Source organism: Ananas comosus, linkage group 5 (assembly GCF_001540865.1).
Source record: "Ananas comosus cultivar F153 linkage group 5, ASM154086v1, whole genome shotgun sequence".
NCBI classification, from domain to species: domain Eukaryota; kingdom Viridiplantae; phylum Streptophyta; class Magnoliopsida; order Poales; family Bromeliaceae; genus Ananas; species Ananas comosus.
Window position 1 is genome coordinate 11344370 of NC_033625.1, and position 66575 is coordinate 11410944.

The 66575-nt window shown below is 39.1% G+C and overlaps 3 protein-coding genes across 10 annotated transcripts; 2 read left to right on the plus strand and 1 right to left on the minus strand.

Moving 5' to 3' along the window:
• Positions 9057-12928, minus strand: LOC109710698. The gene is made up of 3 exons (XM_020233433.1): positions 12430-12928; positions 12188-12286; positions 9057-9352 (listed from the first exon to the last, which is right to left on the minus strand). The coding sequence occupies exons 1-3, from the start codon at positions 12926-12928 to the stop codon at positions 9057-9059; spliced, it is 894 nt and encodes a 297-aa protein (XP_020089022.1).
• Positions 16824-56385, plus strand: LOC109710857 (delta(14)-sterol reductase). Of its 8 annotated transcripts, none has more exons than XM_020233640.1 (15): positions 16825-16910; positions 17092-17179; positions 21542-21758; positions 21861-21978; positions 24264-24334; positions 25426-25482; positions 28112-28203; positions 28940-28987; positions 30431-30551; positions 30638-30684; positions 54446-54527; positions 54709-54785; positions 54885-55004; positions 55457-55531; positions 55881-56385. In XM_020233640.1, the coding sequence occupies exons 3-15, from the start codon at positions 21705-21707 to the stop codon at positions 56032-56034; spliced, it is 1116 nt and encodes a 371-aa protein (XP_020089229.1). In that variant the 5' UTR covers positions 16825-16910; positions 17092-17179; positions 21542-21704; the 3' UTR covers positions 56035-56385. The 8 variants fall into 8 exon arrangements, with proteins under 8 accessions (XP_020089227.1, XP_020089229.1, XP_020089232.1 ...); XM_020233643.1 differs by lacking the exon at positions 17092-17179 and adding an exon at positions 21346-21425 and having other exon boundaries at positions 16837-16910; XM_020233638.1 differs by lacking the exon at positions 17092-17179 and having other exon boundaries at positions 16824-16910.
• On the plus strand, positions 58221-60468 carry LOC109710699. Its single transcript, XM_020233434.1, has 4 exons — positions 58221-58429; positions 58474-59392; positions 60079-60219; positions 60322-60468. Exons 1-4 carry the CDS (start codon positions 58221-58223, stop codon positions 60466-60468), a joined length of 1416 nt encoding a protein of 471 aa, XP_020089023.1.

A 66575-nucleotide genomic window follows, 5' to 3' on the forward strand; every position in this document is an offset into this window, starting at 1 on the left:
GGGTCTTATGGCATAGAATCCTATAGCGGCATAAAGAGCCGAACTTGGACATAGCCTAGTAGAGTGGCATTGAACTAGTGTAGTAGAGACACTAAACTTGAACGAGTGGCATGTCAATTAGTAGAAAACTTACTACAATGATCGAACGAGTGGCATTGAGTCTAGTGTAGTAAACTTGACATGAACCTAGGGATAGTAGAGGTCCCAACATTGATTATATATCATGACTGTGCAGCAGAGGCACATTGACCCTAGTAGACAGGGTATCCTCTTGAGAGGATTGGATCATACTCACTAGTCTGTTTTGCTTGTCGGTGGTCGCTCCATCGAAGCACGAGTCTCCGGAGTACTTCACTAGGGGCAGACGTAGTTGTCCCGCAGACGGTCTCGGTGTGCGAGTGCAGCTTCTCCTCACCTATGAGATTGAGAGTGAGTCGAGGGTTAACCTACGGGTCAACCAAGTAGATTGGGTAATAAACATGAAATGCATAGTAGACTTGCATTATTACCTTGAGTAGACATAGTGTATGTTGTAGATTACATTGCTATGCACCTTTATATACTCATGACATGATACTAGCATGATAGTAGTTGTTGCATGCATTATTATCATTGATGGCATGATAGAGTAGTTGCAGTTCATTTTCTATATATCTATCTATCTCTCTATCTGTGCCAGCTTAGACCTAGTGGGAAAACCGGCGGCGTCGGCGGCCGAACCCACTGGGAACTATATTTATATAGTTCTCACCCCGTGTGGTTTTGGGGTACAGGTACACACAGAGGCGAACCGAGCGAGGATCGCGGCAAGGGCATAGCGCCCTAAGTGAGCATAGTTAGTAGCTTTCCTTTATGCATTAGAGCACCCTCGTGTACTAGATGTTTTGGATAGATATTGGAAAGTCATGATGTATTTTGAGAACATGTATTTACATTTGGAAGATGGAAATGTAATATATTCAAATGATGTAAATGTTGAATGGTTGTATTAGCTAGATGTACTCTCTTTATAGACTTGTATTTCACTCGTGGTTCTTGCTCTTAGCTATTGTGCACTTGTGTGTATCGTATCGATCATGTATGTTAATTAAGCATTCCCTGGGCGCTTAACTGTACATGATCTGGTTGTTTGGCCTTGGGCGGACAGGAGAGGTGCTGTCCGTTCGGCGTCTGTTCGACGCACCCGAACCGGACCAAATTGGTAGCGGTCCCGGGGCGTGACAATTAGCCTATTTAGGTTTACACTTTTTGACGAGCTTGTACTTTAAACTTGTTTTAAACTAGGTTTAAACCTAGTTTAAACCTAGTCTAAACTAACAATACTAACAAAGCTAACAATGCTAATTGAGTAATAAATTAATTAAATACTTAAATTAACTAAATACTTCTAGTAGTGAAAAAAAGAAAATCCAGCAGGTAGCAATGGAGCTACCTGCAATGTGGGTTGCTTAGGGAAGGTTGGCACGGGTGGCGGATGCGAGGGTCGACGGTGACCAGCGGGGGCGACGTCGGCAGGGGTGGTGGCTACCGGCGAGGGCTCCTGGAGAGAGATGGGCAAAGAACGAGAGAAACAGAGAGATAGAGAGAGAAAGAGAGAGAAGGAGAGAGCGAAAGTGCAAGTGGGAGGGAGAGGTGTCGAGGTTGGGGTGGGCCTTAGGTATACCTAATGAAGGTGGTGAATCATTCACTATCTTCATAAAGCAGTGAATCGTTCACCGCCTTATGAAGACGGTGAACGATACATCGTCTCCTCTAGGGCACTGCACGCCAAGAAAGGCGGTGGTGCTTTTGCACTAAAGGCGGTGAATCGTTCACCGCCTTATTAAGACGATGAATGATTCACCGTCTTCTCTAGGGCACAGCTTGCCCACAAGGGCACAGCTAACCTACAAAGGCGGTGATGGTTTTGAACTAAGGGGCTGTTTGGTTGCATGCATTTTCAACTACATTGCAGTTGGAATTGTATGCATCTATTAATTTTTTGTTTGGTTTGGTGTAGTTAGACCCAACTGCTATAGTTGCATCTGCACGAGAAGGCCCAACTGCAACAGTTGGTACTGCAGCCAAATTGGCCGTAGTACCAACTGCAGCAGTTAAGCCGGAGTCGGCTCACCTATTAAAAAAAAAAACAAAGTATGATTTTTTTTTTTCATACACTTCTTTTTTTTTCCAAAAATACATATTCATAAAATCTGATAGGATTTAGTAATATCTGTTAGGGTTAATAAATTTTTTCATACGCTTCTTATTTTTCAGTTTGTTAGTTTAATAATATCTTAATTTTTATTTTGAACAAATTTATAATATATTTACATTTAAAATTGTTTACGTTTATGGTTTGAAGAGGTAATCTCACATTTCTATCTAAAAATTGATAGAATTTATAAAAACAAATATTAATTGCAGACTACCAAACAGAAGAAATGTAACTGTAGCAGTTGCAACTGCATAAAACCAAACAGACTAGGTGTAGATATAACTGCAGCATTTACAACTGCATATACTTTCAAGTATACTGTTTTTGTAACTACATTCAACCAAACGGCCCCTAAAGGCGGTGTATCGCTCACCATTTTATACTTATCAAGGACACCACTCTCAGGACTTGGAAAGATTTGTATTGCAATGTGGGATTTGCACTAAAGATGATGAATGATTCATCGCCTTCATAAGGCGTTGAACCATTCACCGTCTTCACAACAAAATTACAAAAACGGTGAATAATTCACCGTCTTTATAAAAAAAATTCCAACATTGTGCCAGGTAGGGGTGTAAACGAGCCGAACACGAGCAAGCCGGAGTCGGCTCGTGTTCGGCTCATTTATTAAACAAGCCGAATACGAGCTGACTCGTTAAAGTATCGAGCCGAAAAATTCAGCTCGTGTTCGGCTCGTTTATTAACGAGCCGACCATGAGCTGGCTAACGAACAATAAATTAAAAATGATTAGATTAAATATATATAAAAAATAAATTTATCAAATCTTATCCATTAGACTTTGATCTAATAGTTGAAATTTTACATATAAATGGGTCTTTTTATAATTAAGCTCGCATTTAAATATATGTAATTATCGAACCGAACATGAGCGAGCTGACCCAGCTCGTGTTCAACTCGTTTACTAAACGAACGATTCGATCTCGAGCACATTTCGAGCCGAACACGAGCTGACTCGTGAACAGCGAGCTGAATTGCCACCCCTACATCATCACGTCCACCATGGTCGTAGCGGGGCACGAGCGCGGCGTGCTGAAGCTCGTCCACCCAAAGAGTGTCGGCAAATACTAGGTGTAGTCGGCTTCCAGCTACCCATTGTAATTAATAAAACAGATCTCATGGATTGAGGGACTTTTCTTCGTTACTTGATGCATGAGGTTCTAGAATTAACTTTAAAAATCCTCGGAGAGATCGATTTTTCTTTTGTTCTAGAAATAACTTAAAAAAAAATAAAAACTTAGAAATCTCTCAAATTGAAACTTTTGATCTTCCAAGTAGAAGTAAATGAATAAGTTTGAAATTTGCAAAGACGAAGCCAGAATTGAAATTCAAAGGGATCCAAAAATATATAGTATATTCATTTTTTTTAAAAAAATTATTATAAGGCAAATTATAATATATGTCGGGTGTACAAATATTTGTTGGAAAAGTTACAAAGCAAACTAAAACAAGCTTTTATAAGAAGATTTTTATAAAGCAAATTTGCACAAGCTTTGTACCAAAACGCTTCACTTTGGCCCCTATAATTTATAATGCTTTTATATTTGCTACACCTTAATTAGAAATTTTTTATATAATTTTTTAAAAAAATTTGACGATGGTCGCAGCCTAGGAATGTAAAACTGACCCGGCCCGTATATTTCGGGCCGTGCTGCCCCAGAGACTTTATAGATCCGGCCCAGTATGGTCCGATCCGAATTTTAAGCCTGGCCAGGTCAGGTCCACCCATCGCCCATTTTGGCCCGGATAATGTGGACTGTACCCGTCCGATACAGCCTACATTACACCCCTTGTCGCATCCATTGTGGGCCCCTAAAAAACAAAAGTGCACTCGATAATTTTTATATAACTCCATCATGTGTGACTAGTATTTTCACTTCTCTTCCTTTGAAAAACTATTTTTTGGTCGAAATAATAGCACGTATCACGAGGACTAAATGAGTTGTACTAAGTAGAAAATTTTCGAGCCAAAGCGATAGGTCAAAAATGTTTAAACTTAGCTTTACAACTTAAGAAAAGATATACATTTTACAGCTTCAAATCTAAAATTTTATAATTATTTTAAAATTTTAAATTTTTTGAAAGAAAATCGGCAAGATGAGAATGCAATATTGACTTTTGGACGATAGAATATAAAATTTATACCTTTATTAAATATATAGATATTATTGCACTATCACCGTCAAGCTTACTTGTGCTTGTATTAGTGATTTCAAAAAAGAAATCCTCCTTCAAACAATTTTTATATTGGGTAAAACNCCAGGTGGCGGAAAGAGAGTTAGTTTCTTAAATAAATTTTTTACAGGATTATTTCACAAATTTAAAATTTTTGGCCAATTTGCATAAAAAATCCACTTATTTTGGGGTTTTGCAAAACCGGGCCACCTTTTTCTTTTTTGCAGATTCGGTCCGCTTTTTTCGCCGCCTGACCAAAATGCCCCTCCTATACAATAGCCTCCTACGTATTTCTTGACATACGTATACTACCCTACTACCCTGCCGTACGGTCTGGCGCGCATTAAATGCGCCGTATCCGTTTTACGCAACCTCCCTCGCTCATTACTCGGAACTCGGACCACATCTGCCCCCGGTATTCGCCGGCCCCGCTGTTTCCTGTTCAGCTTTAAGACTTTACGAAATTTTCTAAAGCTATTGAGAAATACTGCCCGCCCCGCAACAGGGATAATAGTGCAACGCGAAGAAGCTACGAAAGGAGAAATGGTGCAACCGCCCTCTATAACAGTGCATCCGTAGCCTCGTTCCAGTGCAACCAATCCATAACAGTCAAAATTTTACTTATTTTATTTCTTAATGTAATCTTAAGCTAATAGTGCAAATAAAAGGACATGGTGACGTTGAATATAGCGGTGTGGAGTAGGAGGAGGCTCCACCACCTCTTTATTCCCGACGCCGCCGTGGCGCTTCACCTCCGCGCGCCAGGGATAATAATGCAAGGCGAAGGCTCTACGGCAGGAGAAATGGTGGAACGAACCTTCTAACATGCAACCGTAGTCTCGTTCCAGTACAACCTCTCCATAACCAGCCAAAATTTTACTTATTTTGGCTCATAATCTAATCTTAAGCTAATAGTGTAAATGAAAGGACATGGGGCTGTCGATAATACCGGGGCGGAGTGGGAGGAAGCTCCACGACCTCTTTATCGCCGCCGCCGCCGTCGTGTCGGCTTTAAAACTTTACGAAATTTTCTGAAGCTATTGGGAATTACCGCGTGCCCCGCAACAGGGATAATAGTGCAACGCGATGGTAACCGCCATCTATAACAGTACAATAGTAGGAACTGCCATCTATAACAGTACAATAGTAGGAAAAAGAGTGTAACTAAGCTTCTAAGGGTACAATACTTTATTTTTACCAGTGCAATGATTTGAAAAAGAGTACTACTAAACTTGTGATGGTACGTTCGAGAGGTGCAACATAACGCCTAAAGTAATAAAGAAGATATAAGTCGAAATAATAATACAATGGTTAGAGGAAATGATGCAACGAGAACTTTGTATATATATGAAATTAAAAATTTCACTCTCTTTATTTCTTAATGTAATCTTAAGCTAATAGTGCAAAAGAAAGGCGTCCCATCCAAATGCAAGCCAAGAGTCGGCGGGGCAGGAACATCATCGTTGGGGATAGAGTTCGATATGTCGAGATATCTGCTAAAAGATTGAAGAAGTTACGCGTCGGCGGGGCAGGAGCTCGGCGGCGGCGCAGAATGGTCGCCGGCGGCCTCTGGAGTTTTTTGACGACTTAAAGTACTTAGGAAAATCTTACACTATTTTTGGACAACTTAAAGTACTTAGGATAACATGTTAAAAATATTTATTTACCAGTTCTTCCTCAAACGAGTTTTGCTTGCACTGGTTAGAGTTACGTTGCACATTTAATTAATTCATTACAATAATTGGAGAAGTTCCCACGATTAAGTTGTTCACGTCGAACGGGATTAATAGTACAACGCGGTGTAAACGAGGTCAACTAAGTTAGTATGGTGGAATTTTATCGTAAAAATCGTTCAATGGTTTCCCACAGAGTAAAAGTTCAACTTACTTTAGGAGCCCAAAGAGTAAGAAGAAGAATTGGAAAAGAAAATACAAACTCCATTAATCAGAGATGAATTTCTTATTAACGTTTCGCAGGCTAGGTGATAACATGAACATAATAGTGCAAAAAAGTCTGAAATTAATATTATAATATGAAGTAAACAGTGCAACAATGTTTGGTAAAAAAGAGTAACTTGTAAATAGTGCAACAAATTCGTAAGGAGTACATTAATCTGTGAACAAGAATTACATTATCTGTAAAGCCGATTACACGATTTTATAGTACTTAATAAAATACAAATAGGATTTTATCACAATGCAACCTTCTATTACATCAACTATAACAATCTCTTCATAAGATTGATTATGTAATCATCGAAATTTATCTGTAAATCCACGCTCACATAGCCGACGCAAACTTGTATTGGCCAAAGGAGACTGCCGAAGGAGACTGCGAGGAGGAGGAGGAGGCTCGATCGGAAGGGTACGATCTAGCAACGAGGCGTTAAGGTTGATTCGCACTATCTGGAATCTTTCATTTGCTTTGAGCACTTTGGAGCTCCACTCTACCATGAAACAGACAGTACAGACAGAAAAACATTAGAATCCAATGATAAGAATAAAAATCTGCAATAAATTAAGAAACTGTATGAGAGGAGGGCCAACGGACTCCTAGCAAATAAAATACTCTAGATAGTGCGAATCTTCTCTACGTAAAGGCGAGGAGGTTAAGCAAGGCCAATATTTGTGAACGAGTCGAAGGCGACAAACGGCGTTCCCCGTAGGAGGGGAAGCGCTGCTGCGGAGTAGGAGGAGCCTCCAACTCGTAGTCCGGCGCTGCGCTTCCTCTTACCGGGAATGCCATTGTCGTCTTCACTTCTTTCACGAACATCAATGTCTCCGTAATGGGGAATGCATCTGAAGAACCAATATTTAAACAAAACGAATCGTCACATCACCAACCCACCGGTGCCTCTTCGACTGACCTAATAAATTATAAACCTGATAGCAAACACTAATGTGTACGTTATAGTGTCTCTTAGGTGCTCGAAAAGACACCGGTGGGTATATCGAAACTGTCTCGAGAAGATAAACCGACTATTCAAAAGCTATACAGATAAGGCGTTGCACTGTTTTGAGTCTATTGCACTTATAAGAAAATAGTTGCACTCTTTTATTCAATGAGTCCATGTGGAAAGGAAAAATAGTGCAACGTATGGTAAAGGTCACCAATTACGAATGTAAAAGTGCAAATCAATTGACATAATAGTGCAATTGTTAGGAGAAATTGGTGCACTGTTTAAGACTGTTACACTATTTTATTTCCATTTCCAAACAATGGGTCTGACCATGTCGTACTGTCTGGAGCTTATTAAATGCGCCACTTCAGTTTTACGCAACCTCGCTCATTACTTGGAAAATGGACCACATCCGCCCCGCTATTCGCCGTACCCGCTGTTTGCTATTCAGCTTTAAGACTTTAAGATATTTTCTGAAGCTAATGATATTAAGTGCACGCACGCAATTGGGATAATAATGCAACAGAAAGGAGCTACGACAGGAGAAAGGGTGCAACCACCCTTCTAACAGTGCATCCGTAAACTCATTCCAGTGCAACATCTCCATAACCTACTTAGTTTATTTCTTAATGTAATCTTAAGTTATTGTGCAAATGAAAGGACATGGGAGTCGTCTAATAGCGGGGCAGAGTAGGAGGAGACTCCACCACCTTTTTATCCGCCGCCGCGCTACCTCTTGCCGCCGCCGCCGCCGTGTTGACTTAGCCTCTGTGCGCCAGGGATAATAGTGCAACGGGAAGGTTCTACTGTAGTAGAAATGGTGCAATGACCGCTATAACAGTGCATCTGTAGGCTCGTTTCATTGCAACTTCACTTAACCAGTCAAAATTTTGAAATCCTCGTTACACTATTTTTTAAATATGTTGAACTGTTATCCTCTATTTTATACTATTACAAAAATTTACTTAATCAAATTATCTATATGTTCACTATTAACATTAGCCTTGAACTATTACAATAAGATGTATGGATTTTCTGATGTTTCCTGCGGTGCACCCGCGGATGTCGTCGCGGGCGGCTGGTTTGCTCTAGCCACAGGAGGATTCTTTCATGACCTTTTGTTGTGCCCCCATCTCTGGCAATTCCGGCACCGCTTCTTTATTAAGCCGTTAGCAATAGACTCTCGCCGCGAAACCTTTCTTCTGCCCGGTTGTATGTGGACGTTTGGCGGCCGCGGCGGAACAATGTTACTTGGTATTGCAGGTCATTGCTCTTTGCCTCTGGTGGGGGGAGGACGCAATCGTTGTAGGTTGCGCGATAAGTCGAGGTCTTAAACCAGTCATCGACAAAATCATACGGATCGCGTAGCCTAAATGAAATTGCTGCTATGGCGCGATTACATGCAATGCCGTCAATGTCCCATCGCTTGCAGGAACATGTCTTTTTGGAAAGATCCACAACATCCGTACGATCGGCTGCAATTACCTGAAAAACAACAAGCCAGTCCAAAGGGTGGGAAAAATAGTGTAATGACTACATGTAACCCATTGATAAGTGTGTAAGATACTGATTAAATGGTGCAAAATAAACGATAATACCTGAAAGAGGACATCGGTCGAAGGATTCAGCGTGTAAAAGCGGGAAGTTTCCCTCGAGCTCCCTAATATCTTTTCTGCATAGGGTGTTACTACACTGGTAATATTCTCCCCATTATTTTTCCTCTGGTCAAACTAACAAGCTGTTTTCTTTCGTGTTTCCTCGACGAGTTAGGTAATTGGAAGGCCCTTTAAATGTCGAATTACACTATTTATCGTCTCGGCACAATTGGAAGTGAGCATTGAATAACGCCTTCCTAGGAAGCAATCGGTAGCCCACCTATGCCGAGGAAGCTTGACCACATACTTGTATTGTTCGGGGTTCAACTCCTTCATCTTTCCCATGTGTTCGTTAAACTCCGCGACAGTGTATGCACGCGCCGCCGCCCAAAATCTTCTCCACGCAGGTGTATTCTTTGGCGCGTGCAGGAGATTGGTAGACAGATGGTAAATACAATAACCATGAGCTACATCCGGAAAAATATCGGATATAGCATCAATTAATCCTTTTTGACGGTCGGAAACAATAGTAAGTACACTGTTTGCTCTGCTGGAGTCGCGATCACCGACGACGCCATCCTGTAACTGTTCCAGAAACCAGTTGTCACGCCCCGGGACCGATACCAATTTGGCCCGACCCGAGCACGTCAAACAGACGCCGAACGGACAGAGTTTTTCCTATACGCCCAAGGCTCATCACATGTACATTTTCATCAATAGAGAAAAGCACTAGCGGAAACATACACAAACGGCTTACACGAGGGTAAGCAATAGCCACGAGTGAAAGATAGGAAACTAGCATTCATTTTGTACTATGATTCAATTTAGATCATATACATTACATCCAACTTGTATATTTACAATTTCTTACATTTCATTTCATCATATCTTTCTTACATCACATTTACCTCAAAATACACATTACATTCTTTTCTTTACATCACTAACCATCAAGTACAAAAGAGGATAAAGGGTAACTACTACAAAATGTAAACCCGACTCTGGTGGCCTCTGACTAAGGCGCGATACCTTTACCTCGGTCGCTCGCCGGCTCACTCGGTCCCGGTTCTGTCGAAATAGTAGGGTGAGAACTATAACAAAGTTCCTAGTGGGTTCGGCCTCAATCTCACCAACTTTCCCACTATGACTAACTCAGGCATAATAGAAAGAATAGGCTGTAAACAGTAACCAACTATACATGATGATAATATGCCTGAACAATGAGCAGAAATATGCTCAACATTAAATAAATGCAGATTATGCAAATTCTTTGTTCTTTTCACTTTACTCTTTGTTCTTTGTTCTTTGTTCTTTGTTCTTTGCACTTTGTTCTTTGCTCTTTGTTCTTTAATCTCAAGGCTAACCCGAGGGTATCGCCATATTGACTTGCTTCACATTAAGTCCATCATAGCAGGAACTCACCCGCTAAGACCGTCCTTCGGGTTTACTCCAACCCGTGATGCATAACTCCGGAGCGCATCGCCCGAGGGGGAGCGACCGCCCTCGAGCAGAGAACTCATAGCAAGTATGATCATATCCTTAACTCAAAGGATTTATAAGTTCAATCTTGACTTTACACTAGCTCTAGTGTTTATTACATCACTTTATGTTGCAAACTCTTGTACACATTCTTTACAATTCTTTACCTTTGCTAACTCTAGCAATCGTATTCTTTACATTCTTTACTTTTAGCACTTCTTGTTCTTTACTCCCCACATTACTTTAACTTTAAACATTGTCATTTTCATCATTCTTTACAATACATTGGTTCTTTACCTCACACTATCTCTAGTGTTATTTCACTTTAACTTTATCGAATGCCACTCGATCTATGTCATTGTGTCACTCTGTTCTTTTACTCACTTTGGGTGCTCACTTTTCTCTCATGCATACACATAGGGTTTTCGACGTTCACATAGTTCTCATTCATCATATTATGCAAGTTGTACTCACAATCATGCATCATTACATTTTCATCATTACTTTACCCTAAAATGCATTCAACAATATATATATACATGCTCAAATGAATGACACATTAGGCATAGAGAGAAGTTCAATGAGTTTGAGAAGCACCACCCACCTCGTAGGCTTTCAAAGGTGCTCCGATGATTTTCTTGGGATTTTTAGACCTTTCGTTCCTTACCTGCGGCAAAACGAAGCCCTATTAGGCCATTTTGCTCATATCTTTACATTGGCTTTTCGTAACATTAATCCAAGCGCACCAACGCGTCGGAAATATCCCCAATTGGGTTTCTATAGGGTCAATTGCACTTAGAAATTCCTATGAGCAAAAGCCCCAATTTGGGTGCCCTAGCTCCATAGCATCATCAAACCTAGGGTTTGATCTCAAAGAGAAGCAAAAGTAGCTTCATTATACTCTAAAGAGTCCATTAGAACCATTCCTAACTCATTCCAAACCCTAGTTTGGATTTCACCATTAGAGGTGGCCAAAGCTCACCTCAAGCTAAACCATGGTTTTGATCTCTAAAGAAGCAAAAAGAAAGCTTCAATGACTCTAAATAATCCATTAAAACCATTTCTAGGTTCATTCAAAGCCCATTTTAGAGTTTTACTATACTAGGGATCAAAGCTTACCTCAAAGCTTTCCCTAAGATGCTCCAAGGAGGAAGAAGAAGAGGTAGGCTCACTACTTTATCTTCTTCTTCACCTTCTTTCTCTTCTTTTCCTTCCTTTCTTTCTTTCTTCTTCTTCTCCTTTGCCATCTAGAGAGAGAGAGGGAGAGAGGAGAGTGTGTGTGACAGAGAGAATGAGAGAAAAGGCTCTCTCAGCCCTCAACATAACCCATGGGTTGCAAAAAATGCAAATAAACCCCTCAACTTTTATCTCTGTACACTGCCTGGACTGAGCAGTTTTCGCAGGCAGGGACCGGTCTCTCCTTCAGGGACCGGTTCTCGAAGGCTCTCCCCGCGCAGCCAGAGCTGCTGCGCGCGATGCATCCGGTCTCTCTTTAGGAGACCGGTTTCTCGGGGACCGGTCTCTCAGGCAGGGACCGGTTCCCGAGAGCTAGTTTCTCAGGACTTAGCCGATTTTTCGGCTGTCTCAATTCATACGCGTTCGAGGACCGGTCTCTCCTACCAGGGACGGGTCCCCGAGAGCTCAAAACTGCAGGATGCAGATTTTGATCCTTTAGCTCTCGAAAACCTCCCGTAATTCACTTTTGATCATTTTAACACCTTCGGACTTTCCGAAGTGTACCATCCTCGCACTTTGGTAAAGTTCGATATTTATTTTTCGAATTTTCGGTATATTACACCAGTGCCAGGAATAGCGATTTTCACCTTCAACAACTGCCCACGCCAATGGCAATATGCAGTTATTCCTATCAATACATGATGCCGTCAGCAGACAACCTCTAAACTTACCTGTTAGGAAGGTTTCTGGAAGAATAAGAAACCGTGTATATTAATGTGTAATCGTGCAAAGAATTGTATTACATTCATGAATTTATTATATAATAGTGCAACATAGTAAAATAATGTTGTGACAGTTGCGTAATAGTGCAATAACGTATCATCCATACCAATCAACGGCCTGCAGTGCTTCCTGAATGCTCGAATCGCTGCACCGAATGCCCAGAAGAAATGGTGAAAATGACCCTTGTCCTGGTAAAGTAATTGGAAACATGTTTCCGCATCTCCACTCCTCGACTCTTGCATGTACGAGGGAAGTAGAGCGAACGAGCTCTCGAAATCGCCGCGCATCTCTTGAAGGACCAATTCTCTGGCCCGGTAGGCTTTCCAGTATGAAATTTTTACGCCGTGCTGCCGAAGAATCTCGGTCTGAACCATCTTCAGCGTGTATTTCTCGTTTGCCACCACCTGCTCCCTAACAAATGCTGCTATAAAAGCCGCATCGCAATTCCTGTGGCCCAATCCCCCTATTGCCCTGCTACAAGTGTGTTGCGAATCAAATTTCTTCACCCACCATTGAGCAATTCCTGGTACTTGACGCGCCTTTATTCTCCAAGGACAATCTGAGACATGGCATCGTGCGGTTATCTTATGGTCGTTGCATTTCATCGGTGCGTACTCAAAACCTCTTTTCATTACTTATGCTTTGAGAGCTCGTTTGAAGTCGCCTTGCGTCTTGTAGAGCTGGCCCTCGTGGACATCGTCCGCATCTGCGACGTCAACAACTGAGTCCATCGTAGAGCTATTTACAATAAGGTCTTCTTTAAGCTTGTCGTCGTGAAATTGCTCAGCAGTAAGTCCCACTGTATCGCCTTGCCTCAACGGGGGGACATCCATGGCGCTGTATGTCCGATGAGCTGCGTCGGGAGAAGTCGAGACGATACGGATGCTAACGTCGGAATCTGACTCGTCTTTCAGATCAGCGATAATAAAACCGTCGTCACTATCTGCCGCTTCTACATCGTCAATGAGAATAGGATGAGAAGATCTGCAGCACAAGTGAAAGTAAGGAGTGTATTGTAAATATTAAATAGTATAAGAACCCTTATGTGTAAAGTTCATACGGTGCAGGAGATCGAAGTAATGATGCAAAATATTACGAACTAGTGCAGCATAAAAATAATATATAATGAAAAAATTATGTAATAGTGCAACCGTATAATATATATTGCTTACAGTTGAAAGAGGTAAAATATAATGGTGCAAAAGTGCATTGAGAGTAGTGCAACCTCTTAAAATAAAGAGGTTAAAAGTGCAATAAGGCTCGGTAATGGTGCAAAAGAAATAATAGTGTAACTTACGAGCCAACTATTTCAAAATTTGTTTGCTGAGGAGTAGATGCATTCCCGAAACGCCTGTTAATCAATAGCTCTAGCTGTTCGTCTGTAAGCACTTCGTCTATATCATCGGGATCACAAGTAGCAAACTTTCTCTCGACTAAGTTACACACAGTATAAAGCTCCATCAGATACGCGTGGGTTTTATAGAGTTGCCGTATGTTTCCGACATCGTCGTCGTCAACAATGTCGATGAGTTTGCTGAGATTCCCACTATAGCAAAATTTAATTTCGATATTGCAGGATTTTTGTGAAGTATTCATGTACTTGCAGAACATTGCTTGCAGGGATTTAAAACTATCGCCTTGCCTGATGAAATTGAGCCTGCTCGATCCTCCTACATAATTGACAATGCCTCCTTCCTCCTTAAAACACCATTAAAATTACAGTGCACTGGAATTTCAGTGTTATCCATGACTTGTAAGAGTTGGATACAGGAAATTAGATAAAAGTTATCCAAAAACACTCTTTAATCAATATATAATATAATTTAGTTAACGTGCATGAGTTGTTAAGTTGTGCATGGGGCGGAAAATAGTACTTTTGTTCCCGTCAAAATTTATTTCTAATCCACCAGAATTTTTTCCAAACGACGCAAGCCTTGCACCATTTTGGACAATTCGACAATGCATATGCGGTTATATTGCACTAATTTTGAATTCTGTTACACTATTATGCTATCTATTGCAACGATATTTCAAATTCCTTTTCTATATGTTATTTCGGTAACAGTGCCATATTCAACTGTACCTCAACAAGATATATCGACCGTGTAATACACTGAACTTTTGCAAATTGCAAGGTTCGAGTGTGAGGAATGATATGAGGATCTATCCTACATGTTCTAAAAGGCTTGGACAAGTTTTTGGACAAGTTAGAGAGTGAGTGGATGGCTCAAAGCAAGAAAGTGCATTGCCGTGGCCTTCTCTTGAAATTTTGCATTGTGTACCGGTACAACCTTAATGTTGTACCGGTACAGCAAGCAGCAACAGCAGCTGCGTGGCAGCAGGGATTTTTTTGGTCTTTTGGGCACTTGGTCTTATCCCCTTAGGCTTCAGCTCGACCCAGAAACTGCCTAAGGGTGCTGGAAGCTCAGAGAGAAGTGAGGCATGTCTTTCTCTCTCTAGGAATTTTCTCCCTCGGCATGGAAGTCGCCGTTTTACGCCGTTTTCGCGCCGCGCTCGATTCTCACTGGTTGGAAGATTTAAAGGAAGCTTTTAAATCGTAGGGAGGGGGATTTCTACCGAGTTTTCTGTGATTTTTATCACAGGGGAAGCCGAATTTCTGCTATAGAAAGGTATTTAGCTCAAATTCTCCCTAGGTTGTGTACTAATGTCGGATTTTGAGCCGTTTCGATTTTGTTGCTTCAGTTGAGTTGGAGCAGGATTCCAGCAGCTAGATAGAAGATATTCAGCTATAATTTACCCACTTTAATCCAGGGAAAAGGTTATTTCAAGGCTGGTTAAAGGTAAATTATGATTTATTAAGCTATTTTGGAACTATACGCGGCTAAATCGCGTAATTGACGCAGTTTTGTATGATCTCTTCGCAGCAGGTTTTCGAGCCTCTTTGAGCTGAACTTGTACTCTTGGAAGCTGGTTTGGAGGATATTCTAACCAAGGGTAATTAGAAATTTCAATTGTAAAGCTGATTTTGCAAAATTTTGATGATATTAATTTATAGTTAAGCGTTTTGATGCCGTTTCGATGTTGTTCGCAGCAAGAGTGCGATTGAGCCTTGGATCATCTTTAGTTGACTTGTGAGAGCTCTCGAAAACTCATCTTGAGGTATTAAACTAGTCCAAAGCAGGGCTTTAAGCTACTACTTTGTAATAAGCGCGAATTGTGCCGAGATCGGATATTTCGATTGTAGTAATGATGCTACTTTCGTGCCTTGTTTTCAGCAGAGTTGAGATCTTGTGGAGCTGATTTTGGGATTTCCTTTGGACTGATTTGAGCCTAGTAATAGGTGGGTTTGACCTAACCAGAGCAAGTGAAGCTCCCCTATGTTCTATATGTCACTATAGAATAGGTTTTGTAGTGCGTTTTTGCGACTATGTGATTGATATGAATTTGGACATCTTTGTCATCATGTTTAATATGTTTGCCATTGTACCTCTATGAAGTAGAGATGAAGTAGAGAAACTGCATGCATAAAAGTATTTATGATCATGTCTAATACTGTAGAATGACTTATGAACAAGTGTAGAATGCACTTATAAAGTAGAGAACAATGACATTCTCTTGACTCTAAAGTAGAGAATTATGACATGCTTATGACTATGTTGACAATGCCATAATAGTGGAAAGATTATAATGCCATGTGATTTAGCATTACTCTTACATGTTTACATTCTAGTGGATACTAGTTCTTGTTACTGTTTATGTATTGAAATTCCGATCAGAGGATCGAGAGTAAGAACATTGCAAATGAAAACATGATAATTGAGACATGTGGACAGTGGAATATGCTTGCTTGCCATCGTGCTCATTCGCACACGCTTGTGAGGGTCGCTCCCTACAAGCCGGCACTCCGGAGTTGGCCTACGCGACAGTTGCTCGCCCGTGCGGGATTGGGTGCCGAAGTGGATTGCCGTGGGGAGTGCATACTACCACGGGGCCATTAGGCACGGCGCAAGCTGGACTATCTTGGGTAGGTCCTTATGAATGAAATGAAAGTACTAAATGACAAAGGACAATAATGAATGCTCATCAGTTATAGTGTACAGTATTTACTTACACATCCAGGTTCATGTGTGTGTTTATAGTAGTTGCTATGCTTCTATTACTCAGCTGATTCATTACTGCAGAAATCATGATTACATGTGAATACATGCCTATTGCCTATTAGCNATATATATATATATAAATTATATTAATATATATGTATTTTGATTTAGATTATAAAAGTGGAAGAATTTTTTTTTAGCTTTTAGATGGCTTGAATTTTTCGGGTTCGAGTTCGGGTTCGGGTTCGGGTTCGATTCGGGTTCGGATTCGGGTTCGGGTCAGGTATAGTTAATATTCATATTCAAATTCATATCTGTCGGATTTTTATTTTTGATATTCATATTCAAAACCATATCAATTTACATCGGATAAAATTCATATTCGGTTTTGGATTCGGATTAAATTCGGGTATCCATATCCATTTACATCCCTATTTCCATCTCTCTCACGCACGCCTCTCTCTCTCTCTCGCTCTCGCACGCCGCTCCCTCTCCCTCGCACGAACAGCTATCCTCGTCCTCCCAGGTAGTCTTCGCGATCTCTTTCCCTCCATTCGCCATTATCGCATACATATTTAATCACTTCTTTCTCGCTAAAACCCATTGTTTTCGAACTGAAGTTTGATCCGATTTGGAGTTTTTTTTTTTCCCCTTTTTTCGTCGATTTAAGGAGTGTTTATGCCTCTTTTTTCGCATATTGATTACAGATCTGTTGCAAACTTCGTCAGATCTGAAGCCATGTCTTGTTTCGTTTAGTTGCAATCTTTCTACAGGACATGCTTAACAGGCATTTTGGTATTTTTGATTCTTATTAATCTAGTTTTTGATCTCGTTTTTTATCTCCCTTTTCCTGGATCTGATTTGGAAATGTTAGGGAAAAATTTGTATATTTTTTATGCTCTAATTAATCATGTGTTGGCCTAAAAGTAAAAACCCTAGTTAAAAATAAAAACCCTAGAGTAAGAGTTAGTGACACACGCATCCACCCAAGATTCTGATGTCGAGATGTTTTTTATGGAATAAAGTAGTGCTCGAGTAAACACTTCGAATGGTGGCATATCGGCAAAATTAACGAAGCAAAAGTCACCACTTGGAGAGGATTCGATCAATGAACAATTAACCTTGCATTCACTTGAAACTTCATTTAACGATGCCAGTGAGCACTTAGGTAGGCTTGCTAATTGCTTTCAATTCATGGCAAATAATGAGACCAAAATGGAGAAGTTGTTCGAAGAGATACTAAAGATCGAGTGACTTGAGGACACGCAAATAATGGATGCCACCGAAATTCTAGCAGGTGATTCTGCAAAATTACATACATTTTACTGCATGCCCGATCATTACAAAAAGCAATACATTTTCCGTATCTTAGGTGGACGTGATTGAAGAAATTGTGTTATTAGAGTTGGACAAGTTGGGTTTAGACTTTTTGGCTTGTCTTTTTTTAGTGCAAGAACTTTTTAAGTTTTATATATAAGTGTTTAGACTTCCACTTTTGCATGGTATTATGATTTGTGTGGAAGTTTCGACTCTATGAAATATTTATTCTATATGGTGCTTTGTTAATTTCTTAACTTGGTAATAGTACTATTTGATATTAAACATGAAAAATATATATTTGATATTNTTGTACAGATATTTTGTGTACCCTGTGTTGTAAATGAGTTTTGGATCCAGATGTGGCAGTTTTAGTACTTTCTTTTGTACTTATATTTTGAGTTGGACTCTCTCGTTCTTTTGTTGATAGTCTTTGTGACTTTTACTATGCTCTGATATCAGGATAGGATTATGTTATGTTTTTACTCCTATCGACTTATTTTTTGTAGACGCCTTATATACTGCAGGTGTATGGCGGGTCTGTGCACGTACCGGATATGCTTCCGCTGGTACCCGGGCGTGACAGACAGTGGCATCATTAGATTTTATATTCCCTAAAACTGTGTTTGCCCCGCTTGCTGCATTAATGGCTCTTTAATGGCTTGCATTTAATGCTCTTTCATAAAACGGCGCTGTTGCGTATAGCGCATGGGCCTCAATAATAACCGGATTGTAAGAGAATTTCGCCTCGGGAAGGTAAGCAACTTTCGATGTTTGGGAATGAAAATGAAATAGTGTAACAGCTGTAAACAAATCACCAATTTCTACAATGAATTGCACTATTATGTCTATTACATTGCACCATTACAATCCAACATGGATTCTCTTACCGCACTTAAACATTCAATTGCACTATTATGCACATTACATTTGTAACGCACTGGACCTTTGCAAACTGCGAGGTTCGAGTGTATGGCTGGTGTTATGAGTTTTTCCAGATTTTCTGGTGGGTCGTAGACAGTGTTCAGACCTATGGCTCGTATCCCGAGNATGGTATTATGATTTGTGTGGAAGTTTCGACTCTATGAAATATTTATTCTATATGGTGCTTTGTTAATTTCTTAACTTGGTAATAGTACTATTTGATATTAAACATGAAAAATATATATTTGATATTATGCTGTTAATGTGCTTTTATGTGATGTTTGGTTAATGATTTTGTTTATAGACGAGTTTCTAAATTGAAATTTATTTGTTATTGTATGATTTTTGATTATGTATTATGGTCTTTTTTCTATTTATTCTTCTATGGGTTGAAATTAATTTTTTGCAATGTAATTTTTTTTCATGTTTGGTCCTTTTATTTCATTACTTATTAATATAATTAATTTACAAGTGCAAAAATTATATTTAATTATATATTAATGAAAAAATAATATTCAAATGACCACATGGGCTATTTTGGAAAAGACTATACTTTTCTGTTAGGATTATTACTAAATTTTATAGACTGAACAAAAAGTAGTAATGCTATAAACGCCGCAATCCAGCATTACATTACTGCATTAAACCAAACGCGCTAATGTAGTATCAGTAGTAATCTCATTTAGAAATCCAAGATAGGTGGATATGTCGAAATACCATGTAATATTACATAACTCGAACCAAACGTGCCCTAAAGGCGGTGAATCGTTTACCGCCTAAACGATTCACTGCCTTTCTAATTTTTCACAAAAGCGGTGAATCATTCACCGCCTTCTTGAAGATTGTTTGTTAGGATTTTTTAGATTGCTAAGATTGTATGTGATTCGTTGAAGTTTTATATAGTTGTTAGGATTATATATGGGAAATAAAAAAAAGTGAGGTTGTTAGAATTGTATGTGTATTGTTTGATCGTTATGATTGTATGGCTAGATTATTAGGATTTTTTTGGTTAAGATTGTATGTGATTTGTTGAAATTTTTATGTGTTTGTTAGGATTATATGGGAAAATAGAAAGAAACAATAAAAGAGAAAGACGGTGAATGATTCACCGCTTTTGTGGGAAATTATAAAGGCGGTGAATCGATTCACCGCCTTTAAGAAAAAAATTTCACTGTGGTTCCTACATGGCAAAAGGAGGGTTAGTTTGCCAATTATTTTTTTATAGTGTTATTTATCTAATTTGATAATTTTGTAGGGTATTTTGAAAAAAGTCAGTTTTTCTTTGTATTGGTTATTTTTGTTTATCTTTTGTAAGTTTACTTACCTTAGTGCACTTGAATCAAGGTTAAGAGTATCGTTTCATAGAAAAATTGTTGGGGTTTTTGGGCGACTTACCTAGAGTTTATTAATTGTAAAAATAGGCATTCAAAATTTTTTTTTGTAAAAATTAGGCTTAAACAATGAATCATTCACCGCTTTTATCAAATTTATATATATTTTCTACATCCGAACAACGAAGGATGTTCGGATGTACAACATTAAACGCTAAAGATAATTTTAACTCTTTGCGAGAGCGGTAAATAGTTTACCACATTTGAAAGCGGCGATTATTCATTGCATGAGACTAGTTTTGTAAATAAATTTATAAAGAACTATTTTTATAATTATAATATTTTTTAAGCCTATAAATAAAAAAAATTCAAAAATGTCATTTGTTATATATATATATACACACACACACACATAGTTTACCACATTTGAAAGCGGCGAATTATTCATCGCACGAGACTAGTTTTGTAAATAAATTTATGAAGAACTATTTTTATAATTATAATATTTTTTAAGCCTATAAATAAAAAAATTCAAAAATGTCATTTGTTTTATATATATAGAGAATTAGGCTACTATACTATCTAATATCTATAGTACCGGAGCTCCGGTACTATAGTCTTGTTTTTGATCTTAGGGTGTTCAAATTAATGATCCACATCGTTAAATATGATCTAGGATATATGAAGTTCTTAGGAATAAAATTTTAGTTTTTTTTGACATCGTTTACTTAGTAAATAAATTATGTCAAAATGGACGATGGAAATTGAATAATCTTTAAAATTTGAGCATAGGACTTTTAAATTCAAGATCAAGAATGTTAATCTTAATCTAGATAGTTTAAAGTATTTTCTATCAAAATTTGAAGAAATTTAGATTCTTCTACACCGTTAAACTCCAAACTCGCCTAGCCATTGAAAATTGACAATTTTGAAATGGTTTGATCATAAAGTAAACTATGTCGAAAAAATATAAAATTTTATTTCTAAAAACTTTAAATACCCTAGATCAGTTTTAACGGTGTGGATCATTGATTTGAGCACCCTAAGATTGAAAACAAGACTATAGTACCGGAGCCCCGGTACTATAGATAGTATAGGAGACTAGCTCTCTCTCTCTCTCTCTCTCTCTCTCTCTCTCTCTCTCTATATATATATATATATATATATATATATATATATATATATATTGAAAACGAGACTATAGTACCGGAGCCCCGGTACTATAGATAGTGTAGGAGACTAGCTCTCTCTCTCTCTCTATATATATGAAGATATGGGGTATTACACTTGCTCTCACTTTCCTTTTCTATCTATCGAATGCGTAGCGTTCGTGAGAACAACGTACTCTTCTTCTTTTTCTTCCTCCTCTTCTTTTTCCTTTTTTTTTAGTTGGCGGAGTGGATTTTAGGCAGCCGCCACCATAGTTGAGGCGGGAGGGAGGGTGGAACTCTCGTCGACAAATCCTCCCAGTTTGCATCCCTATTAATGCACCCTTTTTTTTTCTCACTTATACTTCTTTTTTAGAAGTATTTGTATTATAAAGTTTTTTATATAACAACGTGTTAACAAAGTGCACTAATTCCAGTGTGGACTCTGATGCTGTTTGGGACCTCTATGAGGGCTTTGATTTTTTGAGTTTGAGGTAGAGAGAGATAAATAAGAGGAATAGATAGAGAGAAGAAAATCTTTAAAGATTTAAGGCCCAGGGTATATTAACTAATAAAGAGAGAGAGTGGTAGAGAGAAGCAATGCAGCTAGACGCTGCCATGCTCGTCGCTGCCTTGATCCCTTCTTGGAGTTCTGTAAGTTTTTCACGCCCGCACATTTCTCTCACTTTTCTTTCTTTCTCACCCTATATCTTTGTAAAGAAACCAACCAAATGACCAATTATTTACCCTCTGTAGGTGCTACTGCTGGCATCATACCTGGTATACTTGGCCGTCGCCGGAACAATCCTCCCAAGCAAGATTGTCCCTGGAGCCCTCCTCTCCGATGGGTCTCGCCTCCACTACCGCTGCAATGGTCTCTTCCTTCTTCTTCTCCTCCTGCATCCATTATTACCTATTCATGTTATGTTAGCCTTTTTCACGTGCCGCTCTTATTTCCTTTTGTTTGGGCGAACCCGAATACCATTTCAATAATTCATTTCGAGATCTTGGCTGTGCATTAGGGATGTAGCATAATGAATAAGATGTTCGTTAAGTTGTTCTTAAGAAAAAGATGCATACCTCGGACGGTGGATGGATACGAAAATTTGTGCTCTTTTTGAGGAAGAAAGTAGCAATGAGATGGATCTTGCTTCTGAGGATGGCAATGTTAACAACATGTTTGGTATTAGTTTTCAGTTTTCCTAAAGTATTGAAATAAGCTGTTTCTTCTGCACAACTTGAAGGAAATTTTGAGGAATTTTCTGAAAATGTAAATTCTTATAATTGTTTACAATTAGGATTCATCTTAGACCATTTAAATTGCTGTATGATTCATTTTGGACCATTTGGATTGCTTTATTGATCCAAAATGCCATTGGACAAAATGATATCTGCAATCGTTAAGAGCTTGCGTGGTTGTTTGAAACGGCAAATGGTGAAAAACAAGCATCTAAATGGCATTGGTGGAGTTAAGTTGCCTGGTACGAGATCTAATGGTGGAATACAAAGTACAAAGTAATTCTTGATTTTGTGGATCATAGAAATCCCTATTCTAAGATTATCAATAAGTCCATGTGGTTGAATAGTTATCACTATTTTATGATGCATACATTATTTTAAAGGAGCAGGTGTCATAAACAGTACTACGAGGATCTTGAGAAAATGCTAAGGGTTGCAAAAATACCGACAGGTGAAATAGTCTTTGGAAGTAACTATCATTTAGATGTCTGACTAAATTGTTTTGATGCAATTATTGTTTTTTTTTTTTAGTATCTTGCTTTGAATGAGAAACGGTCATACCATAGAGAAACCATGACGCTGAACTGTAGTAAGAGGACGCATGTTTTTCATTTGTAAATCAGAAATCATCTTTATCTAGGCAGTGATTACAGCCAAGTTATCAATTTCTATTCCCTTAAAAGAAATTAAGGCTTTGTTTGAATGTCGGAATAAGTTATCCAAGAATAACTTATTCGGTATAACAATTTCTAGTATGATTGTAAGTAGGAAGTTTTAATTTTTAGTTCTAGAAAACTCTTGCTATTCATGACTTGGTAGGACAACATATTTCACGTATGAGGTGATTTATCTTATTCTTAATAAATGTCTTGAAAGCCGAATGTGATCTTACATTCGAAGTATTTGATCACACTTCTCATCATCGAAATGTATAAATTTCTTTAGTAAATCAAGAGGATATAGCGAACAAGATATTCATGCATCCAAATAGGCTTTAAGGTGGTTATTGTTGACATTTTGCTACTCTTAAATTAAGACAACATTCTGTGCCAGCAGAAAGAAAGAGGAAACTCTCAGAAAGTGGCTAAAAACTTATTTGACTCTTGTAAACTATCATCATTAGCAATTGATATTTGAGATGCTTTGTTTGGATTATTTGTTCTTAAAGAAAAACATTGAACTGATGAGAATTGGATAATGTTCTCAAATGAACATTGTTGGATACATTGACTTAGATGGTTCAAGTTAAACCTACATCCATGGTGTAGTATGGTTTCAAAGCTCCTATAAGATGAAAGAACTAGAAGCAGCAGTGACTTCCCCAATTCAAGCTCTCTCTCTACTCTTAACTGCACCATATTTTCACATACAAAAGGAAGGCATCAAACAAAATCTTTGAGGATCGTACTTATTGGCCTATATGCACATTACTGACACCAATTGTAACGTTTGCTGAGACCCAACAACAACTGATTTTATTCCTTTTCCTCTTAGCCGGGTGTGTAGTCCCTATGACCCAGAGGCCCTTCTAACAGTTTTCTAGTTCATCAGATTACAATATATTGACGACAAAAGGGTTTGGTGATTGCGTACATCTTACTGGTTGCTAAAGTTAATTATGTAGTTATTTGTATTTTCATTTGACAACATGAATATTGGATTTGAAACATGACTTCTCATCTCTGCAGTTCTCAAATGTTCAACTTAAACTTTGCTCTAAGTAACGCGTTGAACACATTCCATATTGTGATAATTTAATATGATGAAAGTGACTTGAAAAATGTTTTCTTGAATAAGTTCTAAAGTAACTAAGAAACTAAATACTTCTATAATTGCAAAATTCTCAGTGATCTTATGTCAAGTCAATAATTGATGTAATATCATTTTCTCATTTATTCAACAGTGTTTTTTCATTCTCAGGTTTAGTATCACTCTTTTTGTTGCTGGTGCTTACAGCAACTGGAGTTTATATGGGATGGATATCTCCTACGGTAATTGTCTTCAGATTCTTACGAATGATTATCTATCTATAAAGAATTATCTAAGCATCAATAATCAGTTCACAAGATCTGCAACATCTGCTTCTTTGGAACTCTTCCATAACAGTTTCTGGAAGTTCCTCTATTCTGTTGCTTTTGTATGTTATTTTTGTGAAGATTTTATTATTCTCAGGTTGTTTGCCAGAATCTATTATATCTTTCAATTAAAAAGTGTGGTCCTGTTCTGAGTCTACTTTTATGAAAGTTCAGGTACTTCTCAAACATTTTTCAAATGTTGTTGTCTCCTTATAAAGTTTCACTTAAAATTGAAGACGGATAGCCATACTAACTGCTTGCACGAACATCCTCTCTTTGGTTCGTTGGTCTTTGCTCTTGTACCTACTACTGAGAAACAGAGAGATGTCTGTACAGCACTTAGATGTCTGTGCAGGAGTCAAGTTATTTTTTTCTCCTTTTGCTTCCATGAAGGTGCATATTCTTGCTGACTGATCTTCTAAAATTTCTGCTTACTAATGTCATACTCTCTTTAGCCATAGATAGCAGACGGAAGTGCAGATCTGACCGAGGTTTTTTTTTTTCCCAATGATATTTGAAGCATGGTGGCACCTATTCATCACTGGCTGCACTATGATAGCTATTGCCGTACTATTCTTTGTGTCTGACTTCTGACGAGACAACCTATAAACATTTTTGATTAAATCCAACATTAGTAATCCTGCTTCAATTGAGAAAGATTGTCTAAAGCTTCTTCATCATGAAAGCCACAAATAGCACTCAGTTTAGCCCATTGTAAAAGCATAGGACTTTCCTAGTACGTTCACAGATTTCATTATCTGACGTTGCTTGACCTACTTTGTGGATTACAGAGGTAGAATGTCATTTACAATTGACTCTTCAGTGAAAAATGCTAAGTGTTATTGTTCATTTGCCTTTATGCGTATCAGAGCTGTTAATATTCATTCAGCTGCATACTTAGATTATTAAGTTCTTGTTGTGCCAATGAACACTTATTTTACAGTTGACTATGATTTCTATGTTAGAACATATTTATTATGGAGTAAAAATTTGTTTCTGAATTGCAGGCTATCGCTGATAAGGGAGTTGAGCTATTATCGGCAACTTTTATCTTCAGCCTCTTTGTAAGTTCATTTAGTGTAAACTATATATTCTCATCTTTTAGCACTGGCGGCGTTTCTCATGCGTAAATTGTAACTGCATGACATTTTCACCATTAGGAAGAAGGGACATGTTGTAATTGGATTGTATTCATGAAAAGGGAAGTTGTTACTTACAACAGATCCTGGTGTGGAGAGCCAAATGTGCTCTAGAATGTGGTCTCTTTGATTTTTTCACTCTAAATTGCATATGAGGATCTTTCATTGAGGCTGACTAAATTTATCTAAACAATTCATATATATATGCCTCTGAATTTCATGGTCTCGTACTATAGTATTACTCACATGTATGATAGAAGAACTAAATTGGAGTTACAAACATGATAGACATGTATTTCCATTTGATTGGTCTTTTTTAACCTTCATATGTTCACTACCACATGGTGCATTTGCTAACACGTACAATATTAATTACTCTTCATAATAGAGTTATTTTTTCTGAGACATCATGGTAATTTGGCAATTGCTTGCCTGCTATCTACCTTTCAATATTTCCAATATTTTATACAGATTATAGAGTTTAAGATAATAAAAGGGTTAAATGTACCAGAACCACCTCAACTTTCGACTGTTTGCGCATAGCCACCCAAACTTTGAAAAATTAACCATCTAGATCTATAGCTTATAAATTTCAGGTGACTAATGTTAGCCAAATGGTCAAAAAATAAAAAGGAACAAATGCTATTGATGGATGACAGGATGAGTCTTCACGATGTCCAAAATCACTATTTTAGGGTACTATTGACTATAATTATCCTACTTAACTTTTAACAATCAAATAATAAAAAAATAATTTCTTTTATCACGACACTGAATTTTAACATCACAAAGAACTTTTCTATATTTTTGGCATGTATCTTTATTATTTCTTAGCCATTTAGCTAGTGGTAGTCACTTCAAATTTATAAAATGTATACTTGGTTAATTACAAAAGTTTGAAAGTTTGAATGGATATATATATATTTTTAAAATTTTAGATGACTATCTATAAATAGGCGAAAGTTCAAGTGGTTCCAGTGCATTTAATCTGTATCAAAATATTAAAGATGGTCGTCCATCAGCCCTCAAAGGCCTGTTATAGGCATTATGATATAAAATCATATTGCCATCATAACTCCCAAATTTCATTACAAGTTTTATAAGTATTTTCTATCCATGCTTTCCCAATAAGCTGTCATAACTATTCGACAACAAGGGCACAGTTAGTAAAAAGTACCTTAGGTCCATGAAGTTGCCGGGGCCCAGGGTGCATAAAATCCAAATATGCACTTGTATATCATTTTAACATGATAAAATTATCCTACATTCCTCTTGACTGGGGCAATCATCTCAAGGTTTCATAACTTTCTGGGCTTGTTTGTAAGTGATTATGTTGCTCAAAGAAAGGCTGTAGCCCTGAGCATAGCTTGTTTGTCCGGTTTGAGGTCTCAACTGATTTGTTCAGAACCAACGCAAGTTCTGTCTAGCGTGGTAAGCCTCAGCCTCGTTTGGATAAGCCGGCTCAGGCCTGATTAGTGGACCTTAGGCCAAAATTGTGCTTGTTATGAGCCTGGCACAGTTGGGTCCTATGTCGTCTTGCTCACAGAAAATTTTTTAACTACTCGTATATTTTGTCCCTGGAAAGTTCACTGCAACTTAGTTATGAGCTAAGAGGAATAGCTTTTAAGCTATTTCAATCTATAACACATTATCATTTTCATAGGCAATTTTGGTGTCCACCTGTTGTTTGCATGGTAAATTGCACTATTAGTTCCTAAATGTTAGTTCAAATTTCACTTTGATCCTCAAACTTGAGGGCAACATTGGAAACCCTTGAACTTTTAGATGTCTTTCACTTCATTCCTTGCTTTGGAAGAAGAATTATTGTGTGCACTCATTTCACCTGTACATCTGTGCGGCAAGAATCCTTCAGCCCTTTATCCTTCTAGTACTTTCGAAACAACAATCTAATTTTTAAGTAGAGAAAATGCTGCTACTGGGTGGTATGATTTAAATATGAGATAAGATCATTGGTCGATAGATAATAGTGCATGGATGTACAGATGCACGGGGAGTAATTATTTTTGCTATAACAGTAAATAAAAGCAAGGATTAAAGTAAAACACTTTCAAAAAGTTTAGGTCATCGATTGTTGAGCTTAAAAACCAAAGCGAAACATAGATAAAATTTGGTGAGTACTTGTGCAATTTAACTATTCTTGGCGTACAGCTATATCATACCATCATGAATAGAGACTTAATATAGAAGCCCTTGGTGCTACTGTAATGCATACACTGATAAGCTAATGTCCAAGTAATAACATTTCTTACTGGTGAAATGCTTAATCTAAAGAAGCTAGTAATTTTTACTGGCCTGAGTAGCAATCTTTTGTGTGATCTGTAACTATAAAATTAGGCCGCATTATTTTTTTTTGAAAATAAAAAAGTAGTTGCTTTCAAGTTTTTGTTTTTTATTGCCAACCGACTACCTTAGATTAGAGGATTGCAAGCAATTCACCATCCCCTTCTATACTATTTTGTATAGAAATTCTATTTGAGAAAAAAAAAACCAGCAACAATGCCAAACGAGGCCTTAGTTTCTTTTGTTATTTCAGGTTTCTTTCGTTCTTCATGCTGGTGGCTCCAGATCCCATAACCAGAGTTCCTCTCTGAAGCCTTATGTTACTGGAAACTTCATACATGATTGGTACTTCTAAAGAACTTATGTGTTAGTTTGTATTCTTCCTTGTTGAAGAACTGGGAATAATTTTCACACTCTTCAAGAAAATCTATGCACTAAAAGTTCCTCTCTGAAGCCTCATGTTACTGGAAACTTCATACACGATTGGTACTTCTAAAGATCTTCGTGTGTCTTAGTTTCTAACCTTCCTTGTTAAAGAATTGAGAACCATTTTCACACTCCTCAAGAAGATGATAGTATTTAATCTTTTTTTATTCAACATTTTATCCAAGCTTTAAACACTGCCTCTTGTTTTTGATATTGGGAAGGCCAAGAAGTTATTTTTCGAATTTACCTTAATGTTTGTTTACCTGGATTCCTGATTTCTTGTAAATTGAAAATCTCATGATAGAGGCCTTTTACTTGGACAGTTTGTTTGAACCATTCTATGGTGCCTGCCCATCTTTTATATCCGATTTATGTAGTCAAAGTTTCTACCACTCTTGTATTTATGGGACAAATTCATTGTGACTGGCCATAAACAACAACTTTTTTAATAAGCAAGTACCCTTCTCGTTAATTCACTGTGATACTTTGCGTCAGAACCTATTGTCAGTTTCCAATTTTTACGCTGAAATCAAAAGTTCTTTATCTTGCATTACAAGTATAGAAAATTATGTTGTAAGCTGTTTCATTTGTATTAATTTCTGGATGCATTGAAATTTAAAGCATAGAAACTAATGTTGGTTTTTGTGACTCATAGGTGGTTTGGAGTACAGCTTAATCCTCATTTTATGGGTGTTGACCTCAAGTATGTGAACCATTCCTTACTTCATAGAGTGTCATTTCCTGACTACTTCTTAGGATGTGAAAAATGCATGTCTAAGTTATATCTTTTTTTTTTAATCATTATATGCATGCTGTTTACTACTATTGAACTCTAGAAGAACAGTAGTGATGTGTGTTGGTGTGCGATTTTCATTCTTAACTCTTTTGCTTCTTTGACCATTCTGATAACAAAATCTTTGCCGCAAATAGTAAACTTAACCTAACACAGTCCAACTAATTCATTAAGGGCATGACAAATTGTCTACAATACCTATCAATACTTCCTGGTCTTTGACCTGCCGTGAACTCGACAATAGTTGGAACTTATGATATAAACCATGAGTGAGATAGGTCAATGATATGAAAGTAAATTAGCCTGCTGTATCTTCTAGGTTGTAGGGTATGCAGTCTGTAAATAAGAGTGCTGTAAATGCTTTCTATTAACGTGTTTCAGTCAAAACAACATCTGAAACCCGAAACAAAACTTCGTTTCTGGAGATTCAGCCAAAACTGATCCATTTCTCCTTTGTTTTGTGTTTGATCAGCTTATATACATATAATGCAGTCCCAATGGAACTTTATTTATATGAAAAATATAAAAATTTCTTTTTGTTGTATTTTATTGGTTTTTTGTAGAATCAAGTCTAAATAGCTCTGCGCAAGATCAGTTTCAAAAGGTGGATTTTACACAATCTACCTTGCCTGGCAATAAAAGTCTTTAATAACATTTAGGTTACCCCAAGCTAATACTTGGACCTGATATCAACTGTGTGGAGCCTACTAACTTGAGCTTTGAGTTCAAGTGCCCAGTACGAGTTAGGCTGATTTCTGATGAAGATGTTATGAAATGTGATCGAAAGGAGCTTCATTGATTGATTTATTTATTTTTTTGAGAGAGAAGTAGTGACTAGATGCCTCAACCCACTTCATTCATTTGGATGATGAATTGAGCTAGAAATAGGCTCTTAGGAAAGAGCAAGGAAAACAGAGTAAAACAAAAGAAATGGAAATTGGAAAAAGCAAAACAAATTAAAACAAATTCAAAGCTAAAGCAAAACAAATTAGGGAAAACAGAGAGCTAGATCACAAAAGCACTGTAGTTCTTCGTTTTGTTGAATTATGCTCTAATCTTTCCAAGTGTTATTTACTAGTTATGGGAGTTCAGCAATGGTGTGTTGGCTTTGTCAGAATATACCGTTGGAATATTTAGAAGTGTCTTCTTTTCTCTTCCTAAAGCATGCTTCTCATATCTACTGGTTCTTTTTTTTTTTTCGAACCAATTTGCAGTTAGTAATAAGAGCTACTCAGGTCTCTCCACAGTGTAATTTTTAAGTAACTTATATGCAACTAACGTATGGAGGCTTCCTAGAGATAAGAGTTGATAAAGCATATTGTAATTTCTCTAGGGTATCTAACTTCTTTGTAGGTTCTTTTTTGTAAGAGCTGGAATGACGGCGTGGTTATTTATCAATCTCTCTCTGTTGGCAAAGAGCTATTTAGCTGGCACTGCGAACCTTTCAGTCTTTCTCTACCAGCTTTTCTGTGCGGTATTGCATGATCAACTTTTCATTCTTATAGAATTTGATGTCATCTCAAGTTACTGACATACATATTTGTCTCTTCTCCTATGTAGCTGTACATTATAGACTACTTTGTTCATGAGGAGTTCATGACCTCCACGTAAGCATCATTCATTTGACCTCTTTCAATTAGCGCAGTAATATATATTGCTATTTTTTGTTGGTTTTTATTCTATTTTCTTTAAAATAGATGTACAAATTGCAGTAGATTTCTCTCTACAAAAGTAAACAATATAGTGAAGGATTTTCTTACAAAATAGATGCTTAAAAACTTTGTGGATAAACTGTATGTCATGCCTCGTGGCTCATATGTGAAACCTTTTGTATAGTAAGCAACGAAAAACGTATTTTTTTTAAAAAACCAAATGACTAAACCAAATGACTGTCGCGAATGTGGCACATGGACAGTCTCCCTTGTCGAACAGATAGTCTCTCTTATATATGCATGGCATGGGGACATAGAGTATGACATCCAACCATCACATCAACCACAACGTTAACAACAACGATGACAACAAATAGATAATCGACTAACAAAATGAATAGAAAAGCAGATACTGTAAAGAGATACTAATACTGAAAATCGAAAGCAACTACATAAAATACCAAAAACACCAATACACAACTATTAACATGAGAGAGAGCTAAATAACAGGAGTCAAATAAAAGAGTATAATTAAATCTCAAAAGTTACTGCCAGGGGGACACTTTAATCCAACAGCGCCCTCACGAAGTGTCTCAAACCTCATCGCTAGTGTCATCTGTGGAAAATAGGGGGTGAGAAACATGTATCATGTTTTCCAGTGGGTACCGCAATCCGCCGACGGCAAGCTGTACTCACTAGTCAACAAAAGAGCGCGATAATATAAGTCTTCAGCCCTTAGGTACCCTTAGGGCTGGACTTGATAAAAGTTCAATTTTCAGGGGGGAAATGTTCCCCCCCACTCCCCCTGTGACCCCTCCCCCTTTGTTTCCTTAAGACATGGAACTACCCTTTAGGCAAGGGCAGTCTTGGGTATTAGTCTAAAGAGGGCCGCCCCCTTTAGCAATCCCTATATTTTAGATCAAAATGCTATATTTCATTGAACCTTAGGATAATGACCCAATTTAAAACAACCACTTGGAATCTCTCCTCAACTGACAGGTATGAACAAATATAACTAATACAATAGCAAAAGTAAAATAGGAAAAGAAGCATGCGACTAAATATCAGAAATAATACTGCTATTGTAACAAGATAAGCAAATGTTTATATGGCATCAATTGGGTGAACAATCCGATATCCAAACTCAATCCATACACCGCCGTGTTGGTCCAAAGGCCTTATGTAATACCACACCTGTGCTCAATCACTGGGCATATAACTGCATTGCAAAAAGACCGCGTAGGGCTCACACGTTGTGTCACGCCTTGGGTCATGATGGAAGCCTCTTGTGTATGCCAACTGACCTGCCGTATGTAAAAGGAAGCACCCCGCACATACGAAGCATATACAAGCAACTTGTCCAAAGCATGTACCAAGAGTGTATATACAAAAGAACATGTATTAGAGTTTGGTATAACTACACAAGTATACCTATGGTATAACTACACAAGTGTACCTACCACTGTACATTAGTCAAGTATAACCAAAAATAAATACGACTCTGTCGGCCTCCTCCAGGTCCAATATATACAACCAGCTATATACATCCATCAGGTGGTCCTCCTCCAGCACTGTCTTGATAAGAGATGCTATCTAGCTTGCGATCCTCTTACCTTGATTTATCACTGGCTTTAGAGCTCTGAAATAAAAACAATAATAGGAGGGTGTGAGAACTATTGAAAGTCTTTAGTGGGCACAGTCGACCATAACGACAATCTACACCACTAGGTCTATTACAGTCATTAATGCAGAACAGACCTAAACCAATGTTGATATGATTAAAACCGATTTAGTTCATCATTTTTTAATTTAAGATTAGATTAGTTGAGCATATCTTTCAGTTAGTTAAATGAGGATTTTTAGTTATCCTCTTATTTGGTTTTATCTGTATCTATTTTTAGATTTTTATTGTTTAGTTAATCTTTAGATAAAGTTGTTTTAGTTGGTCATATAGGATAAGATCAAATCCGAAGTTGGTTATGGGTATCTAAGGTTAGGATATTATAAATAAGGTATATAGATCTTCATTGTATGAAGAAGACGACGATGATATTAATAAATTAATAAAGGTGATTTGGATCTTTGGTGCATGAGCAATATTTTTTTCTTCGCGAATGCGTTGCCCTGGAGTTAGGGATGTAAAACGGGCCGGGCGGCCGACGCCCTGCCCGTGGGCCGCCCGGCCTGGCACGGCCTTGGGCCGGGCTACAGCACGGCACGGGTACTGTAGCACCCGTGCCGGGCCGGCCCGGCTCGAAGCTCTGGGCCGTGCTGGGTCGTCCTCTGTGGCCGACGGCCGGCACGGCACGGCACGGCACGGCCCGAAGCGGGCTTGGGCCGTGCCGGGCTAGGAGAGGCGGGCGGCCGGCACGGCACGGCCGCTTGGGCCGTGCCAGCCGGCCAGCACGGCTTGGACCCCAAGGCCCAAGGCAGTGGGCCTTGGGGCTAATCTCCTGGGGAGGAGGCCCTCCTCCCCAGGAGCTCCATGGAGGAGAGGTGCCTCCCAGGAGCTCTTGGAAGAGAGGCGCCTCCACAGCGCCCGGCGACGGCCCCGAAGCCTCTCGCCGCCTCTTTGGCGCCCGCTCCGGCATCCAGGCCCTGGCCCTGGCCTGGCGCCTGGCGCCGGTCCCGGTCCGGTCCCGGTCCCCACCTGTCCCCTCACCCCCGATCTTCCCCCTTCCCCGGTGCCCCCTACTCCTCCTCGGCCTCCTCAAGCGGGACGAGCCCACTCCTCCCTGGAAACCCTATCGGCCCGAGCCCCGCTATTTCCTTTTTATTTTCTTTTTCTTTTTAAAATACAAATTTATTTAGTTTTTAAAAATTAAATATTTTACTATTTAGAATTATTTTATTTAAATTTTTAATGATTTAATCAAAATATTATTAAATAAATATTTTATTTGATAATATTTTTAATTTTTATACTATTTTTTTTTAAAATTTTAAAAATAAATAATTTAAAAGGCCGGCCGAAGCATGGCCCGGCCGGTCACGGCTGGGCCTTCCGGGCCAATGAGCTGGGGCCGGGCCGAAGGCTAGGCAGCTCTTGCCCGGCCCGGCACGGCTCGAAATTAAAGCCGGGCCTGGTCGGGCCGGACATTAGCCCGTTTCGGCTCGGAAAATGTGGGCCGTGTCGGGCACGACCCACATTACACCCCTACCTGGAGTGAGTCCAGTCTCCTAGTAAGTTGGTTTAGGAGTAGTCCTGATTATCTTTTTTATTTTTTTTTTCTATTTTTTAAAATTTTCTATTTTCTTTAATTTTCATTTTTTTAATTTTGAAAATTTTTTAAAAATATTTAAGTATTTTAAGAATTTTTTTAAAAAACTTTCAAAATTATAAATCATATTTTGGAGCCCTCTAAAACGTAGGACCCTATATCATGTCTTACATCATATTTGGTATTTGAGCTTAGACTATTTGACGATTCTATTTTGTCAAAAGTTTTGGGCTTGTGGAAGAAAACGGGCCGAGAATTGAAAAAAAAGTAAGAAGTATTGTAAAAAAAGAGTGGAGTGAAAAAAAGATAAAAAAAAGTGCGGAGAAAAAAAAAATGGAGAGTAAAAAAAACATTATGGATGCAAAAGAATGTCTTAAAAAGGTTTTTCAAAAGCATGGTAGAAGAAAATGAATTCATATTGAGTCATTGGAAGAAATATGTGAGATGACAAGAGTCGAGTTTGATGACTGGTTGTATGATCAGGGGTCATATTTTGAGAGAAAAAGAAATGATATTCAGATGGAAATACTAGATGACTTGAGATGGTGGCATAGATAAAGACAAATATCTCATCTTGATTTTAACAGAATATTTTTGGAGGAAGAAGAAAGGATTGAAAGATATTGAGGATGGTGCTAAAATTGTTGAAAATGATTTTTAATGGATGGATAAGGTCAGAGATGAATATCAATGGATCCAACTAAAAGTTCAATTGGAGACCCTAATTACTCTATAGAATACACCACCTGTAGCATAGTTGGGAGTCGACAATTCTGATCTGGTTCCATTCACACCATTTGATTGCAAAGTTCTAGATTTGACCGAGTTAGAATTTGAGCATCCACAATTAAATCATGAAGCCAAGGTAGATGAGCGTGTTGAAACGAAAAGATTATAGACTGAGTTACCCTTATTGCCCCAGCAATATGAGTCCTCCATACCAAAACTTCAGATTGCAACGAAACCACCTTTTTCATTGATATCGAACCTTATGAAGTCACATGAACTTATCAGTCGTTCTTCTTACATCAAGACCAAGCCGGAAACACGGATGATGCCGGTTGTTCGACATGCAAGCATTGGGCTGCATCACTTTATTCTGCACACTTGGTTGTTTTCTATCACCTTGCAAATCCAACTGATTTCGAGGACGAGATTCTACATAGCGAGAGCGACAATGCAGAACAGCCCTGAACTAATGTTGATCGGATTAAACCGATTTAGTTCATTATTTTTTAACATAAGATATGGTTAGTTGAGCATATCTTTCAGTTAGTTAAATGAGGATTTTTAGTTATCTTCTTATTTGGTTTTATCTGTATTTGTTTATAGATTTTTATTGTCTAGTTAATCTTTAGATAAAGCTGGTTTAGTTGGTCATATAGGATAAGATCAAATTCGAAGTTGGTTATGCGTATCTACGGTTAAGGATATTATAAATAAGGTATAGATTTTCATTGTATGAAGAAGATGACGATGATATTAATAAATTAATAAAGGTGATTCGAAGCTTTGGTGCACGAGCAATATTTTTTCCTTCGCAAATGTGTCGCCCTGGAGTGAGTCCAGTCCCGGAGTGAGTTCGGTTCAGGAGTGAGTCCTGATTATCTTTTCTATTTTTTACTTTAATTTTCTTTTTTTTAAACTTTGAAAATTTCTAAAAAAAATTGAAATATCTCAAATATTTTTAAAATTTTTTTACAAAAACTTTCAAAATTCTAAATCATATTTTGGAGCACTCTAAAACGTAGGACCCTATATCCTGTCCTACATCAGTCGTCAATGGTGAAAACTGAACTGAATACATAATAATACTGAACTGGAAATAAATAACTGCTATCATACCTCTAGAAGCATATATTGGAACTATAAATCATGTCTTATATGCATAAACGAAAATAACTGGTAATAACCGGTGCCACATAACCCAATCACATTGAGTGACTTATAAGTTTGGTCAAGTTTGTGTCGCCTCATGTTCAACCCCCACCTATAGTGGTCCGCTTCCATGCAGGCAACTGCCAGGACTTTTCACAAGGCTAATCTTTGTAGGGCCCACTTGCGGGCGCGACTGCCGACTGCAATCGAGTATCAAAATTCCACATATACTGTTAAGTTTAATTTGGCTTTTGCGGGTTGTAGTCATGTGCGTATGATCAACAAGACCATAATCATACTGTCTACTCGCCCCTTGGCACTTACATATAATCTTTCACTGTCTTTTCACAATTCATCTGTCCTTGGCATTTTCACAAATTTCTTACAATTTTCTTGCCCTGCGGTATATTTATTGTTCAACAAAATATGATCCCTACCAGACATTGTATAACTAGTGCTATTTGGGAATAATATGTACGTGTAAGATTCTATTGGAAAATTTAGACAGTTTTTTACGACGACCATTTTTATACTCACTTTCTTGCTATCTCTTTTCACATGATTTCTATAGCAAAGCATCAACAATAACATGTTTTCCAATAGGATTATATATCATGTCATCTGATCATCTACTCAAGATATGCTTATAGACATAATAGTTAGTTTGTCGATTTCGGCAACATAATACCCACCTCGACAAGCTCCAAGGAAGGTATGTTCAACTCTACTTGGCAACACACTCCACTAGGAGACCCAAGACACTTAGCTCCTAGATCACAGAACCATGATCCTCAATTCCTCAACTACTTTATTGTAATCAGTTAAAATCTTATTTTTCAATCTTTAAACTCATTTATTCCTTACCTCAAATCTAGTACAGAATAGAAGACTTAAGCTAGGATTTTCCCAAGTTCTCCTCCTCACTTCAATCCCCAACTACGCAAGCACTACGGATCATCGGATCACCAACAAGAAGAAATATCAACTTCTAGGCCTTCTCAACATGGACCCTAAGTTTTGTTAGGAGGAGAATGAGAAGAAAATAAGAGAGGAAAGGGCATTGTTCATCTAGTAAATGAAGGAGGTGTCGAGGAAGGTTTGCAACTTCTAGTAAATGAAGGAGGTGTTCATCTATTTATAGGCCTGCAACAATAGCATTTGAGCCCTCAAACATTCCACAAATCACCCTTAATCCGGAACCAGTTTTGGTGCTCGAAACCATATTCGGGCATCCGATTCCTCATTAGTCCAATGGTTTCGGGCTCCCAGTGTTGCACTTGAATGCTCGAAACTTGCGAAGCATTGCTAGCTTAGCCTTTCAGGCGTCTGGAACCACTTTTCGGGTGTCTGAAACTAACGTAGTGACTTGGTCACTCCAGCTCGGTTGTGCTTATTCACAACTTTTGGGCATTCATACTACTTTCGGGCGCTCGCGATATTGCTGAGCAGTGACTTCACCCTTTCAGACCAACTCTTGCCAACCTTTGGGCGTTCAAGAATTCCACCAGAACATTTCGAACATCTGGTCCAACACCCGGATCCTCCGAATCATCTCGTCACCTCAGCTCAGGACTTCCGAGCACCCATACCTAATTTCGGGTGTCCGGAATTGTCACACCCCAATAATCCCACATCGGATAGGAATGGGGATGTGATTGGGTATATAAGAGACTTCGACACTAGTAATAATAACTGGGCTTAAGTATTTTGGGCCGGTGGTTGGGCCCAACGAGTTATTGTTGCTAGTGGGCTGGGTTGTTACATTTAGTATCAGAGCTAATCACCAGCCAGAAATGTGTGGCGAGTCTCTACTGAGCCAGGGTCTGAAAGATAAGGTGATAGGCTATGCCGGAGTCTGTATGACAAGGTGACCAGCTATGCCAGGGTCTGGATGATAAGGCTAGCGAGACGAGTCTCACATCGCCTGGTGATCTTGGGCTGTGTGTGTGATTGGACTGACGAGGACGTCAGGGTCTTAACGGGGGGAGTCTGTCACACTCCAATAATCCCACATCGGATAGGAATGGGAATGTGATTGGGTATATAAGAGACTTAGATACTAGTAATAATAACTGGGCTTAAGCATTTTGGGCTGGTGGTTGGACCCAACGAGTTATTGTTACTAGTGGGCTGGGTCGTTATAGGAATTACTTTGAAACAAGGATTTAAGTGCCGTAGCACGGGGTCGTGCCGGAAACTTGCCGGCACGGTAGGGCACGGTGCGTGCCGAGCCGTGCCGATGCGTGCCGGTCAAAAAAATTCTTGTGTGCCAACACATAATAGTATGAAATATATATTTTCTTTAGCAACAAAATATTCTAACTATTTATTATGTCTTTTTATCACATCTTTTGAACTTTATTGAGAAAATTATTTACTAATTTAAAGAATAGAGAGTTTTGAGCTGTGCCATTGGCACGGGGTTTGCATCGTGCCGGTATCTTGTTGGCACAATACAGCATGGTGGATATGGCCCGTGCCGATGGAAACTTAAAACCTTGCTTTGAAACTTAAGTTTCAATAGAGTTCGCTTCTAATTTTCGTTTTCGCATCCATTTCGCACCAAAATAGGTCCAACTCATTCCAGAACTCTCCAGAAGCACTTACCATCATCTCTTACTGTGATCTTGTAAATTCGCGAAGATCCAGTATATTACACGTCGAAACATGACCACTTTTTCGAAAAAGAATATCGTTGTGGTGCCCAAACCATTGGTGTTTGTGAAATGCTCCATGAACGGTGACGATCGATGTTGATGCTCAATAGCCAAACCGTCGACAAAGAGACGAGAGAAATAATTAGATAGTCCACTGACTTATAAAGTCAAACAATATCACAATAGTAACAGTATAACACCGACCGACCAGGTCAACTACTATCATATGGTTAAAAGTAATGAAAGATCTACCGCTCTACAACTCAAAGATAATCTACATGATATATCAATTGGAGTAGAGGAACTACGATAATAAGTCAAGTGGTGAAAAAGATATACTCAACCATATAGGAGAATAAAATGATAAGAGAATCTAATCGAGTAGGCACCACTTTACGGAATTCGAATAGAAGCATCTACCTCAAAACAAAAATCGATTCCGCAACTTGATTGATGCTCCTAAACGTCGCCTAGACCTAAGAAAGATCTCACGGAGTCACAATCAGTCCTCAATCCAAAAATAACACCAAAGTTATCCTCAATCACCATAATCACTAAACAAAGCAATCAGGCAAACGGTTCTATTTATCGATTTTCGAAACTCGCTGGAATTCACAGAAATTCATCGAAAACACTTCCACAACTCATGAAGTGCCTCGAAAGATGCCATTCGTCTCCGAAACCCATCCGCTGGCCCGAAACACACAAATTTGGGTGTTTGGCAGCTGCACGTGAAGTATACACTAAGAAAAAGGTTGTAGTCAAAATAGGCACAACGGGTCTCCGGAAGTGTCGATTTGGGCAACGGAAACCACCACGACCTTGAACACTCAAGACATTGAGAGTCGACCAGCCAAGGATGCTCGGTAACAACAAAAGGCAGCCATAGCGGTTTTTTCGCAAATTTCAAACCGAACTCACGTGTTAACTGCCAATTTCAATGACAATGCATCTAAAGCCCAATCAAGCTTCAAAATGATTTTCGGACCTAGGACAATTTAGTCTAAGGGTCATATGCAAGTAACTAACGTTGCCTAAAGCAGCCATTATCATGCAATTGCACAAAAAACTCTACGATTTCATATAACTGCACATTGCTATAGAAATTGAATTTTAGGCTCGTTGCTGATGTTTTCGTGACTTGGAATGCCGATCAACAACACCAGTAAGTGGGCAGCGAGGTTTCGGACGTTGTGCTTGCGATCTAGAGCGCCAACGGCTGCCGATGACGAAGATAGAGCAGCTTTTTCTTTAGACCATGATCCCCTGGGACCGTCGTAGTTCAACCAGTGATTGGGGGTTGATCAAACCGTAATGAAGGGAGCACGAGAATGAAGGATCACCAGGAGGGCCGCGCTCCACAGAGGGGTCGCCGACAATAGGGATGGCCGGAATCAGGAGTAGGTGGGTGGCGCTGGCGACGGTAGGGAGGGAGGTGAGTGGCGGCTGGGGTGAAGAGGGGGGAGAGGAAAGGGTTTAAAACCCTAGTTTCTCATATATATATATATATATATATATAGTCCGGCTGGGATACTATTGATTGCACCAAGGGCTTGGTGCTATCGAGTTTTCCACCGTTAGATTTAACCCTTCGATTATTTTTACCCATTAGATTCAGTGTTTGTAAAGGCGCGCCTGAGGCGCGCGCCTCAGCGCCTAGGCACGACACATAAAAGGCGTCTACAACAATAGAAATATAAAAGCAAGGAAGGTAGAACATCTATAAATATCAGAGCAACTAGCAGCTAAAGGCTAACAACAAGTAGGAAAAAAAAAGAAACTGAACACTAAAGCATAATGTAAACTAATACATCATAGATCTCAAGATACACAAGTAGGGTGGTCTCTATAACAAGGTACAAAACTCTCACAACCTCTCCAAATGAAAAACAAAAGAGAGCTGGACCACCTATCGTCAAATCCCTCGATAGCTAGCTCGAGACGAAACCTTTCCCGCGATCCCGAGCCTTTCCCGAAGTGGAAGGCTCTGAAATAAAACATAAAACAGGGGGCGTGAGAACTATAATTTATAATTCCCAGTGGGCAATTACTGACCTTAGCCAAATGCACCACTAGGCCCAAATCATGAGCAGATATAGACAATGAAATAATAACTGCGGAAATGAAAGCATATGATAAATGCTATACTACTATGCCACAAGTAAACATGATATGAACATGGAGTACATCTACTCTATCATGATTCAATATGCCAAAACATGTCTAGTATACTAAAAATGCAATACTATCAAGTATACTACATATCCAAGCGTCCAATACATATCTAGTATGCACTATTATGGCGACCAAGTATACTCTATGTCCCAATGTCCACTGAATCCAATTACGATATACTATCAAGTAGTGATTATAACATATACGACTCCGTGTCGATTTCCATGTACCAATTAAGGACCTACACAATGTAGTCCAGCTTGTGCCGCCTAGCTGCCTGTGGTAGCCCATCATTCCATGCTAGAAATGAGTCTATCCCACATGACCCTACAGGCGTCTCGCCGCCTAGCTGCCCGTGGTAGCTCATCATCCCGCGCTGGAATGAGGCTGTCCCATGCGACCCTACAGGCGTCTCAAACACGCACGCGCGAACCGTGTCGCAAAAGGCCAACTTCGGAGTGCCGGCTTGTAGGGAACGACCCTCACAAGCATGTGCGAATGAGTACAAATGGCAAGCAAGCAAAGTCATCGTCTCAACGATCCGGTCATCATGGCTCTACCATGGAAATGATCGCTAGCAACTCGTAGGTCTAATCCAATGTCCCAAGTAAAGGTTTAACCGTTCAATAATTCCAATGCCCTTTTGTGACCTTAGATTACTAAGTCCATACATATTCCAAGCCTAATGCTTCTTTATGACATTAGCTTACTATTAACATACGTGTCCCGAGCTCAATGCCGCTTTATGGCATTAGCTCATACATACATACACTCTAGCCTATGTCACTTAATGACAAAATGTCCAACAACGCCAAGCATGCGTTCTAAGTCCAAGAATGTAATCTACATGTCATATGCACTATATGCAACATGATCTCAATCACATGTAAGAATGCTAACCATATGCAAGGTTCCAATCCTGAATAGTTCTCTACTACATAGAGGTCCAATGTACTTTATACATAACATGCACATATTAAGCATTCTAAAATTATCAAATATTCTATCTAGTAAGAATATGCATGTATTTCCAGTTTACGAAAAGTAAAAACCAACATAGGGATGATTTATCCCATTTTGGTGAGGCCAAACCCACCACAACTCTTGCGCTCCTTTGTTTGCTCCGACGAAGGTGTCCACAAGTCTCCTAGCACCCTAAAGATGTAGGAACAAGAGTTAAACGAATCTTACAAACAACTATAAGGTTGATCATTAACCATCTCAAGCTAAGGTGGAGAAAAACTCACCGAATGCGAAGGAAGCTCTCTCGATCTCCAAGTGGGAGTTAGAGTCCTTTCAAACCAACCTAAACAAGGGTTCTAAACCCATCAATTAGGTCCCAAAGCCCCCCAAAACAAAAATTCCCAAAATAAGCCCTAAATTCCAAAATCTAGGGTTTCATTTGGTAAAACCTACCAAAACATGCTTCAAGGTGTAGATTAAGCATACTAACCTCCTTGGTAGCTCCAAACCAAGCTCAAAATGCTCTAGGGTTGAAGATTGATCCTCTATCAAGCTCTTAGCCCAAGCTCCAAGCCTCCAATGGTGAAGAAAGAGAGAAAGGGTTGAAGCTCCAAGCTCCCTCAAGCAAGCTCCTCCTTTCCTCATTCTCCTTCCTCTTCTTCTTCTTCTCTTTCTAGAGGGTGTAAGAGAGTGAGAAGTGAGGAAAAGAGAGAGAGGAAATGGCCTATAAGCCCTCCCAAGTAATAATATCCACATAGGTCCCCCAACAATCCAACTAGTGCACAGCCCTGGACTGGGCAATTTTCGCCCAGAGGGACCGGTCTCTCCCAGTTGGGATCGGTCCCTCGGGACCCTCCCGCAAAACCAGCTCTCGGGAACCGGTCTTTCCCCGCATGGGACCGGTCTCTCCCCGCGAAAACGCGCTCGAGGACCGGTCTCATTCGCCAGAGACCGGTTGCATCAAGCCTGGCCGCGACACTGTTCCGAGGGGACCGATCTCTCCCACCAGGGACCGGTCCCCGAGAGTGAAAACTCTCAGGACTGGCCAAAATCTAGAATTCAAATTTTTTAGGTCGGAATACATTCTACGACCCTCCACAAAGCGTGGAAAAACTCGAAACTCAAGTCAAACACTCGAACCTTGCAATTTGCACAGGTCCAGTGTGTTACACCTCTGCGCCTCAACAATAGCGAGGTGAGGCGCTATTGCTGAGGCGCGCGCCTTAGGCGAGGGGCGAGGCGCACATAAGGCGCGCTCCTCGGCATATTTAATATTTTTTGGATTTTGGATTAAAGTTTTCGGGTTATTGGGTTTCGGATATAAATTTTATGTTTTAGCCCGATAAGATTAGTAAAGGAATCTAAAAGAAACCTAAAAAAAACCCTAATGAAATCTATCTACTGCCCTCTCATCCTACCACTCTATCCTTTTACCGCCCTCTTCTCCTTCTTAAGGCCAAATGAAAACATTGGCACCACAATCACTTTTAAGTTGAAAGTCGAAATATATTTTTTTTAACTTGAGAACCTATATGCATGTTTTTCTTTACTTTTTTATAGTTATGTTATCTTTGTATAGTTATTTTAGAGTTTTTTTAATGTAGAATATCAAATTAAATTACTGTGCGCCTCGCCTTCTTGAGGCGCGCGCCTCGCAGTGCGCCTCGTGCCTAGGCTCCAGGAAAGTCTTGCGTTTTTTTGCGCCTCGCGCCTTTTCAAACACTGATTAGATTATACTATTCAACCAACCACCCCCTTAACCCTAGGGGGCCCACATCATCCTAACTGCACAATTTTCAATCCAAAGGCTAAAAAACTAATAACACCAATAGCTTGGTGGTATTGATAGTATTCCAGCCTAGTTATATATATATATATAAGGGGCAATTGCCTATATACCCCTGAAAAGTTTTCGGTTTTCTTATTTACCCCTCTTAGAAGGCTAATATTGAAAATACCTTTCTTATGTTCCAAGTCTTTCTAATATACCCCTGGAGTTAAGTTCCGTTAGTGAGCTGCCGTTATCTTTGAAAAATTACCATTTTGCCCATTCCAATATACCCTTCTGCCGTAACAAACTTTTCTTATATACCCTTCATATAGCAAATACTTATTTGCCCTTCAAATATTAATTAATTAACTAAGCACGTCTGGAGCGAGCAGATGAACGGATGAGATCGATCGCAGCTAAACCAACCTTGGTGGCTGGAGGCATAATTAGTTAATTCGGATTCGACAAAAATTCGATACGGATATAATTCGGATAAAATTCGTCTTTTAATTTTTAAATTCGTTGAAAAATACGGCTAAAAAACGGATTCGGTAGTTATTCGAATACGTGATTTATACGGGTATTATACGTTCACCAATTAAAAATTCGGGATCAAATATAATTTTTATGTATAATTTTTAAAATTCGGTATTATACTATATATATTATTATTATAATATTTATATATAAATTAAATATATTTAAAATTATAATAAGCATATACTAATAATATATAAGAGTTATATATTTAAAAATATTAATAAATAATTACAAATTTATAAATAAAATATTATATAATAATATTTCTATATAAAAATAAAATACTATATGAATAAATCTATTAGTTATTATTATTATTATTATCATCAGAAAACACGACAGTTGATTTACAGGAACATAGTTATTAAATAATTAAGCGCTNAAATTATATATATATATATATATACACACACACACACACACACACACTTATATATATAATGAGAGGGAGGTCCACGGTGGACCTCCCTCTCATCCGGTCCACGAGGCCAAACTGGCCTCGGTTTGGCCTCGTGGACTGTGCACACCCAAGGGCGAGGGCGCGCTGTGGTCGGGCGTCCGCGAGGGCAAGAGCGCGCCGCGCTTCGGCGTCCGCAAGGGCGTGGGCGTGGTGCGGTCGAGCGTGGTGGGGGAGGGGTGCTAGTTGCGGGCGACCTAGAGGTCCATGATCTTCCGGGTGGCGTCGGTGCTCTCGTGCATGAGGCGGGCGATCTCGGCCTTGGGCAGGCTCAGGCGGAGCATGCGGGCGCCGTCGGGGTGGGCGTGGGCGTGGGAGTTGAGGAGGGAGAGGTCGGAGAAGGACGACGACGACGACGACGACGATTCAACAAATCCATAGGCTCCCGGCGCTGGCCAAGGCGGCGGAGGAGGAGGAGGACGACGAGAGCGGCGAGAGGGGTGGTGGTCTGGGAGGTGGTGGTGGTCTGGGCGGAGATGAGGCGAGGTGGAGGTGGAGCCGGCGATCACGTTGGGAGAGAGAGCATAACTGAAGGAATTAGCATAATAAGGTAGGGGTAAAATAGGTATTTTATATAGGTTTTAACTCTAGTATACATTTAACTCATGTTTAACTCGAGTTAAGCTAACAGGGGATAATTGCGGGGGTATTTTGGAATAACGGTGGAACATATGAGGGGCATTTTAGAAAGAAAAAAAAAGTAAGGGTAGATCGGATATATCCAGACGCATGAGGGGTATATAGGCAATTATCCCTAAATATAATGTGCATTTTTATCCATCTATTGCCTAGTTTCTTGCTGAAAACTTCTCGATGCGTGTATTTAGCACAGTAGCACTACCCTGTCACGCCTCGGGACCGCTGAATTGGTTGGTTCGGGCACGTGCACAGACCGTCGAACGGACAGAGTTACTCCTATCCGTCCAATGCTACACAAAACAAGTACATCGAATTTCCATTCAGGAAAAAACAGCACAACACAGCACAATTTTGCACGAGGGCATATCACAAGAGCGGGAATGTAAACCCAACTATTACAACATTGAACATTCACTTTTTACATCACTTTTTCACTTTACATACATGAATATTTTTTCAAAATACAATTACATTTCCCATTTACATTCTTGCATGTACACAGGGTGACCCAAACTGGGTGACCCTGCTATCTAGGCGCAACGCCCATGCCTCGATCCGGTGCTCTAACGCAAATGGTGGCTCCGCAACAACAGGGGGTGAGAACTAGAAGTTCCCAGTGGGCTCGGCCGCCGACCTCGCCAACTTTCCCACTAAGTCCAATAAGGCATAGTAATACAAAAAGAGATAGCAATGCGATATATAAATAACTGAATATGTAGTCTACCACTACTAAACATACAACATGCAACAATGACTATTACTATGCCTTATAATAAGAAATGAATGTCATGGTCCATTATGATCAATGGTGTCCCTCACACACACTTGACCCAATTCGTTTTTGACCCAATTGGAGCTTCTCACAAGACCAAGCCCAACTCACAAGAATATCATGATCTACCCCATACACAGCATGTGATCTCACTATGCTCACTCCCTACATAAGATGCAACAATGCAAATAGTATAGGGTACAAGATGGTCAATCAACCTGTCTCTTTGCTCTTTGACCCAATCATAACGGCTCATGCGAAGTCAAGCCAAACTCACCAACCAAATCCCTCAGTCAGGGAGAATTCCGCTACAATCCGCTGGGACTGTCTACTGGGGAGAATTGTTTCCTCTCATGCACAACACATTATGCCCAATCCATGGTTCTATCACAAGGTTCACATTCAATATCGCAATGACAACTAATGTATCATTTATTTCAATGTCCACAATATTTTCTATGTTCAATCCACTAGTTTTTCCTCTACTAGTTCGACATGTCACTAGGGTTCATGTGTCACTAAGTTCATGTATCCTAAGTTCCAAATTATCACCACAATTATTCATATGTACATCGTGGGAGGCATGCAAGTTTCTATTACAAGGAAATACTTGAACCCTATCATGCATAATCAATACATATATGCTCAACAAAGAAAATTAGATATAGAGAGAAATCCAACCATTTCGGAGAGCACCACCCACCTCGTATTGACGCCAAGAAGCGAGAAACCAAGTCCCGCAATTAATCTCTGCCTTTTCGTCTCGACCCAAGGCTAACGAAGGTAAATCGGTGGTTTTCCTCAATAGGACGCCATAGCCTCATAGGAACTTCAATTTGAGTTGCCCCACGCGTCGATTTATCGTTCAATTAGAGATTTATAAGGTCAATTTAACTCAAAACCCTAAAACCACAAAATCCTCAATTCTCATCCTAGGGTTTCCATTTCATCAAGAACACCCTAAAACCAATGTTAAATCCTCAACCAATCTAGTTTAGAATTACACAAAGATCTCAACTACATCAATTGTAGGGATTTAACCCAAACCCTAACTCAAATCCCATGAGCTTACCTCAAATCCAAGCTCCACTAGCTCAACCTAGCACCAAGAGGCTTGCTTCACCTTCAGAATCCTTCTCCTAGTTTGTTTTTCTCAAGCTCCCATGGCTAGAAGAAGATAGAGAAGAAGACGGACGAGAGTTCCTCTCTCTCCTTTTTCCCTCATGTGTGCGTGTGTGGGTGTTCTGCTGAGGAAAGGGGAAGAGCACCCCTTTAAATAAGCCCCCCAGGAAAATTACCAATTTACTCTTCAAAATCAGCATTCTGCAACACTGCATACCGGTACTCGGGTTGGTGTACCGGTACTCGGGCATCCAGTACCGGTACCCGGTTTCCAGTACCTCAAAACCCGAACGTTGGATTCTCAATTTTCTACTGCGTATTGGTACTCAATTTCCAGTACCAGTATCCAATACAAATCCAGTACCGGTACTCAGGTTTGATTCCTCAAAACCTGAGAGCTCGAATTCCTCATTTTGTATTGCGTACCGATACCCAGTTTCCAGTATCGATACTCAATACAAAATTTGCAACTTAAGACAGATTTCAGCTTTTGGAGCCCGTTTTCGCACTCGGTTTGTGCCGAAACACTCGAATGTTCTCCAAACTTCGCCGGAACTTATTTAATAGCTTTTTAAGCTAGTTCCCACCAAAACTTCATAATTATAGAAGTTCTGTATATTACACTCCCAATAAAATTTCTCATAATTTGTCACACAAAATATTTCACTTTTTGCAAAAAACCTGCAACTTATCGGTTACCCTCTCGCCTTTTCTTTCTCCAAACCATACTTCTATGCGAATTGCAATAAGATCCCCCCCGTGACTAACGGCATTGCCAGATCTCAGAAGTGGTGATTTTGTTTTATTTAAAACTGCAAAATTTCATAAAATTCCCATTATTTTGGATTTATTTAATAAAAACTCGGTTTCTATACTGTAGCCCTAATTTTCTAACACAAGGATATGTAGCCAATCCAAGTTGGGACAAGGGTGTGACAATGATGCCAGCAGCAACAAAGCCCTTTGTTCCAGTTAATTGGCTGGGCTGCTCTAGGCTTTTTATTTTTTTTTAATTTTTATTATTTATTTATTTATTTAATTTTTTTTTGGTTTCTTCCTTCAGTCCTATCTTTGGTAATACAGCTGTATGGTATCAAAGATAAAATATTTTAACTCTCTAGCTAAAACATAGGTATATGGATCTTGGCTACGAAGTACGAACTTATAAGTTGAGTTGGTGTGATCAGTGTAATGGCCTGTATAGAAAGATGCTTAGTATGTGGCAGAAATTTATAAAGATAGATTTATAAGTCGGGAGTCTAAAGAAAGAAAAGAGAATGATAATGAATGCTACTTATTGGATAGAACAGAATAATTCATTTTTCTGGAGTACAACAAATGGGCTAAATAAGACTGTTATGGTAGGTAAATACGTAGGAAAAGGGACAACTGCCTGATGTTTTAGAACGCATTATGTGGTAAGTGGGTGCATATGCAGGCACATATATAGTTTAGCTATTAAAAAACTAAAAAAAAATTACGTGTAATTGCCAAAAATATATAATTGTGTTCCCTTAAGTTAGAAATAGATAGATGTACTAAAAGTAAGTTGAAAACGCATAAAATTTTTTACTAAGCAGTCATTCAGAATACTTAGTTATGTGAGAAATCAACACTATTAAATATCTACACAAATAACACATACCAATTACAAAAAATATATGCTGACATGTAGAATTTTATATGTACAATCATTACTAATATTTGTTCTTCTCGCCCCCTTTGAGCAGCTTAGGTTTTGACGCAAACTAAATGCTAAAAAGTTTCCAACTGAATTTTGGTGCAAACTAAGTGCAAAAAAATCCAACTTTTGATGATGTGAGCACCAAGAAAAGATTAGAAACCAAATTTAAGTATTTGAGAAGAACTCTAATGCACAACTTAGGGTTCAAATAAAATTCGAGCAGTAAAGAAACTGAACTTAATTGATTTCATCCACAATAAAAGGCAACAACGAAAGACAACTATAAGAGCTAAACATCACCAGTAAGTAGGCATAGTAGTTCCACCGAGTATTTAAAAAGGCACGAAGTGCGGAGAGGTGCAAGACTCTCCTGGAGCCTAGGCGCGAGGCGCATTGCGAGGCGTGGGCCTCAAAAAGGTAGGCGCACATTTACTAAGCCTAATTTAATTTAATGTTCTACATTAAAAATCCCAAAATAACCATCAAAAAGTAAAGAAAACGCATGCATATAGTTTAATTTGTTCTTGCTGACGACGCTGCTGCTGCTTCTTGTTTTCCTGCTGTCGCTGCTACTGGTTGCTTGTTCTAGCCCCTGCTGCTTTGCTGCCGCTGCTTTCTGCTGCTAGCACGGCTGCTGTTGGATACTTGACAGGGAGAGGATGTGGGAGAACAAGAGACGGAGAGGAGGGGGCGAGCAGTTGATTTCTTTAGGGGTTTTTTGGATTACTTTCAAGATTTTTTAAGTATCTTATCAGGTTTAAAGTATAAGATGCAAATTCAAAACCTCACAATCCGAAAACTTGAATTTTTTGGATTACTTTTAATATTTTATTAGTATCTTATCGGGTTAAAGTATAATATGCAAATTCAAAACCCAACAATTTGAAAACTTGAATAAAAAATTTCTGAAAACTTAAATATTGCAAGTCGCGCGCCTCAGGCGCGCCTTGCGCCTCGCCTGAGGCGCGCACCTTTGGCCTGAGGCGTGCGCCTCAGTAATAGCACTGCGCCTCGCTATTGCTGAGGTGCTGAGGAGCGCGCCTGAGGCGCGTCTTTTCAAACAATGGTTCCACTAATACTAGAAAGGTTGATTCTTACCAAGCCAGATATTAGAAAAAGGGTAGATAGGTTTGTGGATAGGTAAATAAAGTGGAATGCTTAATGAGGCAAAGGGGAGGTTCCGATATCTTGTTGGTTAGTAAAGCAAAAGGTGAAGGCTTGAACGTTAAAGATTTGCACCATCTTACAAGTTGTTGGGTTTCCACATCCATGAAGTGTAGCGGCACCATGGAATGACGATCTCCAGCAAGGAGAAAGAAAGTGGAGGATCTGGAAGAAATAAAGGGACGTGAGATGATCTGGCGTGAGGACGAAACGTTGTCGAGACCATAGAAAGTAGAGGAAGAGGACGATTTCTTTCATGCAAAGTTTTGTTCCTTTCCTTTTTTTTCTCCTTTCTTCTCCTTATATTATCTCTCGTTTTTTTTTTTTTTCGTTGGGGGTGGAGACCAATTGTGACTTTTTCCCCTCCCCTTTGTGTTTCTCTTTTTGGGTGAGACTATACGGTTCGTTAGGAGATTGTACTACTTCCTGAGAAACCCGGATGGGTTTAGGGTTTTCTCCCCTCAATTCTCGATATGGGGCATTCTTCTATTGGTCCAAATGCTGCCAAATATATAAAAATTTATTGGAGAATCCTGTGGACCCCACAAACCTAGAGTCTAGAAATCAAACTAAAAGATTTAGATCAAGTTGGGTTAGATCTGGGCTGATTCTTGTTGGGGTTTTGGTCTAGATTTGGCTTAATTTTGGCTTGGTTTTATTGGGCTATAGGATTAGGATTAGGCCTAATTGGTGTAAGCTAGGGTTCGTCTCAACCTATCCACCTGATCACTAAACATCTAGGCTTCGCAAAATCAAATAACCCCAAAACATAAGACAATAAACAAAAAAAAAAAACTAAAAAGCGACTCAATTTCTAGCGAAAGAAATGACTCGATGCACCTCATTAGTTCTCCCCGACTGGGAAAGATATTGACCCTGTCGAGATAGCCTCCATACAGCTCTTGTATAGTTCCTCCTGAAGTCCGTGCAACCCTATCTCTGAATTCCAACTGTTACCAATAATCAGGCACCCTTGTTAGTGTACTAAGTAACAACGGTGCGTACCCTGATGTTTCCCGCTCTCCCAAACATCCAAAATCTCCTCTATGTCCTCTGATATGATCTTCATGGCTGCACTAAGAGGTAGGGCCTCGACATCAGTGGAAGTGGGTGTCCTACCATGGTTCTCGAACAGATCGTTCACATTGAAACCCTCGGAAGTAGGCAATCCTTGGGGCAGGTCAATAAGATACACATTCTTCCCCAGCTTCTTGAAAATCTGGAATGATCTTAAAATTCTTCCTGCCTAGCTTGTTGCAACTTCCAGCTGGGAATCTCTCCTTTCTGAAATAGACTAAAATACTATCTCCCTCACTGAAATCCATATTTCGGTGGTGTTAGTTTGCTGTTGCCTTATATTTGGCGGTGGAATCCTACATCCTTTTGTGATCTTGTTGATGCATACCTCTTGAACCTCAAGAGAGACATCTGCACTAACTCTACCAGGATATGGCACGGTGCTTGATCATGAAAGTACAGTATAGCCATAAAGTGCTTTAAATAGGGATTTGCCTGTTTTTCTATTGATGAACTATATTGTATGCAAATTTAACTTGCGGTAACACCAAGTTCCATTGCGTCGGTCTTTCACCTGCCAAACATCTTAAAAGGTTGCCTAAAGATCAATTTATCACCTCTGTCGGCCCCTGAGTTTGTGGGTGGTATGGGCTGTTAAAATTTAATTTACCTCCTACTTTGTCCATTAGAATTCTCCAAAATGACTTAGAAATTTAATATCCCTATCAGATGTGATTGACCTAGAAATTCCATGTAGACCCACAATTTCATTGAAAATCAGTTTTGCAATATGTGATGCATCAAAAGTTTTTATGCAAGGAATAAATTGAGCTATTATACTCAAGCGATCAACAACCACAATTATTGAGTCAACATGTCGTGCAGTTTTGGGCAGGCCAAGAATAAAGTCCATAGAAACATCATCCCAAGGGGTGGAAGGAATAGGGAGAGGGGTTATATAAGCCTTGTGTTTTGTGCGACCCTTGAAGGCTTGGTAGGTTCTACGATGTTGTACAAATCACTTTATGTACCTATGCATATTCGGCCAATAATAGCGCTCTTGAACTAACAGCCTATGATGAGAAGTTAAGGGTCTTGAAAGTTCGGGACAGCAAATGATGGTTCTAGTTACATCTTGGACAGCAAAACAAGGTGTTCTAATTTCAGACTGCAACAAAGCTTTCTTGATTTTTCAGGACAACAAACAATGCTTTCAAATTTCTGGGCAGCAAACAAGTGTCTGTAGGTTCTGGACAACTAGAAAATGTGTTTCTGTTTTCTGAACAACAGCAATTTAGAATTTTGTTTTCTTCAGCACAACAATGAACTTACAAGGAAATGTGTTTAAACAGCGACTTGCGATGATGTTTGGAAAAAAAAAATGCAGCCTAATGCAACCCCTAAGATCAGAACTTTCTCAGATACCACTTGATGCAAACTAAGTGCTAATAAATTTCCAACTAAATCTTGATGCAAACTAAGCGCAAAAAATTTCCTACTGTTGATGATGTGAGTTTCAAAAAAAGTTTGGAAACCAGATGTAAGTATTTGACAAGAAAACTTAGGACCGAAATAAAATTCAAGCAGTACAGAAAACTGAACTTAGTTTATTCCATCCACAATAAAACACAACAGTGAAAGACAACAATAAAGCATCACCAAAAAATACATGTAATAGCTCCACCAATACTAAATAAAGGGGAGGTTCCGATACGTGCTTGGTTAAAGAAAAGCGAAAAGGCGAAAGCTTGAAGGTTCAAGATTTGTAGCAACTCACAATTAGTAGGGTTTCCACATCCATGAAGGTGAACGGCACTGATGATCTCTGACAAGAAGGAAGAAAGAGGGAGGATCTAGAAGAAGTAAAGGGAAAGTGAGATGATCCAATGTGAGGAAGAAGTGTCCTCGAGACCACACAAAGTAGAGGAAGAGGAAGATATAAAGTTTGAGTTCTTTTCCCCAAGGAATTCTTCTTTTTGTTATTTTTTTTGTTCTTTTTTTTTCCTTTCTTCTTCTTGTTTTATATCTCTTGTTTCTTTCTCTTTTTCGGTTTTTTTTTTTCCCAGTGAGAGTGCACAACCCTTTTTTTCCTTGTTCTCTCCTGAGTGAGACTGTACAGTTCCCTAGGAGATCTTATGGCTCCCTAGGAACCCGGATGTCTTTGGAGCTTCCTCCCCTCAATGCTCAACACCTGGCATCCTCCTATTTAGTCCAAAATGCCACCAAATATATAAAGTTCTATTGGAGAATCTCGTAAAACCCACAAATCTAGAGTTGGCAATCTCATCGCCAAGAAATCAAACTCAAGTTAGATCAAGTTTGGTTAGTTTTGTGCTTGTCCTTGTTGGATTTTAGGTCCAAATTTGGCTTAATTTTGGCTGGTTTTATTGGCTATAGGATTTGGATTAGGTCTACTTGGTTTAAGCTAGTGTACGTCTCAACCTGTCCACTTGATCACTAACCTTCTAGGCTTGGACCAAATCAAATATCACCCAAACATAAGAATGTTTTTTTTTAAAAAAACAAAAGCTATATGTAGCAAAAATTAAAAAAAGAGACTGGATGCACTGCATTAGGTTTGATCCCAAATGGTATCAGATTTGGATATGACTGAAACCTGATCCAAAATCCAAAAACAAACTGTATGGGATATAAACAAAATGCGGCCGCGTGGACCGCATTTTAGAACTATGCAACTACCAAGTATTATTGCCATCGTAAACAACAAATAAATCATTTTTATAGCTTAGGTGATGTCTACTACCTTATACTATATGGCAGCTAAATTGCATTCTGATGTTGGACTTATTAGGAAACCCTATTTTATCTTGCTAGTGATGAGCCAAAATTTATATAAACTGAATTTTAGAATTTTTCAGAAAATTTCAGAATAGTTTTTAGGAAGATGAGAGAATTAGTTTTATATGAAGAATAAGAGAAACATAAAAGAGAAGACGAAGATGAACAAAAGAGAAGAACGAACCTTGAGAATGAGATATATTCACCAGCGCACACGGCAAGAGAGAGGAAGAAGATACTATGACTACAGTTGAAAGACAAAACTAAATTTTATTTTATCATAATCATCTCTTTAAAATTACAAGTCATAAGCTATATTTATAGCCATCAAAATATAATCCTAGTCTAAAACAAATCCCATGATGTAAGTGATTTTTTCTAGTCCGAACATATCTAAAGAAGCTCTAAATCGTATCCCTAATTTTTAGCGTCCAAGGCAGTCCCCACAAAGATAATACAACCGAATCGGCCACAATCCGCATTGCTAGCCACTCTTGCCTCATTGGGCGGATCTTCACTTTTTGCACCTCCCTTGGTGCCGGCCCATTATTGGCCACCGCCTTCTCTTATTTATTACGTATGAAAAAAATTCTAAAAATCTTTAAAATATGAGTAAAAAAGATAAATAAATAGAATAATTCCGAAAACTAGAAACAAGTTTAAAACCTAAAACGACTCAATCAAGCCTAATACAAGAAATTGATTTAAATAAATAAAAGATGACTCCATCGATCCCTATCCGAATCTGCCTCTGTATCTCATCTGTGGCATTTGTTTTATCACCGAAGGTTATTTGTTGTACTCTTCCTTATCATGTTAATTGCTTGTCTTTTTCCCTTTTACTCTTTCATTTACAGATGGGACATTATTGCAGAAAGGTTGGGCTTCATGCTGGTCTTTGGAGATCTAGTTTTCATTCCATTCACCTTCAGTATACAGGTACTTTTTACCTTCTTTCGCTAGAGAACATTGTGTCCTTTGAGCTGTTGTGCTAGCTGTAGGACTACAATTAATGTCTATTGCATGCCAAATGTTGTAACTTTCTCCTATTTGAGTATGTCCTATATTTTTCTTAAATTTCTCAATTGGTTTGTGTTTCACGTATGGCATTTTGTTTCAGGGGTGGTGGCTTTTACAAAACAAAGTGGAGTTACCAAATGTTGCTGCAATAGCAAGTTGCTTGATTTTTGTGGTCGGGTATAATCTTGCTCTTTCCTTTCTTGCTAATTGCAGTTCACACATATCTCACATATTAACATTTTACCACTATAATGCTTTCTGCTCTAATGCACATAGTTATCTAGTATTTCGAGGGGCTAACAAACAAAAGCACGTCTTCAAGAAGAACCCTAATGCTCACATTTGGGGTAAACGTCCCAAAGTTGTAGGGGGAAAGTTGCTCGCTTCGGGTTACTGGTAAGTCCCTGAACGGTATTCTATTTTTAGATCCTTTGAAGGTGCAAATGTTGCTTTTACCTTTCCCATGGTAGCAAGAAATCTGGGAGAATGTAATTTTTTGGGTAATGTGCAACAATTCATCCTATCCTGTGAAAGCAGCCTTTCTCTTGAAAGTTAGCAACAACTTGTCAAAGTAATGTATTTGTATTATCTATTATTAGTGTTTGATGGATAGAAGTTGAAATCCTACATTATCTATCCCATAACAAAGGCTAATCAACAAGAAAAGTGGACTTCCTTTCTCACCTGAAAAATCAAAATTCTAAGTATCCAAGTATCATCTTGCAAGCTTTGATTAAAATGAGTTATTCATCTGTTCGAGGATTTGCGAAAAAAAACTTTTATTCAGCCATTCCGAGCCGTGGTTCTTTGGATCTATGATCGTGATACTTTATCTCCTTTTGTTGCAGGGGAATCACACGGCACTGCAATTACCTCGGGGATTTACTATTGGCCCTGTCCTTCAGTTTGCCATGTGGAGCAAGGTGACTGCCTTGACCACTCACATAATTCTTAATTCGACTTTAAACTAATGTGTTTGGATGGAGTGAATGGGAGAGAAGAGAAAGGAAATATGAAAAGCAAAATGATTTTCTTCTATTCTTTTGGATGTATGTATAGAGGAGAAAAGAAAGCGAAAATGAGTTTTTGATTGTGGAGAACTCATTTTTTATAGTGTTGATTTCTTTTCTCTTCCCTCCCTCATTTCTCTTCTGCAATATAGTTTCATAACGCGAAATAATTCTCTTTCTATTCTCCTCTCCGGTTCTCATCATTTAAACAACAGAGAATAAGATAATGCTTATGAATATTTAAGTCTTTACATCCTCGCAGTTCTGTGATTCCTTTCTTCTATCCGATCTACCTTCTTATTCTACTTGTATGGAGGGAAAGACGGGATGAAGCAAGGTGCTCGCAAAAGTATAAGGAAGTGTGGGCTGAATATTGCAAGCTTGTACCCTGGCGAATTCTGCCCTTTGTTTACTAGCAAGTTTTTTGCAGCTCTTTAGAGAAACCGGAATCTTATGCGCCATATGTGGCTCTCTAGGGTTACCCGAACCTCCTGTGCTGTATGCTGTATATTACTTCCTGAGCTCTTCGAAGTGGTGGGTTTTTTTTTTTTTTTTTTTCTTGTGCCTTGTGAAACTGGTGTTTCTTGTTCTTCCTTGAGATCTGTTATATTTGGGAATAACTGTTATTTCTCTCCAACATTTGTATGCTTTTGGGATGAGCACTGCACGATACAAAGACCAAGGATATGATGATACAGACTTTGTAATTTTATTCCAACGCAGAAGTTTAAACCTTTATATTTGAGCGAAGAAACTGTTTATGTCAATCCTTGTGTTCCAATTCAACTTCTTTTCTTTTTTTCGTGTGGATAATCCTTCACTTGTGCTTGTGAGTACCCTGGGAATTTTATTTAAATTTCACGCCATGATTCCAGATTCCAACTGTCGGGCAAAAAAGATCGCTTTATTCAGTGGGGTTGCAACGATAATAGAGGAAGGCGGAGAGGAATACTGTAATGTCAAGCTGTAAGACGTCGAAGAAATTCTGGCGCCAGCTCTGATTCCTCTCTCCGGCCAAATCTTTTTCCCCGAAGAAAAAAATCAAACTCATGTTCTCCCCTCTATTTGGGGTTAAGGAGGAACATGGGTTAGGTTTGCCGTGAATTCTTTTTNGATATTTTATATCTTTCAAATTTAAATTTGGTCTTAAATTTAAATTTTGATATTTAAAATTAAAATTTTTAAAATTGAAAATTTGAAAATTAAAATTCTAAATTTTAATTTTAAATTTTAAATTTTAAAAGTTAAAAATTTAAATTAAAAATTTTAAATTTTAAAATTTAAAATTTGAATTTAAAAATTTAAATTCAAATATAATGAGAGGGGTAATACCATTATTTTCTATTTATAACTATCAACTATTTTTCTTATTTTATTTTATTTATCTAAACGCTATTTTTCTTATTCCCGGAAACAATCAAATTTTCATCCAAACACAAAATTAGTCTAGTTCTTGCTTATACCTAAACTTGTACCTATCTTTGATATAAGCTAGTTTTTACTTATACCCAAACCAAACGAAGCCTTAAGGTCTTTCTCCAGCACTCTTTACTTTGGTTTTCACACCCCGTAATCCCCGTAATCCCTGTAATCTTGTTCTTTCTTATTCTTTCTTTGACCTTTATGAATTCCTAAAAAGGATTGACCAACCCAGCAAAGATAATCTGTAAGACGTGTAGGACCTCTTCCTAGACAAGATTTACACAACCTGACATTTTTTCTGTTTTGGGCCACGACCTCCATTATTGCAAAAATGGAGGCATTTACTACTATTACTCTACCTGAAAGAGTGCTTGCTATGTTTTTCAAATAGAGTCGATATACAGCATCTACTGCAGAAGATACAACCCCTAATTATGGCTGAGCATCTGTTGATTCAGCTTTTGAGGTTCTTTTTTCTTTTTTTCTTTTTTCTTTTTTCTCCTTTTCAAAATTCTAGCTAAATCTAGTAGAAAAATGAACCAAACTGAACGGGACCGAACCAAATAAATTCTTGAAGAGAATTTTTTATTGGGATTTATTTTTTTTTGAGAGAAAGGTAGCACGCTACCCGCTTCATTTATTTCATTTAGAAATAAACTTAGCTAGAAGTGTGAATCAACTAGGATTCAAACTTGGGTCCCGGGTACCGACCACCAAGCCCTTTCGCACTTGCTCTAGGGACGGTCGGTTTTTTATTGGAATTTGTTGATGTATCAAGGCTGCACTATCTATTTCTTTGTTTAGTTAGTTTGCTGATGTCCTATTTTATAGGAGATAATTGGTCATTGGTTTTACTTAGTCAGTCCTATCTTGTAGGAGTGTTTAGCTGTATTTTGGTTGTTTTGTTAGTTTGTTGCTAATTTTGTGAACCAAGTAAGCTGTTAGTTAGTGGGCAAAGTGTGAAGCTCCAGTCTTGAGTCTGTAATTTTTTTTAAGCAATTTCAGTTTCTAAAAAAAGGAGAGAAGGTTCCCTTCCAAAAAATTAGCTTTTGCTTTCAATTCTCCTTTTATTCTTTGAGAATCAACATTGGTATCAAAGCCTTCTTGATCTTAAGGGGCTGTGAGTGACTTGTGAGATTGATTGAGAGGTGTATTGGCATCCATAGAAGCTGAAGGCAAGATGGAGGCAGGATTGAGTGGTTTTTCAGCAATGGCTCCACCAGTGTTTGATGGAGAAAATTATCAAGCCTGGGCAGTGAGAATGCGAGCCTATCTAGAGGGCTGTGATTTTTGGGAAGCTGTGGAACAAGATTATGAAGTTGCTCCCCTTCCTGACAATCCAACCATCAATCAGATCAAGTATCACAAGGAGAGGACAACAAGGCAAAGGCAAAGTCTAGTTTATATGCTGCTGTCTCACCTGCCATTTTCAGCAGAATTATGACTTGTGAATCAACCAAAGCTATTTGGGACTTCCTCAAAGCTGAGTATCAAGGAGACGAGACGATCAAAAGCATGAAGGGGCTAAATCTGATGAGAGAATTCGAGAAATTGCAAATAAAGGAGTCTGAGATAATTAAGGAGTATTGTGATAAGTTGACAAGCATTGCAAATCAGGCAAGAGCTCTTGGCACTGACCTCTCTGATAATAGGCTAATGCAGAAGATTTTTGTCTCCTTGCCCGAAAGGTTTGAGGCAACCATTGCCTCTTTAGAGAATACCAAGAATTTGTCTCAGATCAAGCTTGCAGAATTGCTAAGTGCTCTGCAAGCACAAGAGCAGAGGAGGTTAATGAGGATGGAAGGAAGTACAGAAAGAACTTTGCAGGCTAAAGGGCAGCAGAATGTAGGAGTGAAAGGCAAGAAGTGGAAAGGAAAGAAAGGGAATGACAGTAGTGGTTCAGAAATTGCTGCAGGAGAGAACAGTGCAAGCAACCCTAAGAACAATTGGGGAAGGTATTCCTCATGTCAGCACTGTGGAAAACAGAATCATCCATACTTTAGGTATTGGAAGAGGCCAGATGTAAGGTGCAGAAGATGTCAAAAGCTTGGACACATTGAGAAGTTTTTTAAAGAGAAGGGAAATCAGCAGCAAGGTGAGGCACATGCTGCAGTCCAGCAAAAGGTAGATCAATTGTTTGTTGCCTCGTGTTTCTCTTCTAGTACTCCATGTGATAGTTGGCTTGTTGATAGTGGTTGCACAAACCATATGACAAGCGATGAAAAGCTATTTATTAACATTGACAAGTCATTAAAGTCAAAAGTGAGGATTGGAAATGGGGAGTACTTAGAAGTGAAAGGTAAGGGAACTGTAGCAATAGAGAGTTGTGCTGGAACTAAGCTGGTTTCTGATGTAATGTAGTGCCTGAGATTGATCAGAATTTGTTAAGTGTTGGGTAGTTGGTAGAAAAGGGATTTAAAGTGATATTTGAAGAGGGAAAGTGTTTGATTTTTGACTCTAGTGATCAGGAGCTGTTCAAGATAAAGATGCAACAAAAGAGTTTTTCTCTGAATCCTCTTGAGAAGGAGTAGGTGGCATTCAAGTGTCAGACCAGTGATTCAGAGATATGGCACAAGAGGTTAGGCCACTTTCATCACAAAGGTTTGCTGTTCATGCAAAGGAATGAAATGGCAACTGGATTACCAAGCCTGGAGGAGCAGATCACAAGGTGAAAGGCTTGTTTGCTGGGCAAGCAGACAAGACTTCCATTCAAGGAATCCACTTGGAGAGCTACAGAGAAGCTGCAGCTGATTCATACAGATCTCTGTGGTTCACAGACTCCTTCACTAAATAGCAGCAGGTATTTCATTATTTTCATTGATGATTATACCAGAATGTGCTGGATTTACTTTATGAATCAAAAGTAAGAAGTTGCTGAGGTATTTCTGAAGTTTAAAAGATGGGTTGAGAACCAAAGTGGTTGCAAAATTTAGGTTATCAGATCTGATAATGGAACAGAATACACTTCATAGAGGTTTAACTCTTTTTGTGAAGAAGCTGGAATTGAGCATCAATTTACTGATCCTTACTCTCCACAGCAAAATGGAGTTAGTGAAAGAAAGAATAGAATTATTATGGAGATGACTAGGTGTCTGTTGCAAGAGAAGAATTTGCCAAAAGAGTTTTGGGCAGAAGCAGCAAACACAGCAATTTTTCTGCTGAATAGACTACCTACAAGGGTATTGGAGAAGAAGACACCCTTTGAAGCTTGGTTTGGTGTCCAGCTAATTCTAAGAAATTTGAAGGTGTTTGGCTATCTGTGTTTTTCTCATATTCCACAGGTCAAGAGAGACAAGCTGGGAGAGAAAGCTGAACCTGGGATCTTTGTCGGCTACAGTTTAGTATCAAAAGCCTACAGGATCTATCAACCACAGACGGGGAAGGTGATTACTAGCAGGGATGTTCAGTTCCTAGAAGATGAGCAATAGGATTGGACAGATGAGCCACAAGGCAAGCACAAAGAGATCTCACTAGAACCTGACGAGCTGGTGGATGATACTCTAGTTAGAAGTACCAGATCTCTGATTGATATATATCAAAAGTGCAGTGTGGTTGTTTTGGAACCTACAGGTTATGAGGAAGCTAAAAGTGATCAGAGGTTGATGAATGCAATGAAGGAAGAGTTGGCTATGATAGAAAAGAACCAGACATGGGAGCTAGTGAAGAGGCCCAAAGACAGGAAGGTGATTGGAGTAAAATGGGTTTTCAAGACCAAACTCAATCCTGATGGCTCAGTGAATAAGCAAAAGGCCAGGTTGGTGGTGAAGGGATATGCACAGGTTAGGGGAGTTGATTTCTAAGAAACCTTTGCTCCTGTGGCAAGACTGGATACAATTAGAATGACTCTTGCTTTGGCAACTCAACAAGGATGGAAGGTGTATCAGTTAGATGTGAAATCTGCATTTTTGAATGGAGTGTTGCAGGAGGAGATTTATGTTGAGCAGCCAGAAGATTTTGTCACACCAGGCTAGGAGGAGAAAGTTTATTTGCTGAGAAAGGCTCTCTATGGCTTGAGGCAAGCTCCCAGAGCATGGTACAGTAAGATGGATGAGCACTTGCTGGGTCTGGGTTTCAAGAAAAGCCTTAGTGAATCCACTCTATATGTCAAGAAGTTAGTATCTAACTTAGTGGTAGTGTCTCTTTATGTGGATGATATACTGGTGATAGGGAGTAATAGTGATCAGATTACTACATTTAAGCAAGAAATGATGAAGAGATTTGAAATGACTGATCTTGGTGAGATGTCGTATTTTCTGGGGATGGAGGTTAGACAGACTCAAAATGAAGTCTTTATCTGTCAAAAGAAGTACTTGAAAGAGATCTTGAAGAGATTCAATATGGAGGAGTGCAAGAGCGTGAATACTCCAATGGGTCAGAAAGAAAAGCTTCAAAAGAAGGATGGATCAGAACCTACAGATAAAAGAGTTTGTATCTCACTGCAACTAGGCCGGACATCATGTTTCCTGTAAGTGTCTTGTCTAGATTCATTAATTGTGCGAGTGAGTTGCATATGGTAGCTGCAAAGATTGTGCTGAGGTACTTGAAGGGCACTCTTTCATATGGGATTAAGTTCTGCAGAGTTCAGGAGTTTAAATTGTAGGGGTATTCTGATAGTGACTAGGCAGGATCAATGGATGATATGAGGAGCACTTCAGGTTATTGCTTTACATTTGGGTTGGCATGTTTTTCCGGGTGTTCAAAGAAGCAAAGGAAATAGTGGCTCAATCAACTGCAGAAGCTGAGTTCATTGCAGCTACTGCAGCTGTGAATCAAGCATTATGATTGAAGAAGCTAAAGGATGATCTACATTTGGAGCAAGAAGAAAGCATAGAAGTATTTGTGGATAATCAAGCTACTCTGGCCATCTCACAGAATCCAGTATTTCATGGACAAAGCATTTTAAGGTCAAGTATTACTTCCTGAGAGAAGTGCAGAAAGCTGGAGAGGTAAAGCTAGTGTACTGCAATTCAGAAAACCAAATTGCAGATATATTCACTAAGTCATTTCATGTTGGTCGATTTGAACTTCTCAGGGCAAAGCTATGAGTGTGCAGCACTTGATCCAGGAGGAGAGTGTTGACATATCAAGGCTGCACTATCTATTTCTTTGTTTAGTTAGTTTGCTGATGTCCTATTTTCTAGGAGATAATTGGTCGTTTGTTTTACTTAGTTAGTCCTATCTTGTAGGTGAGGATCAAAATGGCAACCTAAGGGGGGGTGAATTAGGTTTCAAATAAAAATCCAAATAATAAAGCAAATTAAAAACCCAATGCAAATAAAAGTGAGGAGTATAAAGAAATGCAAACTCGAAAACCACACGATCGATTTGTTTCGAGGTTCGGCACTTTGCCTACGTCCCCGCCAACCTCTCAATACTAGAGAATGTTGGATCTCCACTAGATGATGCTTTTGCGGGCAAGCACCAAGCCTTCACACCAACTCCTTCTTCTTTTCAAGCTTCAAGACTTTGATTTTCTCTCTTTTTACAAGATTAAATCTCACTACAAATTTCACTCAAGTATAGAGAGAGAATTGAGAGCTAAGAGTATTAGAGAAACTGAATTTTTAAGCTCAAAATGAACTATCTAGTTGCTGCTTAGAAAGGCCTCAATACCATCTATTTATAGCCTCGGGCAGCTTTTGTCCGTTGTACTTTTGGGTGCCCTAAACCTATTTCTGGGCGCCCAGAAGTTGTGCACGCCAGCTGCCTGTCAGACTACGTGCGCCGCTTTTCTTGACTTCGTATGTTCGGGCCGTCAAAAGTTGTGGGCGCCTAGAACACGAGGAACAGCTTTTCTGACACGTGCCGCTTCCTCTGGATTTGGGCCGTCAGAAATTGTGGGCGCCCAGATCTCGATGGACAACTTTTTCTGACAGCCGGATTTTCCTGGATTCAGGATCATTTTGGGCTTCCAGAAGATGTGGGTGCCCAGATTTTCAACGCGCGCGCCGCCTGCGTCAGAACTTTTTGGGCTGATACGCAACTTGTCAAGTCAAACACTTTCGGTCGCCCTAAACTGAAATTGGGGCGACCAGATCCAGTAAAGAAGTTTCTGGACCACCCGAACAGTAAACAGGCAGGATCCAAAAAATCTCATGAGATTCAGATCCACTTTAGGGCGCCCGGAACAGGGTCCAGAAATCGCAACTTGACAGAACACAGAATTTGAGCAGTTTTTGAATATTTAAAAATCCTATGCACCTAATCAAAAGTTAGAAAATGTTTAAGTGATCTATAAGGTGATAAGATGAATAGTTTTAAACTTAGCTCAAAATTTCTCACTCTAATAGAGCATCAAATAAAGAATAGAGAGAGTGAGTTTGTCTTTTTGACAAAGAAAGCAGATATAGCTTCAAGTGGTGAGGCTCGGTGCTAGAAGATTGCCCATCTTGAGTCCTTTTTGAAGATATAAAGATCTAAAACACAAAAACTCAAGATAAAGAATTAGTCCAATAATCGTAATTATTTGTTATCATCAAAATCTAATAAAAGATTAGGGCCACTAGGCCAACAATCTCCCCCTTTTTGATGATGACAAATAATGTGATAATATTCAAATGAGTAGAGAGTAAAAGAGTAGAATACTCCCCCTAAATATATGTATATATTTAGCAAGCATATAACACAATCATAGGCATAGCATATATCAGAAAAAAATAATAACCAAGTAAGCACAAAATATAAACGAGGTTCATATATCACAAGTGCAGCATAATATATATCACATCACAAAGTAATAATAACCAAGTAAGCACAAAATATAAACGAGGTTCATATATCACAAGTGCAGCATAATATATATCACATCACAAAGTCTCCCCCTTTGTCATCAACAAAAAGAAATATAACGGAGACTGGCAAAAAGTGATGAAGCATAAGATATAGCATAGAAATAGCATAAAAGAAAGCATAAAGAAGTAAAATAGAGCTAGTCATCATTTTCATCCTCTTCATCATCATCCTCATGACCCGTGGGCGAAACCGGTGGAGGCATAGTGGAGGATGATGGTCGATCAACGTGGGGTCCATATGCGGCATAAAAGGCACTAGAAGGTCCAAAGAGAGAGTCCATGTATGCCTTGATGCCGGAAACGTCTGTCTGTAAAGTGTGCATATGTTCTTCCATCCTATCCAGTCGATTAAAAACTTGGTCTTGAAAATCCATAGGAGGAGGAGCATAAGGCGGAGGCATAACAGGTGGTGGCTCAAAAGGTGGAGAAGGTGCTCGTGGCGGCGGCTCAACTGGTGGAGAAGGCGCTCGAGGTGGCGGCTCATAAGGCATAGGATCATCCTCGGCGTCGATATTGTCATCACTATGCTCGCTCGGCGAATTAATCACATGCTTTCTTACCCAAATGCCATGACGATTTCTCTTGAAGCCTAGGGTGGAAAAAGTGGCGGTAGAAATGGCGGAAGGGTACTTCATCGGCCTCACGTCGGAAAGATCAAACGACATGAACTCGAGGACGGCGGTGAGCAAAGAGCCATATGGAAGTGAGCGCGAGGGATGAGAAGCGACGACGGCCATGTGGCGAATGATGATATACCCCAAATTAACCCGGATTCCCGCAAATAGATGATGAAGTAGAAAAAGATCCATTTTTTGAACAGCGGTATGGTGACCGTCTCGAGGAAGAACTACTTTAGCAAGTAAAAAGTGGGCGAGGCGGTGAGGAAAGGAAAGATGAGAGCAATCTTCTCTTGAAGTGGAATCTTCACAAAGAAAATGATTGTAGAGTTGCGCCTCAGAAAATGCAGGAAAGTTCCAAGTATTGGTTTGGTAGTAGCAAACGCCGTCATTTGGAATGTTTAAAACGGTGTGAAGAAGGATAGGAGTAATGGCAAAAACACGTCCCCGGTAGTAGGAAGTAATAGTAGTAAATTCGGAATTAAAAGTGGCATTTGCATAAAAAGTCCTAATTAGGTCTGGATAAAAAGGTCGTGAATTTTGAACAAAAAAATCCCATCCGACTTGTGTGAGCTTATCCGAAAGTTCATAACAATCAAAATTTAGATGATGAATGTTACGGCAAGGTTGAACGAGACGACCTAAAAGAAATTTATCTTGAGCTTCTCTAGAGATAAAATTAAAAGCATCAAAATCCTCATTTTGAAAATCTCTATGTGAAGGGCCACTAGATGCATTTTTAGTTCTAGGCATTTTTCTATATATATATATATATAATTAAAAAATAATTAGGGTTTAAACAAAAAAAAAATCTAGGGTTTATGCAAAAGATGAACAAAATGCAAGATTTAAGATGAAATGATGTAGATCAAGGTAGAGAAAAGGATTATGTTGCACAAAGTACAAGAAATCTATAAAAAAGAAAAAAATAAAAATAAAAGCAAGATTAGGGATAACAGTTTGTAAAGAGAAAAAATATGGAGAAGAAATACCACAGATTGAAGAGGAAGGAGAGGAAATCTGAGTTTTGGAGGAGTTTTGGGCGGATCTGATGCAGGCTGGGCACAGGAAGTGGGTGACCGGACTGGGAGGAGGAAGAAGAAGAAAAAAAAAAATGAAAAAGAGGGCTCGGGTGGCTGGGACGACAAGGGGGCCCCGCTAGCGGGTTTCGGGCGCAAGTGCGGGCCGGATCGGTCGCTCGGATCCGGAACCCGGTAACCCGCCAGGGCGGTCAAAGCGGCGCGGCGGTCAAAGCGGGTTTTCGGGCATGGGTGCGAACCGAGCAGTCGCCCGGATCCGAAACCCATTAACCCGTTAGGTCGGTCAGACGAGGCACTGCGATCAACGCATGTTTCGGGCGCCCGAAAATTTTCGGGCGACCGGAAATTTCCATCCGGAATTTGCACAAAGCAAAAGGTGTTTCCAAAAAAAATAAAATGCAAGGCAAAAATAAAGACAAAATAACAGTCAATCAAAAAGAGAAAATCAAGCAGATAAATCAATCATTCCCAATTCTCTTTTAAGTTGAGTGAATCTATCCTCACTAAGTGGTTTAGTAAAAATGTCCGCTAATTGATTATGTGTCCACAAATTCTATAGTGATATCTTCTTTTTGAATATGATTTCTAATAAAATGATGTCTAATTTCAATGTGTTTAGTTCTAGAATGTTGAATAGGATTTCTAGATATGTTGATGGCACTAGTATTATCACATTTGATTGGAACTTGTTTTTGATGTACTCCAAAGTCCTCAAGGGTTTGTTTCATCCATAAAACTTGTGCACAACAACAACCCGCCGCGATATATTCGGCTTCGGCGGTTGAAAGTGCAACCGAATTTTGCTTTTTCGAAGACTATGAAACTAAGGAGTGACCAAGAAATTGACAAGTCTCACTCGTACTTTTTCGATCAACTTTGCACCCGGCAAAGTCGGCATCCGAAAAGCCAATGAGATTAAAATTAGTGCCCTTGGGATACCATAATCCTAAGCTGAGAGTCCCTTTAACATATCTAAGAATTCTCTTTACAGCCACTAAGTGTGACTCCTTAGGTTGAGCTTGAAACCGAGCACACAAGCAAACACTAAACATAATGTCCGGCCGACTCGCGGTAAGATAAAGTAAAC

Bases quoted from the DNA above. Each gene is read 5' to 3' on its own strand.
- LOC109710698 (XM_020233433.1), bottom strand. From the start codon at position 12,928: ATGAAATGCAACGACCATAAGATAACCGCACGATGCCATGTCTCAGAT. The intron at 12,287-12,429 runs GTATGGATGATA...TTATTCTTCCAG, and splicing joins GCACTGCAGGCCGTTGATTG to AAACCTTCCTAACAGGTAAG. The intron at 9,353-12,187 runs GTGAAAATCGCT...TTCCGGATGTAG, and splicing joins GGCGTGGGCAGTTGTTGAAG to CTCATGGTTATTGTATTTAC.
- LOC109710857 (XM_020233638.1), top strand. From the start codon at position 21,705: ATGCAGCTAGACGCTGCCATGCTCGTCGCTGCCTTGATCCCTTCTTGG. The intron at 30,685-54,445 runs GTAAGCATCATT...TTTCATTTACAG, and splicing joins GAGGAGTTCATGACCTCCAC to ATGGGACATTATTGCAGAAA. The intron at 55,532-55,880 runs GTGACTGCCTTG...ACATCCTCGCAG, and splicing joins AGTTTGCCATGTGGAGCAAG to TTCTGTGATTCCTTTCTTCT.
- LOC109710699 (XM_020233434.1), top strand. From the start codon at position 58,221: ATGGAGGCAGGATTGAGTGGTTTTTCAGCAATGGCTCCACCAGTGTTT. The intron at 59,393-60,078 runs GTAATGTAGTGC...TACTCTCCACAG, and splicing joins GAACTAAGCTGGTTTCTGAT to CAAAATGGAGTTAGTGAAAG. The intron at 60,220-60,321 runs GTATTGGAGAAG...CATATTCCACAG, and splicing joins TGAATAGACTACCTACAAGG to GTCAAGAGAGACAAGCTGGG.